The sequence below is a fragment of the Castanea sativa genome, chromosome 1, assembly GCF_040712315.1.
Source record: "Castanea sativa cultivar Marrone di Chiusa Pesio chromosome 1, ASM4071231v1".
NCBI classification, from domain to species: domain Eukaryota; kingdom Viridiplantae; phylum Streptophyta; class Magnoliopsida; order Fagales; family Fagaceae; genus Castanea; species Castanea sativa.
The window spans coordinates 85,526,611-85,585,427 of record NC_134013.1 but is presented as its reverse complement, the minus strand read 5'-3'; the positions used below and the strand labels follow the sequence as shown (position 1 = coordinate 85,585,427).

The following is a 58,817-nucleotide window of genomic DNA, read 5'->3' as shown; positions in this document are numbered from 1 at the left end:
TAATTCCGTTTCAAAGATCTTCGATCTATTCCTCACCAAATTGAAGAATATCTTATGTTCAAATCAAAATCACATTACCACAATTCCAATCAATAAATCTTTCAAGGAGATCGAATCGAGGATCACTCTTTTGTAATTAGCGAGAATTGTACCACACAGATATCAATACAAATTCGTTTTTGCGAAAGTATTTTACTTGTTTGATTTATTTCGAACTAAGAAATTTAGTCGTCTACAAATTCTCGCACGCCGCGTGGGACCTCTCTCGCCTCTCATCTCATTCTCCTTCAAAGAAAAAAATCTTCATCATCTTGCTACCAACTTCAATGGCCTCTAGCAAGAACATTCAAGCTTCAACAATAGCTACTTCAATTAAACTTGGTACGGCTACCACCAACAGTTGCATTGGAGCAATCAATTGTAGCCAATCTAAAGCTCACAATAAGCTTCAATCTCAATCAACCAAGGAAGCCAAGGTCCAGACAATCATCTCCTTAGACCCTCTTAAAAGAAACAAGGTCATCAACAAGGACATCTCCATCTTGGAACACCACAAGTATGGGGGCAAATCCCCTTCTTCCTCCACAAGAAGCCGGTCGCACGATTTCTCTCTCATCAAAGGGAACCCAAAGATGAGATTTCACGTGCTCACTTCAATTCACTTCCTTCTCCATCATCTCGTGGAAGTTGTGTCGATCATGATGACTAACACCTCTACCATGGAAGAAAAGATGGCTGAAATGGAACAAAGGGTCGTCCTTCTCACAAAAGCACTTGAAGATAAGGACCTCCAAATTGCAACTTTAATGAACAAACTCGAAGTACAAGATCTTGGTGAATCAAGCCATGGTCATAAATTCGCATCCGCGAAAGGATGATGAAGGGAAAGAAATTGAAAACACTCCCCGACAAGAACAATCCACCTCAATGGCCTCAATATCTGTCCAACAACTGCAGGACATGATAACGAACACCATACGAGCACAATATGGAAGTTCTTCCACACATTCTCTCATGTATTCAAAACCTTATACGAAGCGCATTGACAATATGAGAATGCCAAATGGGTATCAACCCCCCAAGTTCTTGCAATTCGATGGCAAGGGAAACCCTAAGCAACACATTGCTCACTTTGTAGAAACCTGTGAGAACGCAGGACTCAAGGAGGCCTCTTTGTAAAGCGGTTGTTCGTTCACGAAAGGAAACGCCTTTGATTGGTATACGGACTTGGAACTGAGTCGATTGATAGTTGGGATCAGTTGGAAAGGGAGTTCCTTAACCGGTTTTACGGCACGCGCCGCACGGTAAGCATGATGGAGCTTACCAATACTAAGCGAAAGGAAAGATGAACCCGTTGTTGACTACATCGGCGGTGGCGTTCTTTGAGTCTAGGATCGTAAGGATAGACTTTACGAAATATCTGCTGTAGAAATGTGCATCCAAGGCATGCATTGGGGACTTCGTACATCCTACAAGGGTAAAACCCCAAACATTCGAAGAATTGGCAACTCGTGCGCACGACATGGAATTGAGTATTTCTTGCCATGAAAATATGAAACCTCCCATACCTGAGGAAAGCAGAAAGGAAGTAAAGATGAATGACAGAAATGCAAAAGGCAATCTCAAAGACCCAATAACTGTTAACACTACCATAGTTAAGGTTCCAAGGAGAGGAGCAAAGACAAATGAAAAACAACTTGAAGGATGGCAAAAGAACGAAGTACGTCGTCTGACCTTTAAAGAACGTGAGCAAAAATCATATCCGTTCCCCAATGAAGATGTGCCAAACATCTTAGAATAACTATTGCAATTACCGGTTGAATTACCGGAATGCAAGCGACCGTAAGACATAGGGAAAGTTGATGACCCTAACTACTGCAAATATCATCGCATCATTGGCCACCCAATTCAAAAATGCTTTGTCTTCAAAGAACAAATCATGAAGCTTGCCAAAGAAAACAAGATTGATCTAGACCTTGATGAAGTTGTCGGGTCAAACCATGTGACCATTGCTTGTGATGTACTTCCAACTCTACGCGGGGGGCAAACACCAATAAGGCTTACAAATTGATTGATCAGGAGAGTGTAAGGATCGGCCCCATCAATGGGAAGTTCCTCAAACGCTTCTATACTTGAAGATCAAGAATTGCTCCTCGGTAAGAGCTTAAACTACCCACTGCAGCACTACAAGAGTACATGATGTTTTTCCATTACCTTTGAAAGTGCACCAATAAGGAGAAATTAATCCCACTTTATGTCACCATTTGTGAGTGTGGCGTAGTGGTTGGATGTCCATGTCACCCTTGAGGCCAAGGTCTCGGGTTCGATTAGAGATGATACCCACTATTGCACAATTGGTACCCATGAAATGCCGTGGGGTGTAGGGCAAGGATTACACACGTGAGCCCTCCCTTTTTGTAAAAAAAAAACAAAAAAGAAACAAAAAAAAAAAAAAAAAACAAAGAAAAATAAAAAAAAACAAAGCAAAAGAAAAAAAACAAAGCAAAAGAAAAAAAAACAAAACAAAAAAAAAATCATCAAAAAACAAAACAAAAGAAAAAAAAATCATCATCAAAAACAAAGCAAAAGAAAAAAAACAAAGCAAAAGAAAAAAAACAAAGCAAAAGAAAAAAAAACAAAACAAAAAAAAAATCATCAAAAAACAAAACAAAAGAAAAAAAAATCATCATCAAAAACAAAGCAAAAGAAAAATTAAAAAAAATTTTGGTTGAACTACGTAAATGACTTGATCCCTCTCCAGGGTACGTAGGCAGCTTAGTACTTTTCACTAAGTTCAGTCACATAAAAAGAAGAAGGATTGTCAGTCTAGCTTGAAGAGTTTGTCCAAAGGTCGTCAACATGCTTTCAAGAACCCTTTGATTGGCAAGGCGTCGCTTAAGATCAATCAATTGCTCACTATATGATGTTCAAAGATCATTGTGGTAGAAAGTGATAGCTGCAAAGAATTGGTGTTACGTAGCTTTCCTTGAAATAATGATAACTTGATTCTCGGTTGTGGAGTAAAATAAAATCTTCAACCTCCGTTGCAAGGAATGGAGTCTCGCATGGCATTGCTCATCTTTTGTGGACATATTCTCACGTCTCTCGAAGTATACTTTGCATCACTTATCTCCTGGGGGCATCTTTTTTGTACCTTTCAAGTCTAGGCTATATTGTCTCTCTTCTAGGATGTGTCACTTCACAACTCGAAATTCGAACCACATCATCTCCCTTACGAGTGGTGTTGTTTCACATCAAGTCTCTAAAATCTGGACAATGTCACCTTCCTCCAACATACGAAGTTGATGTTGCATCATCTCTCCTCTAAGGGCATGTTCGTGCAATGTCAAAATCATGGCGGCATTCTTCTCACATCTTCAAGGTTTTATTGGCATCTCTTTGCATCCTCAAAGTCTTGATGGGAGCTTCTTGAAACTTCAAGCTTCATTATAAAGGCCAATATTAGTGCGGCTTCGTGCAAATGAAGTGTTGACGTAGCTTCATGGCAAAGATGAATGTTGGCATAGCTTCGTGCAAATGGAGTGTTGACACGACTTCACGCCAAAGATGAATGTTGGCATAGCTTCGTGCAAATGAAGTGTTGACGTAGCTTCATGGCAAAGATGAATGTTGGCATAGCTTCGTGCAAATGGAGTGTTGACACGACTTCATAGCAAAGATGAATGTTGGCATGGCTTTCAGTGCAAATGAAGTGTTAACGTAGCTTCATGGCAAAAATAAATGTTGGCATGGCTTACGTGCAAATGGAGTGTTGACACGATCGCATGACAAAAATGGATGTCGGCACGACTTCAATATAGAACTATTGGCCCAGCCTTCGATGCAAATGAAGTGTTGACGTAGCTTCATGGCAAAGATGAATGTTGGCATGGCTTTTGTGCAAATGAAGTGTTGACGTAGCTTCATAGCAAAGATGAATGTTGGCATGGCTTTTGTGCAAATGAAGTGTTGACGTAGCTTCATAGCAAAGATGAATGTTGGCATGGCTTCTGTGCAAATAAAGTGTTGACGTAGCTTCATGGCAAAGATGAATGTTGGCATAGCTTTTGTGCAAATGAAGTGTTGACGTAGCTTTATGGGCGATAACATTATTGTCTAGCTGAATATCCTTATGGAAACGTCGTTGCAAAGACGAATATCACTAAAAGATTGTTGATGCAAGAAAAGAATGTAACAACATGAAGGCATACGTCCTTGCAACGTTGCTATCAATGAAATACAAAGTCACCAAATGAAGGCAAACACTTCTATGAGAACGTCAGCGTGAAGTTTGATATCAAAACCCAAAGATCAAGGAAACCGAGCCGCAAAACAAAAACAAGCAACAACAAAAAAAGCGAAGTCGAAGAAAATCTCATTGCATGGCTAAACAAAGGATAAATAAATAAAAAATAAAAAATAAAATCTTAAAAGCCGGAGAAGAAGAAGGCGAAGGCTGGTTATTGCCCAATATTTGAATCCTTGAAATAAAGAATCATGTTTCCCTAAAAAAAAAAAAAAAAAAAAAAAAAAATCAGTGAAAATTTTAATAATAATAACAAATAAATAATGAATAAAAAAAAAATTAAAAAAAGGATCTCTACACTTTTATTCAGAAGATTACACTTTGAATAAATGTATGTATGCCCGTATGGCTTTATATAGAAAAATTTCGGGATAAACGAGACAAAAAAAAAAAAGAGGAGTCCAACAATCTTGCTTCTCTTCCAAATTTTCAAAGTTCTCGACAAAGATGACCCAAAGAATCAACATTCAGCGGCCACCATAATGTCTTCATCCCGTCGGGGCCGCCACTAGAATTTCGCATCCCGTCGGGGCGGCCACCACAAAATTAGACCCGAGAGAAAAAGAAAGCCATAAGTCCAACAAAGACCCACGACTTTCTCGTCCAAGTTTGTGAAAATCCAGACCTTATTTCGAAATCCGACACCACGTAGAGTCTTCTACAACCTTCGATCCACCAAACCCGAAAATTTCGAGCCCAGATACCCGGCCACGCGCCGCCACACATGGCCAAGAATTTTCAGCCGACCCGCGAGTTTCTCGTTCAAATGCAACGCAAATGCGAGAACAATTTTACAAAACTAATACCACCATTAGAGCTATCGGCCTTCGATCTACAAAACCTGAAATTTTTAAGTCCAAACGATCAGCCACGCGCCACCACGCGCCGCCAGAAGCTCGCGATGACCACCGCTTAGTCCATCAAACCGTGCACCGTGCACAATTTCACAAAACGGACCACATAGCGCTCTTCTACGGCCTAATAATTACAAGATGTGAAAATTTCAAGCCAAAACGATGGGCCACGCGCCGCCAATAAGCTCCACGCACCTGCACGCGCCCGACCATCGTCACCATGCGCCACACGCGCTTGCACGCGTCACACACGCCAGGCGCAATCCGATGACGTCACGGATGACGTCATCAACCCGGTTTGACCCGGTTCAACCCGGAAGCCCGACCCGGATCCGGACCGCCTGAGAAAAAAAAAAAAAAAAAAACTTTGACAAATTAAGACTTTGACAAAAAAAAAAGTCAAAATTTTCAAAATGGACCTGTCCACTCAATTTTTCACGTACTTTCCAATTTTGGGGCATCGTTTCTTCAACCGAAACTCGAAAATTGCACAACGATCAATTTCTAAAAAATTGACTTTTGCACAAATTTTGACCAAAAGTCAAAATTTTTAAGATTGACTTGTCGGCTTAATTTTTCGTGTACTTTCCAATTTTGGAGTCTCGTTTCTTCAACTGAGATTCGAAAATTGCACAACAAATTCAATTTCTAAAAAATTTGACTTTTGCACAAATTTTGACCAAAAATCAAAATTTTTAAGATTGACCATCTTGCTCAATTTTTCATGTGCTTTCCAATTTTTGGTTCTATTTATTCATTTGAGAATCCAAAAATTGCTCAAATAGTGTGATTCTACAGCCTATTGGCTTTGATGTAAACTCTGACCGAAAATCAAGATGTTCAAGCAAAACTTGTCCTATCAAGTTTTCGCAAAGATTTTAATTTTGAAATCTAGGTATTTGTTTTGGACTTAGAGACTACATCCGCTTCTCCAAAGTACTAGCGGTATCCAAAATTTAAGCTCTCAAGATCATAATTTGAGATCCATCCATTTTAATCGGATTCCCCTCAAAATTATCCTCCGAGACTTGATCAAGGTTCCCCTTTCAAAAGCAGACAAACTCTACATGCATGCCTCAAAATTGAAATTACATTGGGTCACTATTTCAGCCAATTATTTTCGTCGGTGCCTACCAATTCTCATCCACCGTTCCCGTTCGGCACCTACCATTCTCATCCACCGTTCCCATTCGGCGCCTACCAATTCTCATCCACCGTTCCCACCGAGAAGTCTCATCCGCCATTCTTAAACCACCTAGCTACCATTCTTCATCTCTTCACTATAAATAGAAGGGCCGGATCCGCTAAATCCATCAAAAAAAAAAACACATACACTGAGTCATGAAATGAAGATTTGCTTCTTTCAAATTTTCAAATCCTTTTTCTCACGGCCAGTTCTCACTATGGCCTCATCATTCTCAATACCTAGTAACCAAGATCGCTTCATGATCGAGTTTGAAATCAACCCCTTCATGGTTCGGTAGCAACCCTTCTCACAACATCATCACCTTTGTTTTAGGATTCAAACAAATTTTGTTTCCTCACATAATGACCACGTTTGTTCATAGAGTTACTCATAACAAGGTCCGCATCGACCTCCCATGCCTCCGTGGAATTGGTTGGCCAGAAATCCAAGTCCAAACAGACACTGTTCCTAAAAACGAGGACTTCCGTAGTCTCTCTTCAACTCGTTTGGTCTCCCAATAGAAGCGGTGGTTCGGAACAAACGGCAACTTGGCTGGTTTCTAAAACCAGGATCACAAGTTAGCTCCATCTTTCATTTGTTATGCTTTCCCAATAAAGTTGCATCAAGTGAAGATGGTAAGAAGTGTTGGGGTATCCTACAAATTGTCTCCCATCCAACACTTGTGATGACCTCCAAGGTACTACCATCGAAATTAGCCTTTGGTGTCGGTGAAGGGTCCCCAAAGCCTCATTCCATGTTTCCACCGCATGGGGTCCAAAGGTCATCATTGCCGGTACCACAAAACTACACTTTCCGGAATTACTCCAACTTAAGATCGGCTTGAAGAATTTCGAAAATATACTTCGAAATTACTTCAACTTAATGTCCGTCGCATATGGTCCGGTTACACGTGCACATTCAACGACTTGGCCGACGGACCTCATTCGGCATGCGGCCGAGTCCCACATCCAGAAGGTGTACTTCCCGAGGCATCTACGCCGTAGAGTCCCCAACATGCGGGGTCGTGGCCATGGTGTCGTATGTCTCACCCATCCACTTTGCTTCATCACTATCTTCTTCACCATCAACATCAACAAACCCAAAACACTTTTCGAAATTACCTCAACTTAACTCGAGTGATGCGATAACGCAAGCACATTCAACCACACTCCCACATGTTCTCTCCGTGACCCGAAGTATACCCTTCGGATATAACTTCACTCGAAGTCCTTAAAAATAAGAGGCTAGCTCCTGCAGCTCGCATGCCGTATGCCAACATTCTCACCTCTTCTCCATCTTCAACACCCCGTGATCGCCACCAACAATCCAAAATACTCTTCCGAAATTACCTCGGCTTAACATCTACCGAAATGTTTCAATCTTGCAAGTACATCCAACTTCTTGCAAATAACTTTCAGCCCCACCAACCCACTCCAAGTACCATTGAATACTCTTCCGAAATTACTTTGACTTAACCTTTGCTCGAAAGCTCGGTCACACGAGTACATTCAAATACAAGGCAACCCGCTTCTCGGCCTCATCAAAACCTTTCATATGGGTGGGTCTACTCTTCCAATTACTTCATCCTGCTAAAAGCTCCACCACCTTCGGCTATTTCACTAGAAGAGTCAAGTATAAAAAGGAGTCCACTTTCTTTCAAGACTCATTCATTCACCACACTCTAAAAGCTGTGTGCATGAACGAGTCTCGAGGGGGCATTTGTAGAGAGGGAAAATTCCCGACCTATCACAAGCTGACACATCATACTACCAAAGTCCACAAAATACAACCAATTACAAAGCGCCACGTACTGTTGCTAGGTTTTGCCATCACTATTCAGAAAACCAATAGAAATTTGCCAAGTGTCATTGAAATAAAGGCATGAAAGCGCATCGAGCGAGTGTAAGCAATGACACAAGCGACTTCCGCACATGTAAGCGATGACACGGGCAGCCTCGCACGTGTAAGCAAAGTGACACAAGCACTCAGCACATGTAAGCGATGACACAAAGGCAGCCTCGCACGTGTGGCGTGACACAAGCACTCGGCACGTGTAAGCGATGACATAAGCGGACCAATCAAACTCCGCCACGTGTCGCTCACCTACCCCTAAACTCCTATAAATAGAAGCCTTCCTAAAACATTTAGGGGGACACGGACAGAGAGAAGGAAGAAGATATCTTGAGTTCGAAACCCGTAAGCTCGCCAGGGATCAAACCTCAAAGCCTCCAAGAAATTCAAGAACTTCAACCTCGAATACGTACGACATTCGAAGCAAAGTCATCCAAACTACTCGTCCGAATCTCAAAGTTCACCGGAATCAAGCTCAAAAGCCTCCGTAAAACCTCAACAAACCACAAATTGGTGAAGCTCTACGGATTCAAGCCTCCAAAGCCCCGAAGAACTTCCACCACAAACCTTCAAATACAAAGAACAATCAAAGAGGAGTCATCCAAATCATATTCCTCAATCTCAAAGTTCATCGGAATCAAGCTCAAAAGCCTCTAGAAACCTCAACAAACCATAAATCAACGAAGCTCTACGAATCAAGCCTCTAAAGCACCGAAGAACTTCCACCACAAACCTTCAAACACGAAGAACACACGAAGAACACGAAGAACACACGAAGAACACGAAGAACAAAGAATTTCTAACAAGCTCATAGCCAGAGATTCATTGTAATTCCGTTTCAAAGATCTTCGATCTATTCCTCAGCCAAATTGAAGAATATCTTATGTTCAAATCAAAATCACATTACCACAATTCCAATCAATAAATCTTTCAAGGAGATCGAATCAGAGGATCACTCTTTTGTAATTACAGAGAATTGTACCACACATTTATCAATACAAATTCGTATTTGCGAAACTATTTTACTTGTTTGATTTATTTCGAACTAAGAAATTTAGTCGTCTACAGATGCCATGAACCCATGAGTTTTTCAGTATCCTCAAAATATTCACAGTAGTGTCAAAGAAATGAGTGATGAGATCAATGCATTACTTAAAAATGGCACTTTGGTTCTCCTACCACATTCTCTTACTGAAAGTGTACGTAGTTGGATCTAAATGGGTTTTTTTTTTTTTTTTGGGATCAAACAGAAGGTTGATGGCACCATTGACAGAAGGCAGTCTCATAGCCAAAGGATTTCATCAACAAGATGAAATATGACTCAGCCCCCGAGATTCATATATATGTTGATTCTCTTGGCCTCATTTTGTCTACAAGCTATATCATTTTCTCTCTATATATAGGTTCAAAAAAGCTCCATGTGCATGGTTCACTTGGTTGTCTATCTACTTAATGGCCCAAGGTTTTTTTGCTACAAAATATGATGCTTCGCTTTTGAAACACTGATACTTGAACAGTTGAACATATGTTCTTGTGCGTGTGGCCGATATTTTTGTAAATAGCAATTAGTCGTAGTACTAAAGGATCTCGGTTTTACTCATTATTTTCTTGGCATTGAGACTACTTTCAATTAAATTCCATTTCAACTAAACTTCATCTCTCTCAAAGGTGATATATTTCTGACTTGCTCAGTTGCTCGAAAAATCTGGTATTCCTTACACAGCTTCCACAAAATTCTCCAAAACTTAATAGGAAGTCTCTTGATGATGCATCATTCTATCGTCAAAATTGTAGGGGCACTGTGGTGTGATAATGTGGGGTTATTTGAACTTGATGGGGCTTGCATATTAAATAATGCTAGGATGTTAAATTTTGTGCAATAATTCAAGGAAAGTGTTAGCAAGATTTTCTCTTATACCTTAAAAAGACTAGTCAAGTGCAATTAAAACTTCGCATAAATATTTATAAACTCAAGCTCAACCTAGCTAATTAATAAACATTTAATGTGATACTTAGCACGTGCTCACACACTTAAATAATTCAATCCAATTAAATTTACACAATTTAGGGTATCGCATTTTGAACATCTGATTTATTATGTTGTTGTATAGATCAAGAATGCATTAACTTATCATGCGATTACATGTATAAATACAATAGCTTTCACTATGAGATTACTCCAATTTTTTTTTTTTTCCAAATCACATAGGTATAACAATAGCTCTTTCATTGTACAAGTCCTATGACACACAGTAAAAATATTCGATGTTTATTTGGGACAACAAACAAATGTAATATATAATTTTAAAAAGAAAAGTTAAAGCCAAAAAGGAATTATGGAAATCAAATGGAAGAGAGGGAGAAACAATGAGTGCATCCCATCTAGTACTTGTTGTTGACGTAACATTCTGGAGGAAACCCTTGAGGAAAGCGCTTAGAATCGGTACAGTAATTGTAGATCATGTAATCATCCTGAACCCATTTCAGCTTCCCCTGGTCACTGTAATCAAGTGTCTGCCAGAGCCAACCATTGTTGTTGAGGTTAGAATTTGGAGTATTGCAAGAAGTCATGGTCTCATAATATGAAACACAAGCATTGTTGTCATTGAAATTCGTATAGGATGCAGTGAAGGGTGCTTGGGTCCAATCTATCTTGACAAGTCCACCTCTTGTTGCCCAGTTATCAGCATTCCAAATACTAGAGTATAGTTTCATTGGCTGGTAACTTGGGAAAGGAATGCCACTTGACTCAAGGTTCTTGAACTCTCTAATGGGGATGCCATCTACATAAAAGCTAAAATATAGAAAAAAAAAATGTATATAAAGTTAATGTGCGTAGAATCAAGAAACTCACAAGTATAATGATAAATTACTAATTCTTTCAAAACTTTTAAGCTGACTTATGAAATTATGACATACTTTTATAAATTACATACAAATTATCTCAATATTATGACGTACTTTTATAAATTACATACAAATTATCTCAATATTTTAAATTATTAGGAAATACTAAAATTTAATTATTTAATCATAAGTCTAATATATAATGCAATTGTGCAAGATATGCATGTGTTCTTACAAAATTGCTTGGGTATTCCACAGGATGGTGTAGGTGTGGAAATCAGCAGCGGGATCGAACCAAAGGTAGAATTGCTGTTCTCTATTGCCCTGGCCATGGCAGTAGACATTTGTGTGAAGGATGTAAGGATCACCACTTAGGTTTCCCAGGAATTCAAAGTCTATCTCATCATGGTATTGCCCTTGTGAGGACAGCTGGAGCACATAGAAATCTTGTAAGTCAAGGGAAAATACAAGAAGAAAGTTCAGGAGAAAACACAAAATGCAATAATATAGAGACATACATACATTCATATTTGGACTTTGTTGAATGACTAAAATAGGTATCAATTGACCTAAAGGTTATTGGCAAGGGGAGTTTATTACACAACACACAACAATGTACACACGCGATATAAACTATGAAGCCATGATTTCCAATGAAGTCATGATTTCAGATTAAATCTTGTGTGTGTGTGTGTGTACGTTTTTGTGTGTTAACATATGTGTAAGAGTTATTTCTCTATGGCAATATGCATGATACTTACATAATAGGCAGTGACAGTTCCAGCAGAATTGCCAGCAACAAGCTTGATGTTCATGTCAATCTTTGCATAAACATACTGATTCTTGGACACGAAGCCTGACCCAGATTCGTTGTTAAGGGAGAGCGTAAGGAGGTCTCCGTTGTTGAGTATCTGAGAATTACTCTGTCCCCAATTATAGTCAAAGGAATCGAGGAATGGACCAGCAAATGCAGCCATGAAAAAGCTAAGCAGCAGAGATATTTGCAGCCCCATCGAAGCATTTGAAGGACTAAGAGCCATTTTTGATGTTTTCTGGTTGGAAATGTAATTGGTAGAGACAATGATATTGGAGTCTACCTTGGTATTTGATTTGATTTTGATACAATAGGTAGCATTATATATACTACAAAGACTTGGAAGGTTCAAAGTATTTGATTAGAAATTAGTGAGTTGTAAAATTGATAGTTGTAATCAACTAAAACGGGTTAGTGGGGCTCCATGATCCAGCTAGATAGGGTCCTCACATATATAAAGCCTTCCCTTTGCATATTATTAATTATCATACTAGATTTGTCTCTGGGAGCGTAGGTCACGGAAAATATATAGCAATATTTCGAAAAATACAAATAATTTTGGGACTAAATTTTTCCTAGGTTTGATAATGATATATGGTACTTTTGTTTGTGGCGGTGGCTACTTGGTTAGGCCGTATGGCGTGTATTCCTCTCTCATTTCCAATTGGGTTGTCAACACGTTTATGATTTTTGGAAGAATCTCAGGAAAATGGACTGGTTCAATCAATTTATTTTTTGGACATCTGTTGCTGTGAGAAAAGAAGAAAAATATTATTGGTTTACTTATATGCTATGGCAGACTAGTTGATTGACTTTGTTATAAAACGTTTATAAAATTCTTAAGGTCTTATTTGAAGGTTCTCTTATAAACTAAACAATCAGATTAACTGGCAGTTTAGCTTTTAGCTTTCAATTTTTTTTTATTTTTAATGTGTAGATGGACTTTAGTTTAGTTACCCTTTTATACTTTTATCCACTTTTAACAAATTAACAAAAAGTTAATCTAAAGGGAAATTAAGTATTGAGATTTAGTACTGTATAATAAGTCTTGTATTTAAATTATTTTTGATAAAAAATTAATTATTTTCTTAAGCCTTTTGTAAATATTGGAAAATGAACCTTCAGAGTTGAGATTAAATTTTAAATTATTAGAATGAATTTGATCCAACACTACAAAAAACGCGCGCTATAGCCGCGTTTTTTAGCCGCGTTTATAAAAAAACGCGGCTATAGCTGATCTATAGCCGCGTTTTTGGAAAACGCGGCTATAGGTCCCCTCTGGCTGCGTTTTCAAACGCAGCTCCAGTGGAATAAATTTTTTTTAAAAGTGGGGCCTGGAGCCGCGTTTGAAAACGCAGCCAGAGGGGGACCTATAGCCGCGTTTTCCAAAAACGCGGCTATAGGTGCCCTCTAGCTGCCTGGAGCTGCGTTTGGAAACGCAGCCAGAGGGGGACCTATAGCCGCGTTTTTAAAAACGCGGCTATAGGTCCCCTATCCGAATAAATTTCTAAAAAGGAAGACCTGAGCATGCAGCCAGTGGGGGCCTATAGCCGCGTTTTTGGAAAACGCGGCTATAGGCCTCCCTCTGGCTGTGTTTTAAAAAACGCGGCTCACAAAAAAAAAAAAAAAACTCCCACGTGCCCCTCTCTTTCCCACCTGCATCCTCACCTACCCCACTTTCAGCTATAAGTTCCTTTCTCTTTTTTTTTTTTTTTTCTTTCTTCATTCTTCACTCAGCTTCAGGTTCTTCTCTCTTTCCTCTTTCTTTTTTGTTTTTTTTTTTTTTTCTTCCTTCTTCACTAACTCTTCAGGTTCTTCTTCTTTTTTTTCTTTTTTTTTTTCCTTTTTCTTTCTTCCTTCATTTTTCCAACATAACTCTTTTTTTTTTTTTTTTCTTTTTTCCAACGTAACTCTTTTTTTTTTTTCTTTGTTTCTTTGGAGTTCCTGCATCTTTTTTTCTTCTTCACTCCAGCACAACTCTTTTTTGTTTTTTTTTTCTTCATCTCAGACACTAATTTTTCTATAAATCTAGTTTTTTTTATTTTTTATTTTATGTTTAGTTAGTAAGAAAATGTTGAAAATGCTGAAAATTTTAAATTTGTGCTATTGTATCTCTGATATTGTGCTTATGTTTAAATGGGTTTGTATTCCTGAGCTTGTTTTTTTGTGTTTCTAAGCGTGTACTTGTGTTCCTTGAATGGATTTAGTGTTAGATTTGGGTTGGTTTTGTTGAAGGAAATGAGATTTATGGGTTTGTGATCTTATATTTTGGAGCAAGTTGTGGTTGTATTGTTAGTATGTTGTGTTTGATTTTGAATTTTTGGGGTGTGTTTGTATTGTGTGTATGTTGTGTTTGATTTTGAAATTTTTGAGTTTGTATTTGATTTTGAATTTTCTGGGTTTTCGTTTAATTTTGATTTTTTTTTTTTTGAATTTTGAATTTCTTGAGGCGCAGCAACACCCAGAAATTTTTTTTTTGTTTTTAAAAAAACCTATAGCCGCGTTTTTAAAAACGCGGCTATAGAGCTGAAGCCTATAGCCATGGTTCAAAAACGCGGCTTCAGGTATGGTCTGTAGCCGCGTTTTTAAAAACGCGGCTACAGACCCACAGGGTCTATTGCTGCGCCGCTTAGGCCGCGGTTGTAAACGCGGCCATAGAAAACGCGGCTTCAAGTCCAAAGCCGCGTTTTCGGGGTCTATAGCCGCGTTTTTGAAACGCGGCTATAGACCCCGTTTTTTGTAGTGCAATTTGAATCCTTTAGCAGTTTTTTTAGGTAAAAAACTAAAAATCCTTTAGCAGTATAATTATTGATTAATTATACTCACAGTAGAATAAAAAGTTACTTTTTGTAAGAAGTTATGTTGAGAATTTAGCAATGTTTGGTAAGATATTGAATAATTAATAGAATTTTCTATGATTAAAATTGAATTTAGTCATAACAAATGTTTAAAATTCCATTTGAAACTGGTAAGCATTTTTTTTTTTTTTTGGAGAAACAACACACACAAGGGAGAGAGAAATATGTTCTAATACAAAGACACACCATAACTCCACTCAAAAATCATTGTAACTTTTAAGGGAGGGTATGACAAGTTATACTACACATAACTCACTCTTTTAAGTAATGTGAGACAATTACCTCTATTTTTTGTTTTTGAGAAACAAACACACACACCCACACACACAAGGGAGAAGAAAGGGGCAGTTTGTTTATTAAATATAACTTTTTATTTCAATATACCTTATATCTATTATATATAATAAGATTGAAGTCGTGTGACTTTTGGTTAACCTTATAATATTGTGTCACATAAGTTTTTGTTTTTAAGACTTTGCAATTTTACATTTTATTATTTTAATATATATATTGTAAGTGCACAATTGCGCCTGGACCCAAAAACACACGTGGGCTCAGGCCCAATGAGCCTTAAACAATGAAATTTATAGAGTGTGGGCTCGCAATCTAGTTTAGTGATATTCGAAACTTGATGAACATGCTAAAATATTACAGTGTTTGCAAATAAAAGACAAACGGGGAAAAAAAAACTTCCTCGGACGTGAGCCGATGACAAATTATATATTATTTGTCCTTTCCTTTTCTCTAAGACCACAGTTCTTAATATATTTTTTTCTCCCTTTTTCTTTGCCCTCTTTCCTCCTTAAATACTTCTTCTTCTTCCCTCTTTGTCCACGTGTCACACAAATCACCCTATTAGCCACCTGTCCCCTCCACCACCCTCTGGAAGTCTTTAAATTATAGCAGGAAGGCTGACTTCTACTATTCAGGAGTCACTCCCCCATTAATGCGGCCAGGGAGGTAGGTGCAGGGTCTTTAATGTGGAAGTAGCAGCCTTTTTATAAGATATTTTCCTCATACCGTTGCGTCTAGAGGGTGCTTAAATCCCCCTCTTAACCAACGGTTTTTCCGTAACTCTGCCTTGATCTTTTTGGCGAATCCCAGGGTCATCGTGGGTCTGTCCGAGGAGATATTCGACCTCGGACGAATCCTCGGACTCTCAACTCATGGGCCGAGTTACAGTTCTAAGAGGCTTTTAGTTTAAAACAAACTAGCGCCCATCAACAAAGCCCAAGGCCCAAATACATACTTAGGTCCTTTTTGCCCCCACAATAGCCCCTCAAAACTTTATTTTTCCTCATCCGAGAAGAAAAATAAGGTTTTGATCCGAACAAAGCTCCCCTCACACGTTTCGTACATCACCATGCGTGTGGGGGTCGTTTCATTCCTAAAAAATGCAGTTTGGCGCTTCGATTTCCAGAACGCGCACATTTATGACTGCAAGTTACACCCTGTTCCCCACGTTCAACGGTGAGATGAACATCCAACGGTCCTCATCACCTCCTGAAAATTTGGGCGGGAAGAATCCAATTTCGAGGCCGCCTCCCGTACGTCATGACATTTGGAAATCTGCGCCCTCATTCATTTCTTCAGGATTCAATCACATCAGAGCGTCAATCATCATCTTTTCTCTCCAGAAACCCGTGGAAACTCGCATAACTACAAACTCGTAAGTTCTTACTTTCTCTACTTTCTTTCTCCTCGGATTTCTTCTTAACCATATTCCTTCTTAAAACTTGCCCTTTCCTTTCTCTTAGATGGGTAGATTTAAGTGTTTAGTTGATACTGCCGCTGGGATGGAAGGCTTTAGAGCCAAATACCATATCCCCAGTAATGTGGGTTTGAAATACTGTCCGGCAAAAGCCGTAGGTGATTCTAGGAAAACGGGGGAGGTCATTATCCCCATGATTGCCTTCATAGAAGGTGGGATGACCCTCCCTATGAGAAGCGTAACTAGGGAATACCTTCGCAATTACAGGTTGTGCCTAGACCAGTGCGCACCCAATGTATTTAGGGTCTTAGGAAGTGTCGACGCTCTAAATGAGCAGATGGGCTTGAACCTCACTTGGCATGATGTCGTCTTCATGTATGAGTGTCACAAACTTACAAAAGTAGGTTACTACATTAAATCACGGTCTAGTGTAGTTAGACTAATTTCCTGTCTGCCCAAGTCTAATAAAGGCATGAAGGACGACTACCTCATCGCCTCAGGCAACTGGCATGATGGCCCTCACTGCCCAGTCGTATGGGGAGACCCAGGTGTGACTCTTTAGGAGTTAATTTCTCTACCCCGAACTTCAATCTCAAAAATTTCTATTGTTTATTTCCTTTTACATATTATCCATTTCGATTTCTCATATGCATTGCAGATCTGACCATATTTGGCTTTGTTGGTATTCTTTCTTGCAGATAAATAACTCGTGCGCCCTCGTTTGAGCCACTGCAACGTTGCTAATCTAAACCGCATCCTGTGCTCAGAGGTATTTGTGAGTGAAGACTTGCAACTTAGAGCGGCCCACTTAATACTAGGATACGACCCAATATCCTCGGATTTCCAGGAGATAGAGAACGCAATTATCGTGGGGGATAAGAGGCGTAAGAGAATAAATGTAGCAAGGCCGCACTTTCTTGCCGACCACGACATCCCCGACGACCCCAACACCATCCTATACACGCAACCTATCGCGGAGATCCCTCTCTCGACGCACTCTCAAGCAACTGCTGTTCCGGAGGAGCAAGTATCATCTTCGCACACGTTGGACGACGAGATAGACCGGTTTCAGCTCGAGGACGTTGAAAGACCCCGAGGGAAGCAATTTGTCGTGCTATCTGACGAGGAAGAAGAGCCCGCCGAGGCCTCCGGAGTTGCAGGCTTAATAGTTGCCCATCCCGAAGACGATTCCGAGGAGGAAGAGATGGACGTGCTCAGCGGCCTTCTAACTAAGAGAGGCGAAAGAGTCGCCCAAAAAAGAGCGGGAAGGTCCCAAGTTCCTCCGACCTTGCCACCTCCCCTTCCTCCAGCCGATCCTAAACCTCCAGTTGAAGAGCCAAAGAAAAAAAAGGAAGGGGGAGGTCGAGGAGGCTGGTGGTGAAAAACAAAAGAAGCCAAGACAGCAGCCACAACAAGCCCCACAGCAGAAACTGGACAAGGGCAAGGGACGTGCCCGTTCAGTTGAGAGTGGGGAAATTAGGGATATGGCCGAGGTGCGCCGAGCACCGGCTACCTGGTCTCCTGACTTGAGATTGGACGGAGCACCAATCTCTTGCCAGTCCAACATTAGGGCACTCCAGCAAGGCCACACCCACCATCTGGCCAAAGCGTTGGAGCGTTCCTTTCTACTACCCAAGGATATGGATGCCTTGGAGAAGATGAGCCAGCCTCAGCTGTTCCTTTCTTTAAAAAGGGACTTAGCCCTGGTATGTTTCTCTCTGTGCGCATACTTCATTCTTTATAATATCTGGCTATTTGTAAATGTTTTACTACTCCTAACCCTCTGTTACTTTGTCACAGGCCGTTCAAGAGGTCTTTGTTGCTGAGAAGTTCGTGGAGGATTCTCGGAAGAGGGCCGGAATGGAGCAGAAAATTCGTCTGAAGACTGAGAAGTCCTTAGGCCAGGCCCTAGCTGAAAAAGAGAGACTCTCCTCTTAGTTGGCCAACTTAAAAAGAGAAAGAGACGGCGCCGAGGCCAATCTGAGAACGATGAGGACTCAAGTGGAGGGGCAGCACAAACTTCTTCATCAAAAGGATGATGAGCTCTCCCAAGCCTAGAAGGAACGCTCGGACTTGGAGAAGGAGCTTACGCGACTGAAGGAGGAAGCTAGCACCTTCAAGCATTCTCTGGAGGCTGCAAAGCAGGCAAGTTACAAGGAAGGGGTAGCTGCAACGGAAGACCAGCTGATAGAGGCTTTCGCGGCCGTGTGCCGAGAATACTATCAGCAGGTCTAGGGGGAAGCCCTAAACGTAGCAGGAGTTCCTTCAGCCTCCGAGCTGAGGAAGTCCGAGAACATTTGGCTTCCCCTGGACATACAGGAGATAGAAGAGGCTCCTGCTGCTGCTCCTGCCCCTGAAACAATTCCTCCTGCTCTTCCTCCTGTGATCCCAAAGCTCATTCCGGATCCTACAGAACCTTCAGGTTCCAACAAAGAGAAGGAAGGGAGTGGGGGTGCCGAGAAGGGCCTAAGCCAAAGTGTGGAACCTATCATCCCTCCAACCACTACGACAGACAAAGGAAAACAAGTTCCGTCTTCCTTTGAGCTGGAATTAAAAGACACTGAGGCTACCAGCACTTCTCAGCAAGACCCTCCTCCGAAAGCTTAGGGACATGCATAGGGCTTTTTTTTTTTTTTTTTTTTTTTTTTTTTTTTTTTCTGTACTTAGAATTTTTCATGTAGTGATATATATCGACATAATTAATGAAAGACAGTTTTATTTGATTTTGATCTGTATTGTGTTTATTTCATCTTTTCCTCTTTATGTTTACCATAAAAGTTCTCATTAGCACACAGCAAAAGAAAGAATGAGATAAATAAGTCCACTTTCAGCAGTTGAACAATTAAAAATTTAAACAGCAATACACATATTTGCCTTGTGAAGTAAAGCGTTCAAGAACCTAACAAAGACTAACCTGGTTTAGCTAGTAAGCAGTACCTCATTTTGCAAACCCATGTGATACTTAGGACTTGTAATCTGAAATACTAATTCTAGTAAAGTGTGGGGTCCAAGGATCCTACCTTATCAAATTTCTGCCTGACACTTAAAGATATATAACTTAAGACTCCATTTAACCACGATTTTATTCAACAAACAATCATATATCAATTTTAACAAGGTATGGGGTCCAAAGACCATACATAACGAAGTTTCTGTTTGATATTTCAGAACAGTAACTTAAGATGTTAATTTTCCCAAAGTAGAAGGCCCGAGAACTCAGCATAACTAAGGTTCTGTTTAACAAATAATAAGATATCAATTTCCACTAGGTATGTAGTCCGAGGACCATACATAACGAAGTTTCTGTTTGATATTTCAGAACAGTAACTTAAGATGTTAATTTTCCCAAAGTAGAAGGCCCAAGGACCCGGCATAACTAAGGTTCTGTTTAACAAATAATAAGATATCAATTTCCACTAGGTATGTAGTCCGAGGACCATACATAACCAAGTTTCTGTTTGATATTTCAGAACAGTAACTTAAGATGTTAATTTCCCCAAAGTAGAAGGCCCGAGGACCCGGCATAACTAAGGTTCTGTTTAACAAATAATAAGATATCAATTTCCACTAGGTATGTAGTCTGAGGACCATACATAATGAAGTTTCTGTTTGATATTTCAGAATAGTAACTTAAGATGTTAATTTTCCCAAAGTAGAAGGCCCAAGGACCCGGCATAACTAAGGTTTTGTTTAACAAATAATAAGATATCAATTTCCACTAGGTATGTAGTCCGAGGACCATTCATAACCAAGTTCCTATTTGATATTTCGAGAGTTGTAATTGATAAGTCCATATACATTCATAATTTAAACCACAAACGACAAAAGCGCCTTTTATTAATAATAATACCTTCGAAGGTTATTTACATTTCACGGACGTTGTACAACTCTTTCATCTAGATCAGCTAGTCGATATGACCCTATACCTGCTACAGAAATAATCCGATATAGCCCTTCCCAGTTCGGTCCTAATTTACCCCAGGCTAGGTTTCTAGTAGTACCTACAACCTTTCTCAGGACTAGATCCCCAGGCGCGAGTGGTCTGAGCTTCACATGGGCATCATACCCTCGTTTAAGCTTCTGCTGATAATAAGCCATTTGGACCATAGCTGTCTCTCACCGTTCCTCAACTAAATCTAGGCTTTTCTCCAGGAGGCCGTTGTTATTTTCTAGGCTAAAAGTACTCGTCCTCAATGTGGGGAAGCCAAACTTTAAAGGTATCACTGCCTCAGCCCCATAAGTCATAGAGAATGGCGTTTCTCCTGTGGATCTGCGCGGCGTAGTTCGATACGTCCATAGAACATGTGGTAGTTCTTCTACCCATTTGCCCTTCGCATCATTCAGCCTTTTCTTGAGGCCACTAATTATAACCTTATTAACGGCCTTGGCTTGCCCGTTTCCCTGAGGATAAGCTGGAGTGGAGTATCTATTTATGATGTCCATGTCACCACAATATTTCCTAAAAGCTCTACTATCAAATTGAACGCCATTGTCCGAAATGAGTGTATGTGGTACTCCAAATCTAGTGATGATGTTTTTTCAGATGAACTTCTTGGAATCGACATCCCTAATATTTGCCAAGGGCTCAGCTTCTACCCATTTGGTGAAGTAGTCAGTCCCCACAAGCAACCACCTTTTGTTTCTCACAGCCCTCGGGAATGGTCCTACTATGTCCAATCCCCATTGAGCGAAAGGCCAAGGACTGGAGAGAGGGTTAAGGACTCCTCCAGGTTGATGGATGTTAGGAGCGAACCTCTGGCATTGGTCATACTTTCTTGCATAGTCCTGAGCTTTCCTCTGCATATTGGGCCACCAATATCCCTGAGTCAATGCCCTATGAGCTAGGGACCTTCCCCCAGTATGGCTCCCACAAATTCCCTCATATAGTTCTTCTAAAAGCGCCTCCGTTGATTCAGGGTGCACGCATAACAAATATGGTCCGGAGAAGGACCGTTTATACAATTTCTGATCCTCGGACAACCAAAAATGCGGTGTCTTTCAACAGATCTTGTCTGCTTCAGACTTGTCATCGAGAAGAATGTCGTTTTTTAGAAAAGATATCATAGAATCGATCCAATTAGGTCTAGGCCTTATCAAATGGATCCGGGCTGCTCCAACAGTGGTAAGAGCTAGAGCTAGCAAATCTTCGACAAGGATAATCCTAGGCAAACCCTGAGCCAAGGACGTCACTAAGGTAGTCAAGGAGTCTGCATGTGTATTCCCACTTCTAGAAACGTGAGACAAGATAAAGGAATCAAATTTGGATTGTAAACGTTTGACCTCGGTCAAGTATTCTTGCATCCTGGGATCCCTAGCCTCCATGGTCCCCGTCACCTGACCGACCACTAATTGAGAATCCGAGAGCATGTGAACTTCCTTTCCGCCTATCCTATGTACCATGTTCATGCCGATCAAGACTGCTTCGTACTCGGCCTCATTATTAGTAGCCGAGAACGCCAACCTTAAGGATTTTTCGAAGACAATCCCTTCGGGGGATACTAGGACGAGTTTGATACCAGACCCTCTCTGGTTAGCTGCCCCATCAACGGATACGTTCCAAGTCAAAGGTCTTTCGTTTGTAATTATGCCAACTGATTTCTCATCCATGTGTGATTCCTTCAAAGTTTCTTCCAATAATGGTTCAGCAAACTCTGCCACCAAATCTGCAAGAACCTGGCCCTTCACCGAGGTACGTGGCCTGTATTTGATGTTAAAGGCTCCCAAAATAGTTCCCCATTTAGCCACCCTTCCAGAGTAGTCGGCACTACGCAGCACTGACTTGAGAGGCAGTTGGGTCAAAACTACAACGATGTGGGACTGGAAATAATGAGGAAGCCTCCGCGTGGCATGAACTACGGCTAGAAGTGCTTTCTCCAAAAGCAGATAATGCACCTTGGCATCATTCAGCATCTTGCTGACGTAGTAGACCGGTCTTTGCACCCCACCGTCGTTCCTTATGAGGACCAGGCTGACCGCATGGACGGCCACTGCCAAATACGCAAATAGGACCTCATCTACCTCAGGCCGAGACATAATGGGTGGCCGGGAAAGATATTCCTTAAGTTGTTGGAAGGCTACAACGCACTCTTCGGACCATTGGAACCCCTTCCACTTATTCAACAGTTGGAAGAAAGGCCTGCATTGATCAGTTGACTGGGAGATGAACCGGCTGAGAGCAGCGATCATTCCGGTTAATTTCTAAACTTTCTTTGGATTCCGAGGTGGCTGTAAGGTTTGAATGACTCTGACTTGTGCCGGATTCACCTCTATCCCTCTATGAGTGACCATATAACCTAAGAACTTCCCATAACTCACACCAAAAGAACACTTCGAGGCATTAAGATGCAACCTGTACTTTGTAAGTACTTGGAAAGTGTCGTCCAAATCTTTCAGGTGCGCAGATATCGCCTTGCTCTTCACTACCATGTCATCCACATATATTTCAATGGTCTTTCCAAGCTGCAATTCAAACATCCTGGTCATCATTCTTTGGTAAGTAGCCCCAGCGTTCTTCAACTCGAACGGCATCACCTTATAGTGATAATTCCCTGTTGGAGTAATAAAGGCAGTTTTGGTGATAACCCTGGAAAGCATCTAAAAAACTCATCCGAGGATGTCCATCTGTGGCGTCCATTAGCTGGTCGATGCGTGGCATCGGGAAAGAGTCCTTTGGGTAGGCTTTATTCAAATCTGTGAAGTCTACACATACCTGCCATTTTCCACTCTTCTTTTGACCACGACCATGTGCGCCAACCACTCTGGATAAAAAACTTCCTTGATAGTCCCAGTCTTCTTGAGCTTGAACACCTCTTCTTTAACGGCTTCAGAATGCTCCTTCGAGGAACGCCGAGGGGGCTGCCTTCTAGGAGGAATAGCAGGATTGACATTCAAACGATGACAAATGAAGCTTAGGTCAACACCCAGAGCTTCATAGAGGTCCTAGGCAAAAACATCGATGTTGTTCTTTAGAAACTCCACTAGTTCCATCTTTTCTTGGTGTGGTAAACATATCCCAACGTGGAAGAACCTTTCGGGATCACCGAATATCAAAAACTTCTTAAGGTCTTTGCATACGGCCTCCTCTGCTGTCACCGCGTCGGGCGCATCTAGAGTCGTTAATTGCAATAGGTCTTTTACAACCGAGGTCGAGGACTGCGCTTCGGTCTGATGCAACACTGCAGCCGATATGCATTGCCTGGCCATCAGTTGGCTGCCGAGGATCTCTTCAATGCACTCCCTCGAAGGGAACTTCACCTTAACATGCAAGGTGGAGGAAACGGCCCCCAGAGCATGCAGCCAGGGCCGGGCGAGGATGGCTGTGTATGGGGAATATGCATCGACCACGATAAAATCGACCTCGACCGTCTCGGAGCCAGATTGCATGGGCAACCGAATCTGTCCCTTTGGTATAACGGCTTTCCCTTCAAAACTTATTAACGGCGAGTCGTAAGGGGTGAGGTCCTCTAATTTCAACTTTAGCCCCTTAAATAAGTCAGGATACATGATATCCGCGCCGCCGCCTTGATCAATCATTACCCTTCTCACATCATAATTCCCTATCCTTAGAGTAACTACTAGGGCGTCGTCATGGAGTTGGATGGTTCCAACCTTATCCTCCTCTGAAAATCCCAAGACGGGCACATTTAGCTTCAATCTCTTCGGCTTGGAGCCCCCCTCCTCGGCTTGGGAGTCCGAAACTGCCATCACCTTAGTAAGACATGAGCCAGTCCTGCCAGGCGCAGCGAAGATAACGTTGATCATTCCCAAAGGAGGCCGAGATGAGTTATTCCTTTGATTATTCGAGCCAGACTGACTGCCCTGCCTGCTAGGTTGGTACAGGTGCTGCTTTAACTTTCCTTCGCTAACAAGCTGCTCCAAGTGATTCTAGAGGGTCCGACAGTTCTCGGTAGTATGACCCACGTCTTAATGGTACTGACAAAAGAGATTCTGATTCCTCTTGGCAGGATCCCCTGCCATCTTACTGGGCTATCTGAAGTAGGGTTCCTTACGGACCTTCTCCAGTAGCTGGTGCACCGGCTCTCAGAATACAGTATTAACAGTCTGAGGTGCCGTCGAGCCAGACTGCCAAGAGTAATCTCTTCTCGGCTTGTTGTTGTGATACCTGTCCGACCTGAAATCCCTTTTCTCCTGCGGGATAACCTTTGCCTTACCCTTCCCCTTCCCCTGCTGTTGGTCTTCCTCAACCCTTTTATATTTGTCAATACGGTCCATGAGGCGACGTACACTTCGTACGGGTTTTTTGGTCAAGGACTTCCTCAAGTCATGATCAGTTGGAAGGCCCACTTTAGAAGTATTGATCGCCACCTCATCAAAATCTTTATCTATCTCATTAAACATCTCCCAATACCTGTCGGAGTATGCTTTCAACGTCTCGCCCTCCTTCATAGCCATAGACAACAGTGAGTCCAATGGTCGAGGAACTCTGCTGCAGGTAATAAATCGTGACGCAAATTCTCTAGTCAGCTCCCTGAACGAACTTATAGACCCTGATTTGAGATTGTTGAACCACCTCATAGCAACAGGTCCCAAGCTAGAAGGGAAGACCTTGCACATTAGGGTCTCATTGTGAGAATGCACTGTCATTCTCTGGTTAAAGTGGCTCACATGTTCCACCGGGTCAGTCCGGCCGTTATAAATGGTGAAGGTGGGCTGGGTGAACCTCCTGGGGAGCCTCCCATTCTCAATCCTGCGTGAGAATGGTGATTTGGAGAGCTGGTGCAACGCCCGGCTCATGGCATCGTTCCTTAAGCCCCTGGAATGGAGCTTCCTGCTCCTATGACCTGATAGGCCTTCCTCTTCGCAAGAGGATGTTCTGCTGGGGGGCGACCATGACCTCGAACTGTAACTACCTCCCCGGGATTTCCGGGAAGAGGTACTGGAAGAGGGTGAAGCACGCCTTCGCTTGACGCAACGCAGCTTCTTCTTAAGGTGATCAATCTCCTTCTGCATGGCTTTAGCACCATCTTCATGGGCGGTACTGGCCCCTCCACTGTGAGTATGACTCGTTCTAGGATACTCGGTGTGAACGCTACCCTCACGATCTCTCCGACGCTCAAGACGCTCGAAAAGATCCTCCGGTTGCGATCCCTGAGATTCTGCATGGTGTGAGCCTAAGCCTGCCATGGTGTTCGAGTTCTCCCACGCTAGATTCCCACAGACGGCGCCAATTGTAAGTGCACAATTGCGCCTGGACCCAAAAACACACGTGGGCTTAGGCCCAATGAGCCTTAAACAATGAAATTTGTAGAGTGTGGGCTCGCAATCTAGTTTAGTGATATTCGAAACTTGATGAACAGGCTAAAATATTACAGTGTTTGCAAATAAAAGACAAACGGGGAAAAACAAACTTCCTCGGACGTGAGCTGAGGACAAATTATATATTATTTGTCCTTTCCTTTTCTCTAAGACAACAGTTCTTAATATTTTTTTTCTCCCTTTTTCTTTGCCCTCTTTCCTCCTTAAATACTTCTTCTTCTTCCCTCTTTGTCCACGTGTCACACAAATCACCCTATTAGCCACCTGTCCCCTCCACCACCCTCTGGAAGTCTTTAAATTATAGCAGGAATGCTGACTTCTACTATTCAGGGGTCACTCCCCCATTAATGCGGCTAGGGAGGTAGGTGCAGGGTCTTTAATGTGGAAGTAGCAGCCTTTAGAGGGTGCTTAAATCCCCCTCTTAACCAACGGTTGCGTCTAGAGGGTGCTTAAATCCCCCTCTTAACCAACGGTTTTTCCGTAATTCTGCCTTGATATTTTTGGCGAATCCCAGGGTCATCGTGGGTCTGTCCGAGGAGATATTCGACCTCAGAAGAATCCTCGGACTCTCGACTCATGGGCCGAGTTACAGTTCTAAGAGGCTTTTAGTCTAAAACAAACTAGCGCCCATCAACAAAGCCCGAGGCCCAAATACTTACTTAGGTCCTTTTTGCCCCCACATATATATATATATATATATATATATATATATATATATATTTCAATTAAATTTAAAATTTATTCTATAATTAAATATTCCATTAAAATCTTGGTACATATGTTGTATTTTATTTAATATTTAAATAGTAGAATATTTAATTTCATTTTATTCATATACCAAAACACAATTATAATAAATACCTAATGTTAGAATATATAGTTTCATATAAAAACACATTCAAAATAATGTCTATGAGTAAGTGCCATAATTTTCAAATTTCATATTTAAACTAAAAAAATAAAAAATAAAAGAGAGAATAAAAATTGTATCATATTAAAATTTCTCATGCATTGCATGTGCACAACTTGCCAACTAGTATTATATCAAAGTCAAGACACAATTAGAATCCAAATTAAAATTATATATATAGTTTCATATACAAACACAATCATAAGGTTACCTAATAATTATGGCCATAATTATTACACATTTCCTATTTTGGCAAAAAAAAAAAAAATCATATTATGTTCCTTTTCGTACATTACAAGAGTTACCAACTAGTAATATATATAAGAGAAGTGCTACGTCCACAACATTTTTACAACATTTTCACAAAAAATCACAGGTGGTTAGTTGTTATTGGTTCAAATTTAAATTTAGGACTGAGATTGCTTTTTTAACCCAACAATAACAACCAGTAACAACCTCCTACTTAGGATTTGTTGTAAAAATGTTGTAGATATATCATTTCTCTATATATAAAATCGAAAACGTTAGACTTTTGATTAACCTCTTAATATAGCATCACATAAACTCTTGAAGTTTCACAATTTTACATCTTATTATTCTAATAAATATTGTTTAATTGAATTTTAAATTATATAAAGATTTCTTATAAATCCTTCTATATTTGAACTTTCCTTTAATTAGAATATTGACACTTGATGTTTAAATGATAGAATAAATATAAATTATATATTAGATTCGAACATCATCATAATAAAGACCTATTAATAACTACTATAATTATCAAATTTTATATTTTTTTAAAATACAATAAAGAAATTTCTTTGTGCATTGCAAATGTTACTAATTATATCTTAATTTTGTTGCCAATTGACCTATTCATAATACTCTATACCAAAGCCAAGATGGTCACCTCCACTCTACTATTTACCTCTAATCAGGGACAGAGCTAGGATTTTAAGCTAGCGGGGACTGGAGTATAAAGAAAAAAAAAAACTCCAAATAAACATCCATATAGTATTAAAAAATTATAAATACTTAAAATCGTTATTTCTAAATACATTTAGATATAATTATTTACCAACAAAGAAAAAAAAATGTTGTTTTTGTACTAGCTGGCTAGGATTTTTTTGTTGGATAAAACATTACTTAAATTATCCCAATTAGTTATAAGATGATTTAATTTGAATCATCACAATAATTAAATTACAATAATGTTTTATCACTTTCTCCAAAAAAAAGGTATATGATGATTCAATTATTGACCACAATTGTAGACTCTTCAATTAACATTTAATTTATATAATCTTTCTATAAACATTGCTAGAGTTTCTCAAAAAAAAAAAAACATTGCTAGAAAGTGAACCTATTATATATTCAATGAACAAAGACAAAACCAAGATCTCAAATGAGAATAGAAAAAAAAATCTAAACAAAATACATTCATAAGCACTAAGCAGCATAAACCACTACGACAGTTCACTAGTTAGTTAGGCTCTAGTGGGGAGTAAACTTGCCACTCATCTGACCATTTCCTTTACACTTTGTTTGGTTGTAGCTAGGGGGAAGGAAGAGAAAGGAAAAGAGAGAGGGAAGGGAAAGAGAAAAGAAAGTAGGAAAAGTTAGGTGTGTTTGGATACAGGAAATAATTTCTTTTCTTTCCTTTTTTTGGTTTTAAAAGGGGAAGGAAAGAAATTTTGTATATTTTTACCTTTATGCCCTTATCTATATTTGACATTTTTCACCATTTTTAAAACCAGAGAGCATTTCAATAAATTCCTTTAAAATCAGCCTACTATAATTTCATCATTCCCTTCTTATTCATCCATTTTGGGCAAACACAAATTTGTGAGCCTAGGAGAAATACAATCCCTCATTTTCTCTCTTCTTCCCTTCCATAATTGTAACCAAATTAACAGTTGAAATTAGGTCACTTCCTTTCTAATCCCTTCTCTTCCCTCCTCTTCTATCGTATCCAAATTAACAAAGTGTTCAGGAGAAACAAATCTTGTCACCATTCAACGTAATTAGGCAACTCGATCGGACTGAATTTTGGTGCTAGATATGAGGTCTTCAGTGCAAGAGAAAGGCAAGTGAGTTTGGAGACTTGAAATGAAAGAGATGACCTAATGAAGGAGGGGTGGGAGATATAGGCCAAGGGGTCAAGTTAGATGAGTGACAAACACCCACACCCATGGATCGATTGATAAGAGCATCTACATCGGTGGTAGAGCTAAAAATTTTAGCATTTAATGTTTCAAAAAGTTTCTTTATCTATTTTAACACATATTTTCTCAACACACCATGAATTAATTCTCTCTTCTTCTTCTTCTTTTTTTCCCATCAGCCAGACACTATTCATTTTTTAAATTAATTTCTTTCTCACTTCTTCTCTCTTCCTCTCTACCACAAAAACCCAACAAAAGACACAAGTGTAATTAAAATTTTTTTTATCCCTTGTTACAGTGAACTACTAGTCTTGGCAGTTCACTATAGCAAGTTGCCAAAAAATTTTGGCTTTGGCACCATTGATGTTGGGCATTTTTTAGAGTTTTGAGGAATTAAAAATAGCTTTATAGTTTTTTAACACCTCTATTGTTGATGCTCTAAGGGCCAAGTTTTAAGGGCGATAACTTATTGCTGACCATCGATTCTGTGGGTAGTACATCTTATTAGGGATATAGGTTTGTAGTCTAGTTTATCTTGTTGTAGTACACCTAATCTATTGAAATTGGAAAAAAAAAAAAAAAACATTTGGTGAAGAAATATTCCGACACTAGAAATAAGTTTTAGTGACGAAAATATTAGGTGACAAAAATTTCATCACCTATCATTTTTTTTATTAGCGACGAAAATATTAGATGACAAAAATTTTGTCACCTATCATTTTTTTATTAGCGACGAAACATTTTCATCACCAATACATTCTATGACGGAGCTAAGGTGACGAATGTTGTTTCGTCACCATATGTATTTGGTGACGAAATAAGGACACCTCTATTGCTGATCCTCTAAGGGCTGAGTTTTAAGGGTGATAACTTATTGCTGACCATCGATTCCTTTGAGGCCAATCGTGTTTGATCATGCAAACAGGTGGATCACACTTCCAATTTTGTAAATATTCAGCACTCAATTAAACATTTATCATCCTTTAGGTTCGTGTCTTTTTGATATTTAAACAATTTTTTTGCATATAATATAGTACTTTAAGTATTGCGTTTTTATAATAAATCAATGATTCATTTCATTTCTTTCAAAATTAAACAATTAAGTCACGTATATATTTGTACGTATCAATTAGTCATGTCACTCTGTGAAAGTGATCAATATTATTGTATCAAGTTTTGTGGTTACACATAAATAACGAATGAAGTAATTGCACTGTATAACTTTCAGAAGCAAGTATTTGACTAAATGGGGAAAGTATAAGGAAGAAGTATTGTATTTAGGACGTGTTTGTGGCAGTGCATTCTGGAGGAAGGCCTTGAGGAAATCGCTTAGTGTCTGTGCAGTAGTTGTATATCATGTAATTCTTTTGCACCCACTGGAGCCTCTCTTGGCTTGTTGAGTCCATCTTTTCGGAGAGCCAAGCATTGCTACGTGAGGTGGAAGGTGAAGTTGAACTACAAGAAGATGCCCCAGAGGACCAAACACAAGCACTTGCATTGAAGTTTCTATAGGAAGCTGTGAAAGGAGCTTGTGTCCAATCTGTCTTCACTAGTCCACCCCTTGTGGCCCAATCATCAGCATTCCAGAGGCTTGAGTGTATCTTCATGGACTGGTTTTTGGGAAATGGAACGCCAATTGACTCCAAGTTCTTGAACTCTCTAATGGGAGTGCCATCTACAGATAAGCTGAGAAAAGAACAAAAAAGGTGTCAGTATATGTAGTTTTAAGAAAGGAAGAACCACAATAGTAAAAGCCAATTCTGAGATATATATTGAATGGATTTTGTGCTTACATGATGCGTTGGGGATTCCAAAGAATGGAATAGGTGTGGAAATCAGCGGTGGGGTCAAACCATAGGTAGAATTGCTGCTCTCTATTGCCTTTGCCTTGGCTGAAAATATTTGTGTGAACAATGTATGGATCACCGCTTAGGTTGCCCAAAAATTCAAAGTCTATCTCATCCCACAATGACCCTTCTGAGCGTAACTGCAATATGTAAGTCATTATTAGCATATGCTATGTAAAAAATAGTGTCTTTAATATATCTTATCTCTAACAAGTTGAAATATCTCATGGGATAAATTTTTAGGAGCAACAATATTGTGAACAAGAACTTACATAGTAGGCAGTCACAGTGCCAGCAGAGTTACCAGAAACAAGCTTGACTTGCATATCAATCTTGCCAAACAGATACTCATTCTTGGAGTTGAAACCAGAGCCAGAGGCTTTGTCAAGGGAGAGAGTAAGAAGCTCTCCATTGTTGAGTATCTGAGCTCGGCCATCTCCCCAGGTAAGGTCAAAGTCTTGGTAGAAATTACCCGCAAAAGCCAACATCAGAGAGCTAGCCATTATCACAACTAGCAGACAAGATGAACGAATTAAAGAGAAAGAAGCCATTAGTTGATGTTTTGAAAGCAACAATATTAAAGAGATAGAGAGGTTGTTTATGATAAAGAGTAGTGAAACTTTAGCGTTTGTCTTGAACTAAGATTTTGATGTGCAACTAAGTCACAGTGTTGCACAATTTATATAGGGGTGAAGAGGTGTCTAATTAGAAGGTTCCTTATCCTTGCCGAACAAAATATAGAGCTGGTGTCTTAGTAGAGAGGGTTGGTAACAGCTAGACATTGACTACAGCGTGTGATTTTTTCATAAAACTTACACAAAAATTTTGCTAAGCATTTGATAGAGCTAATTGGGGTCGGTGCCGCCTAATATTGGTCATTGGTGATGAATGTCCAACCATTACACGCGGTTTGAGCAGAAACCAAACACCAAATTCCTAAGACGTAAGCGTAGTGCGTTTCATAGGGCCACGCCACCACATCATTGCATATATGGGCTTTCGGTCATTGTCGTATATTACTTAAATGGAAACACGTCTATAGTTTATGAATCAACTGGCCCCTCAACATACGAAATTGCAACTTTGTCATTTTTGTCGCGTTTACTGTGTTCAGTTTCAAACCTCTTCCATTTGGCTATGCTACCAACTTTCCCATTTTCTATTTTTCTTATTTCCTATTATTACAATATTATATTTTTTTCAGCTTTTATTTTGTTGGGCTTCCATTTGTTTGACGATGCTTATAATAAAAATTAAAAAAATTGCCAACAACCTTGTAATTGGTCTCTCTTTGAAAGAGAACTAAAGTTTGAATCATAATATATCAATTTTCTTTATTAAAAAAATAGACTATGCTTAAAAATAAAAAATAAACTAGAGGCACATCGTTTTAAGTCTCATTTTCTTATACAACTGTATAAATAAATTTATATTATACTTATGTTATCAAATGAGAATTCTCTCCCTTTGCACCTAGCTTGATATATATAGGGGACTGGTGGTTCACTCTTAAGAGTCTAGGCCACGTAATTAAATTTATCCATGGATTCAAATTAGTCAAATAATTTCATCTATTTCCTCTTAAATAAATATGCTCTTGTGTTCAAATAGAATGAAAGATACATATCAAAATTTCCCACAATTTTCTAATCAAAATTTCAAGAAAATTGAATAAGAAAAATGTAACGTTTGGCTCTTGTGAGTGGATGTATGTTGTGTCATCAAACAACTTAAATTTCTCCAGTTTTCTCCATTCTATATTCTCCTTTATCCATCACAGACCACTTCAAATGTTCTACACACCTTGTATTTGTAAGCAGTCACACCTATATAACAATAAATATATAATTTTTTTTATCCAAGATAGAAAGTCTACTCTAACCTAATTAATCTAAGTGTATATGTGTGTGAAACTCTCTTCTTGAGGCTTTAATCTCAGGCCTGCTCCCCACATCCTACAAGTATTTAATACTTGTGGAATGACCATCGCGCCAAAGGTGCACGATGGTAGATATATAAAATTTGAAAGTCTGAATGAAAGTTCGGTTTCATTAACTCCAAAATAGCTCATCTCTTGCTACAAGAATATGTTAAATTAATTAGGAGACTCTAAAATAGCCCATCTCTTGGATCAACTGAGTAGTGGAAGTGCATGTTACTAGATTTGGAGAAAAAAATGAATAAGAAGTAATGGCTCGAGAAATTGATCACTGGGAATTGAAAAGGACATGCCCCTAATTTGAAGGTAAATACATTAATTAAAAGGTAGAATATATGAGAAGTGATGACATCACACTTCAAAACAAAGTAATTATTTAGTACTCTTGAGAATACAGCAACATAATATATCATCATCTCACATAATAATATTTTTCATGTATTTAATTCATAATAAAATTTATCATTCATGTGAAATAGGGATATTAAATACTTGTAACCTAAAATTACCTAATAATTTTCCTACCAAATTGTACTAATTTTCAAACTTCCACTGAATTGTGGAAAGACAATTAAGCAAATGCACTGCATGTGCTTTTTCACCGGTTGAAAAGATGTTTAAAAAAAAAAATAACAAATAAATGCATTACCTATCCAGTTTTTTTTTTTTTTTTTTTTTCCTAAACTGCAATGCCACTCCCATATTATTTTTTTTTTTAAATGTCACTACTTGGCTTTATTTGTACACTATCCATTCAAAGAAAACACCTTATAAAGGCAAATAAAACACCAAAATTAATTCGTAACCTCCTAAGTCCTATCCATTCTTTTTTTGATGAATGGTCCTATCCATTCATTGCCAAAACACAAGCAAACATATGACATTGTCCTTTAGCCTGTTGAACAAACGTGTATAACATTTTCTCTATAAAAAATAAAACGTGTAGTAAAAATGAAAAATTAAATAAATATTGCAAGGGACATTTAATTTAATCAGGCTAGGCCTAAGCTAACAAACCTAGAGTCCCATTAGTAACTTTATTAGTCCACATAGAACAGTATATTCTTTTTCAGGGTGTTCAGGGTCCCATTCTACTCGCTAAAATATTCATGCATAGTTTCGATGTTCCTCTAGCAAAAAGAAAACTTTATCATACATTTAATTTTATCAATTTATAGTACATCCCACTATAGAAATGGTCCTTTTATTGTCTTTTTAATAATCAAAATGGCACAAAGAAAACAAATTCCGTGCAATAGAAACAATATCTTGAGCACGTAAAAAATTTTCCTATGGATTTTCGCATCCTATGCCTTGGTGGTGACAGTGCATTCCAGTGGGAGGCCCTGAGGGAATCGCTTTGTGTCCGAGCAATAATTGTAGACCATGTAATTCTTCTGCACCCATGTCAGCCTCTTTTGGCTCCTAGAATCGAGCTCTTGGGAGAGCCATGCATTACTGGTAGAGTTGGATGAGCTACAAGAAGACACACCATTAGACCAAATACAAGCGTTGGCATTGAAGCTCTTGAAGGAAGCAGTGAAAGGTGCTTGAGTCCAGTCCGTCTTCACAAGCCCTCCTCTTGTGGCCCAATCATCAGCGTTCCATAAGCTAGAGTACACCCTCATTGACTGGTTCTTCGGGTAAGGAATGCCAAAAGACTGCAAGTTCTTGAACTCTCTAATTGGCCTACCATCAACGTAGAATCTGAATAAAGAAACAGAGCAATGATGCACAAGTCAATGGGAGAAGCCACCCAAAAATAGTGATATTCTCATTTTTAAAAAAAATTAAATTTATAATTCTAATCGTGGTAATTTGTACTCTGTGAAATGTAAAAATAAATACAAACCGTGAAAATGTAAAAGATAAAAAGTTAATGGAGGTTCTTAGGAGTTTGTTAATATACTAAAAGTTTTGATACCATTTTCATTAGAACTATAAAAAATTGTCAAAAAAAATTAAGTTGCTTTTTTTTTCACATAAAAAGTTATTAAAAATATTTCTTAAATCAATAATTTTAAAGTATCTGTTTACTTTTTCAACTTAAAAATAAATTTTAAAATATCATGTACTCAATTGAGCTTATCATGGAGTATATTTTTAAGAAAATTATTGTATCACAATCCTAATATTCACACAATCTATGTACACATTTTGAAAAAAAAATGTGGATACAATATACACACTTTTTAAATGATGTAGATGTATAAAGTATGGGCATTGAAAGTGTGAGACAATCACTACTACATGTACGTTTATGCTTAATTACTTACATAATGTTTCCTGGGTTCCATAGTATGGAATAGGTGTGAAAGTCAGCCGCGGGGTCGAACCAGAGGTAGAATTGCTGCTCTCTGTCGCCCTTGCCTTGGGTGTAAACATTAGTATGGACAATATAAGGATCACCACTCAGGTTCCCTAAGAACTCAAAGTCTATCTCATCCCATGATGAACCTTGTGAGCGTAACTGCAACATAAAGATTTTTACATATTTGTATAAATTAAGGCTCTTGGTCAGATAATGACAGAAAAAATTTCACAATTACCAACCTGACAAGCTTAATTAATATATGTCAATAATTATCTGATATAAAATTAATGTTACACTAATCACAATCTACCGCTTCAATAAGTTGTGAAAAAAACTGTGAAGTTTATTGTGATTTTAACATTATACTTAGTTATATAAATTAAGCAACAAATATTTGAACATGAACTTACATAATAGGCAGTGACTGTGCCAGCAGAATTGCCAGGGACAAGCTTAAGTTTCATATCAATTTTTCCAAACAAGTATTCATTCTTAGATTGGAAGCCCGAGCCAGAGGTTTTGTCAAGAGAGAGAGTAAGAAGCTTGCCATTGTTGAGTATCTTAGCACGGCCATCACCCCATGTGATATCAACATCTTGGTCGAAGTTACCAGCAAAGGCAACTAACAAGGAGCCAACCAAAAGAGACGTGGTCACAGCCACTACAAAGACATTTGAATTATAATATGAAAAAGAAGCAGCCATATACACTGATTTTAGATACTAGTTTAAGACTTCTTCAAGTGGTTTCTGGATGTGAGCCGAGTTGGGTAAATGGACTTTGTTTTCTTGGGTATATATACTAGTCCTAGTGGGGATCATACTAAGAGGAATGTTTTTTTTTTCTTTGAATATAAAAATTGGCTGGTGGAGTGAAGTGGGAACTAAAGTTGCTAAATAGCTGGACAGCAATAAGAGACATTATAGAATGGACAAAGTTTTCATAATCATTGTTGGTCCATTTAGATGCTGTTTCTGGTTCTGGGGTGGCATTATTTTACATGGAAGTACAAAGTCATTTCCTAGGTTGTGTCCATCTACCCCATACCCCAAGTTATGACTCGCCCCAAGTGTGTGGTTTTTTCCATAACCATGTGCTGCCATCAGCAAAAAGACTGTTCCAGTCACCCCACACAAATTTCTAATCTTCGCTCTAGAAAGCTCTCGTATATTGTTCAGGAAAAAACTAGAAAGAACTCCATACTTTGCACTCTCCTGCTTTCTGGCCCTCGGTTGTCTTAGACCTTTAGAAGAAACTAGAGAACCGTAAAATAAAAACTGAAATGCAGGTCAGCACTCATTCATCAACATGATTTTATTCTTCTTCTCACACTCTAGATTAGACCTGATAAAATTTGAACAAGACCCATCAACCCGCCTAAACTGATCAAACAAAAGAATATGGTATATGTAATAGGAATAACAGTCCACTTTAATCTGATCAATCCAATTTTGACTTGGTCGACCCGTTCAATATCTAGCATTTATTATAAAATGGGTAAATTAAACCAATCCCTTTTAAGATTTTACAAAACGACATACTACTAAAAGTTTCATGAAATGACACTTTCTAATTTGTTCTTAAACTTGCATAAATGTAACAATTTAGTTTTCACTAACATAATATTTAATTTAAAAAATATTCATATTGGTGAACAAAATTTCTTTTCAAATTAGTTTAGAGAAAAACTTTTCAAACTCTTCATAGATCTTCATATTGAGTGGAAATTTTAAAAATTTAACCATTAGATTAAATATTCTTATTATATCATTTATGTTTGTAAAATTTCAAGAAAATCAAAGATCATTAAACAAATATTAAAATTTCAAGTTTTGTTATCTAAAATTGTGTATATAATAAAAAATAAATTTATTGATCGAATAGTAAATAACATCTGATTTGAATGAAATTTGATATGCATGTTAAGTACATGAGAACATAAAGTGGAGTACCCGTTAACAAACTCAATTGATGATTGATGTAAAATACTATTGATGATTGATGTAACATGAGGAACATATGGCTGTATACTAAAGTTATGAAAATTCTATTACTCGTCAACGTGATGAGAAATTCTCAATATAAATCTTTTCAATGTCTAAGTTACGATTAACGCTGAGTAAATTTTTGTATGTTTTGTTAGAAAATTTAATATTGGCTAATTCTATAACGAAAAGTGTGGTAATTTTGTGTTATTTACTTTGTAATTCTAGAAACCACTTCTATTCACTGAGCAAGATTGAAGATTTTGCTCAAACGGAATCTAGAACACGTTCTAGCAAAAATGAATTAAATTAGGCTCAATGATCCTTAAAAACATGTGTATATACTATATTGACTTATATAGTTATATTTAATTATAATCTAATTTCTTACTATTTTTTATGCAAACATGTCCAAACTATTTTAAGCCCGAGCTCATTTACCCAATAACAAAACAATTTCCCATGAATTAGAAGAATAAAAAATGAAGAGAAGGCCGAAGACTTGTCTGCCCATTAAGTAAGTTTTTTAAATAACAGAAGAAAAGTAAAACTGTAAAAGATATAGCAATTGATGTTTGTTGGCAGTAAAACTCATTGGTTTCTACTTTCTATGTAGAGCAAAAACACAGAAACTAAAGAAACAGTGGCACCGAACAAGAAGAAACTGCAATGCAAAGATGGCAAGTTCAATTTTTGGGCCGGTACACCTTGGTATTGGGCCGATCTGAAATGAAGATACTACTGAAATGATCGAAATGAGCCGGTTCACCTTGGTGTTGGGGAACATTTGGGCCCATATGAAATTTATTTCCTTAAATACAACAAAGATTTTGTTGTTGTTATTTTTTTTTTTGGATGCGAAGATTTTGTTGTTTTTGATCATGAAGAACATTTGTATTCTATTTATTTATTATAATTTTTGTATGTATTATGAGAGGTTTATTTAATATTAGGCCACCATTATTACCAAAATATATAATTAGAAAAATACCAAGTTTTTTAATAGGTATGATTGGACTTGACAAAGAATCGATCCGCAGATAAATTCAAAATGATGTGTAAGAAATATTATTTTATTTCTAAAACAAAAGGTCGTGGAAAATATTGTAGGAATCATTAGTAACCATTTCCTCAAAAAAAAAAAAAAAAGAATCATTAGTAACCAAAGTTATACAATATTCTTCTACTAACTTTGTTTTGAGAGATATATTCTTCTACTAACTTAATTAACTATAGTCTTAAAGAAACTCAACCATAGATAATATTAAATGGCAGCATGTATGGCACTTCCGGTTTTTATATTTTAAATTAGTTTTTTTTCCTTTCTTTTTCTTTTTTTTTAAATTATGCACACTAACATCTTAAAATTAAAAAAAGCAAGGCAACAGGCCACTATAAAGCATAAGTTAATTTACAAAGAATATTATATTAAAAAAATACAATTAATCATATATTAATTTAAATATTTTTTTATTAGGTTGTTAAAATCTACTAATTAATTGTATATGTTTTTTTTTTATTACAAAAAATTGGGCTATAGTAGTGTTTTTAAACTGTAGCTATAGCCCAAAAACCGCCAATATAAGCCAAAATAGCCCGGCATTTTTTTTTTTATATAGCACTTCATTGCGCTGCACAACGAGTATGACAATAAGTCTAGCTGAATTAATCATACATATTAATTTGTCACCACATATATTAATTTGAAAAGACTATAGTACTAATAGTACTATAATTTTCTTTAAAAGAAAGACCACCAATCATTTGTCTATTTCCTATTAAGTTTTATCTTCTCCATTGAATTGGATACCGACACTCCCACACTAGTTTCTCGTTAGCTATGGAGGCCATAGTTCTATACACAACACCAGCTGCCGGCCACCTGATTCCCATGGTAGAGCTAGGCAAACTAATACACACCCACCAGCCTTCACTCACCATCCACATTCTTATCGCTCCGGTACCGTATGGAGCTAGCTCCACAGCTCCATACATAGCTGCTGTGTCTTCTACCACTCCATACATCACTTTTCACCATCACCCTCCCATTACTCTTCCTCCCAACACCTCTAATTCCACCATTGAAACTCTTATCTTTGAGTTCATAAACCTTAACAATCCCAATGTCCACCAATCCCTCCTTTCCATTTCCAAAAGCTACAACATTGAAGCACTCATCATGGATTTCTTTTGCTCTAATGCTCTTTCCATTGCAGCCAATCTCAACATCCCCGGCTACCATTTTTCAACTTCCGGTGCAGCTGCTCTGACTTATAAACTATATCTCCCTACCATCCAAAAAAATGGCACCACAAATTTCAAAGACCTCAATAAATCCCAGATCCTTAACGTTCCTGGAGTACCACCATTTCAATCCTCAGATTTGCCAAAAATACTACTCAATAACGAGTGCTTTCTAGAATGCTCAATAACATTGGCTAATTCATCAGGAATAATTGTCAACACCTTTGAATCATTGGAGCCACGAGCTATTCAAGCAATAGCTGATGGGCTATGCGTCCCGGACAATCCTACACCCCCTGTGTACTACATTGGACCATTAAGTCGTGGTCACAATGAAGATGAGGCCGTGGCACACGAGTGCTTAACTTGGCTTGACTCGCAACCGTGTCAGAGTGTTGTGTTTTTGTGCTTTGGAAGCTTGGGGTTATTCTCTATAGAGCAGTTGAAGGAGATAGCTTCAGGGTTGGAAAATAGTGGGCACAGGTTCTTATGGGTGGTGCGTAATCCACCTAGCGGTGATGCAAATCATAGCTTGGCTGTGTCAACTCAGCCTGACCCAGATTTGGATTCGTTACTTCCTGAGGGTTTCTTGCGTCGTACGAAAGAGAGGGGACTAGTAGTGAAGTCCTGGGCACCACAGGTGGCCGTGTTGAATCACAACTCGGTGGGTGGGTTTGTGAGTCATTGTGGATGGAACTCGGTGCTTGAAGCTGTGTGTGCTGGAGTGCCAATGGTGGCGTGGCCCCTTTACGCGGAGCAAAGGTTTAACAGGATGGTGTTGGTGGAGGACGTGAAAATGGCGTTGTGGATGAACGAGTCAGAGGACGGGTTTGTGAGTGCAACAGAGGTGGAGATGCGAGTTAGAGAGTTAATGGACTCAGAAAACAGTAACTCCACTGTTAGGGAACGAGTTATTGCTTTGAAAGAAGGAGCTAAGGCTACAGTGTGTGAGGGCGGGTCATCTCGTGTAGCATTAATCAAACTCGTTGAGTCGTGGAAGAACTAAGAAGCAAAATTGAGTTTGACCTTGCTTATCTCTGATACCTGTGTGAAGTGGAATGGTTTAAGTGACTTTTGTATTGGGTCTTCAGTTCAGGGGTTCCATGCTCAAACAGAGTTCACAACTTAGGTTCATTCTTTTTGCATTTTATTTGTTTGATAGATTGTCCCAATGAATAAAATTTGTGATTTCTTTTGAATTTGGGCATAGACCCCTTCATGAAACTTGCTTCTTTTCATGAGAAAATTATAACTCTGTCATCAAGATTCATTCTTAGACATGTAATTATTAATTTTTAAATGTCTTGAACAAGACGTGAATTTAAAACCTTGTAACATTCATTATAAATTTAAGAACTCATTATAAGAGGCACTATATATGTGGATGTTTTCTTGGGTATGTATCATGTACGACATGGAATTGAAATATTGTGTTTCTTCTAGTGAAAAAAAATTTGGGGTTAAGTATTAAATAATTTTGAAATCTTCTGTTGAAAAAAAAATGATAAAGGTTCTGGCTTTTGGAGGTAGATTAACTTGCTTTTTGTAATGAGATTTTGGTAGTAGAAGTTTTCCTGTTCAAGCATTTCCTTCTTGCTTGTAACTCAAATTTATTTTGCATTTTTGCTTTCAAGAAACTACTTTTTCAATGTAGCCAAGACAATGGGGCACCCCTTTTCTTTCTTTTCCCTCTACTCTGGCAGAAAACTCCAAGAATGTGATCCATTATTAGAAACTGTGGAGTGTAAGAAATGTGTTAGGAATGTCCAAATTCTGCACGCTTGGTTAGCAAGAAATGCCTCATTGTTAAGCTTCCTATTGCCCGTTTGGATCCAACTTAATTCACGGTTGCATTTTACCTTTCACGTTTTCTCTTTTTTTTTTTTTCTTTTTTTTTTTCTTTTTTTGTTGGTTCAGCTACATATTGTTGACTTTTAAGCAGTAAACAGTGCATTCATGCACTGTTCATGAGTCCCACAAACTCCACTTTTCAACCACATTTTATTAAAAATTGGTCTCACGTCACTATTCACACATTTAAAAATTATTTTACTACAGTGTTTTCAATTTTCAATTTCAGTTTCAGCAAAATAAGTTCTATCCAAATTAACCCTAGTCCCAAAGAAAGAAGCTTCCTAGTCTCCCCCCCCCCCCCCTTTCATTTGTTTTGGTTTTAGTGATTCATCCCAAAGAAAGAAGGTGAACGTGTCTTTGATGGGAGTAAGGTTGTTTGCATTTGATAGTTGAGAGCACCGACTTGATAAGTGTTAGTTAGCCTTCCTGCCAAGTGAAGGAGTAAAACTACTGTTCAATTTCCTTGAAGTGATAATAGGGAGAACAAGGTATTTCCCTTAAATCTTCAACTATAGGGATGTTGACTTGCGTAAGAAAACAATTTAGATTTATTTAACCTAAAGATTTGCCCAGATTTGTTGCATAAACAATAGAAATGCTTGTTGAGGAGTAGCTTGGGAAAATAAAAAGATATTATCTGCAAAGGATATGACCCTGACAGATTGTAGAATTTTAATATGAAGTGCAGTATCAAGGAGAAGAGGCAAAGGATGAATAAGAAAGGTGATATAGGATTACCTTGATGAACTCCTCTTGAAGGTCTGCTAGTTTCCCCATTCGAAAGAACTGAGATCGAGGATGTTTCTAAGCACACCATGATGAGATCAATTGTGTGCTGTGGAAAATGTGAGAATTGAAGAGAATAACATATGAAAGGCTATTCAAGACGATCAAATGCTTTTTCTAAATCTATTTTGAAGAGCCTTTGGAATTAAAAAGTGGTGTTGTCCAATGATTCTATACTTTTTTTTTTTTTGAGAGTTTCAACGGAGGTCGTCCGGGATTGAACCCTAGATTTCTTATATAACCATCAGAGACTTTACCAGCTGCGCTAACTAGAACCCACATGTTTTAGATCACTTTTAAAATTCATATATATTAATGAATCCCTGGTCTCCTATTTATTGATATCTGTATTTTTTAAAAAATAAATAGTAAAAAAGAAGTCATAAAAAATAAAAAATAAAATAAAAACATTAACATGATGTTGTAATTGTAGCATTAAAATTAAATGGTTTCATATCTAAAAAATTGATAAGTCATACGACAAGTAAGAATTAATAAGGAAAACAATAATCTAAAAATGAAAAATTTATGACAATGGTAGTTGTATGGGACGCTATTCCTTTGAAGGCCCAACACCCACGAAACCTATCACAATAATGTCACGTATACAAGGCCCAAAACTCGTTGGGCCTCAAGTCCTAAAATATCATGTGCGAAATCACATACTTTATCAGGTCCACGAACACAGCCCAAATGGTCCTTGGCACCCAACTCAAATCCGAAAAACGGTATGAAGCTGGTTATGATTTAAACCGCGAAGGTAAGATCCTGCTTGTTCGGGGAATGCGGTTTCCCGAGAAGATGAGTTCCCGTAAGCCCAGTGAAGCATAGGGAGTATCGCTGCCGGGCAGTCCATCCAGCGGTAGAACCAGTTCCAATGCCACTCTCCACCACCTCCTACTCCCAACTAAACACCCTTTAAGGGTAATAGCATTGAACCCCTCCTCCCACTCACCATGAAAACAATCATAGTCCTTCCACTAACCTTAGGCTATAAATAAAAGATGGGAATTGTAGAATTGGTGGGCAATTTTAGGGAGGAAATATTGAGGAAATAGGATGATCATTCTGGAGAAAATATGGAGAATAATTCTGAGAACATTGGGAACAAGGGTATTTGAGTTGCCGAACATAGGACCACCCGTTGTAGGAAATCCAAAAGCCTACAAAGTAAATAAATTGTGAGCCCAAATAGAGTTTAAGTCCAATAACCACATTTTGAGTACGCACAGTAGTGCTTATAGTTTATGTAAGGTGATGGTTGATAGCCACTTAGCAAGATACATAAATAAAAAGTGTTTATTAATTTCACACTTGTATTACATTTGTTAGGTTCATATTTTTAAGCAATTGACATATCTTATGACAAAACACAATTTACTTATTCATTATCAGTCATTGTTTTCCACATGGTGTGCATAACATGTTTGTTAAGTGCTTTTGAGAAAGACAGGTATGAAGCCAATCAAAACAGTCAATCCTAATTCGTGCTATGATTTCTCAGGACTAGTTGTTTTTAGATAGGCTAGTGTATTTGAATGAGTTTATTCATTGTATTCGGGTTATTATTGTATTGAGCTTTCTTTTGTACTTGAGGTTTTGTTATTGATTGACAAATGGAGAGATTGTTAAGGTCATGTGTTTTGGTATTGTCAAGCATGCCAAATTATGTGTCTTTTATTCAGTTTTAATGTGTCTTAAAGTTGTAATTGAAGACCAAGTTGAAAATACAAAGTTTGCTCAAGAAAAGTTCAAGAAAAATACATTTTCAGCATGTACCTCGATAACAGCTCGATACCTCTCAATAAAAGCTCAAAAATTACTGTCTCATCAATAGAAGCTCAATAGCAAGATTGAGATTTTGTTCTCGATAGAAGCTCTACAGGTTGAGTGTTGCAAATTAGCAAAAATCAACAACGCAAAAAAACACAACTTTTTGTTTAAAGCCCGAATTGAGATCCGTTTGAACCAGTATTTAAAGGACATCATAAGCCATTTATGAAAAGGTTTTTCAGAGAGAGAAACACTATTTATGTAGCTAGGGTTTTGTAATCAAATTTTCTCTATTTCACCAAACCAAATAGTTTCAAAGTAGATCTAAAGATTCCATTGATGAAGAAGTTGAAGTCATAGGAACCACCATAGACTTGCTACTGTGAGGTAAACTTTCAAGAGGTTCTTGAAATCAGTTGGAGGTTCCAATTGTGAATGTGGGTGGAGCGTTCATATATTGAGAGTTTAGAAGTTCTGAAGCATTAGAAGGTTTCTGCAGTAAGTTCATCTACTATGATTGTAGAGTTTAGGAACAAAGGTTTTATACTAAATTTGAAACTTTTATTTATTATAGTGGATTGCTTTTTGGAAGGTTTCCCCCAAGTTTTTTATTGTGAAACTAGTTTGTTTCATTAGTTTTCCTGAATTATTATATCTTATCTTATTTACTATTTCATTGTGTATGATATTGACCTGATATTGATGTTTGTTTGTTTTTTTGAACAAAGATTGTTCATAATAGATCTAATTAACAATTTGGATTTAAAACTTATTAATTTTATCAACCGAGGTCTACATGAAGTTAAATCAGTTTGTGAATTTTATTGCCTTGACACTAGATTTTGAATTGTCAAAATAGATTAATGTTTAGATAGGATTATTATTCAGGTAAGATGCTAACTCTAAAAAGTTCCATACCACCGTACCAATAAAAAAAAAATAATAATAAAAAGTACGAAAATTACCTAAAGAAGTGCAACAGTGCAAGGCAAGTGATGGATTTTTTTTTTTTTTTTTGGGTCTTTTTTCTTTAATCTGGGAAAAGCTGGTAGTCCCAAGAACTTATGTTTGAGATATGAAGTGTGTATTTTCTTCCTAAAGCTTAACACTCCCTCTCAAGTATTAAACTGGAGAAGATGAAGTGTTAGGAGTAAAGATGTCAATTAGTCCCAAACTATTCATTAATCTGAAAAAAGCTGGTAGTCCCAAGTTGCTTGAGATATGAAATGTCTTGATTACTCCTGCAATTTTATCCCTAACAACATGACAATCCACCTTTACGTGCTTAGTTCTCTCATGGAAAACTAGGTTGGATGCAATGTGCAAAGTAGTTTGGTTGTCGCAGAACAACATTGCACTTTTGGGATGATAAAATATTCTTAAATCTTTAATCAATTGAAGTACCCAAACTACTTCACAAGTTGTAGTTGCCATTCTTCTATACGCTTTAGCTGATACCATGCTCTACTTCTTTGATCTCCATAAAACCAAAGACTCTCCCAAAAATACAGTATAACCTGTTAAAGATCTTCTAGTTACTTTCTGAACAACCTGCCCAATTAGCATCACAAAATGCCTTGACTTGCAAATCTGATTTTGTGGGGAAGAAAAGACCTCTTCTAGGAGAGCCTTTTATGTATTGGAGAACGTCCCTATGAGCAGTATGTATGGTTCCCTTGGTTCTGCAAGAAACTGACTCAACCTATGGAGATCATATGTGATATTTTGCCTAATTAGAGTCTAGTAAAGGAGTCTCCCAATTAGCCTCCTGCATTGACTTGAATCTGGGATTAAGTTTCATTCATGTTAAAGAGATGTAGGTTCTGTTTCATTGGAGTTCTCACAGGTTTGGAACCTATCAAATCAATGTCTTGCAAGATTTCCAAGGCATATTTTCTTCGATTCAAAGTAATGCTCCTTTCATTTCTTGCAACTTCAAGCCCTAAGAAGTACGTCAAATAGCCAAGATCTTTGACTGTAATGACATCAAAAAGATTTTCCAATCCCTCTACATTTCCTTCAAACTCACAATTACCTTTCATTTTTCATTATTAATCTGTTACCAAAGCTAAGGCATAAGTAAGACGCTCCCTATTCTTTTGGGAGCTCTAGAAACCGAAGCTAAGGAATTAGAGGAGGGAGTCCTCTTTACCTGGGATGTAGGAGTACAGAATGTTGTCTTGCTCGAAAATGGTGGTGGGCGTCTTGATGGAACCATGTGAACCACCTATTACTAAATCCAATATCGTGGAAGGGATTCGGCGAAATCTACAGGACTTTAGAAGAGTACAAATGAACCATGTTAAGTGAGAAGGCAATCGTCCAGCACATATCTTAGCTCAATATGCCAAGAATGTTAATGATTATGTACTTGGATTGAGGAAAATTCTAGTATGATTGAGTCTCTTTTGACTCAAGATGTATTGTTTTTATCTTCTTCTTAATAAAAATTACGGATTTTTCATATATATATATATATATATATATATATATATATATATAAATAAATAAAAAACCAATTATTTAAAGAGTTTGGTTTCTATGATGACATTTTTGTTCCATAATATACAATTAATTTGTGGCTTCTATGTATTATTATTATTATTATTATTATTATTTCCACATTAATTAAAATCCTAATTTATTTATATTGATTTCACAGTAAAAAAAATTACAAAAGTAATTCTCGAAGGAAGCATAATTAAAAAAAAATCAGTATAATCTAAGGTTTTGATACAAGATAGAAATTCTACTCTAACTTAATCTAAGTGTATATGTGTGTGAAGCTTCTTCCTAAAGACTTGAACTCCGACATTTATCCCTCACACCCCACAAGTATAACCTAAGGTTTGGAAGCATTATAAAAATAAAAAGCATTATAAAATAAGGTCGGAAAAAGAATCTCTGTCCTCAATAGTCGAGCATTTAGGCTTTTGCCATTTCTCTAGGCTAACAACTTGTTGCAAATATATAAATAAAATAAAATAAACTTGTTGCAAATCACTCCTGTAAATGATATCATTATGGTTATGTGGATATGGTACATTGGGAGACTTCTATTGGGTAAGTCCATCAATTAGAGTAACAATTTCTATTATATAATTGTGTTCATATACAGCCATGTAACATAGATTTGCTCACTAGGTCATCACACCCATCATATAATTGATGAGACTTCTATCGGTTTAAGTCCATCAATTAGAGGAAGAATTTTACTACGTACATATATAATAAGGTACGTTCATATGCGGCTACGTAACATAGGTTTGTTCACACAGAGTCTCATTCAGAATAATATCAGAAGCACCATTACCATGGAATCTCAAAATCCCACTTTTTATCCTTCTCATCAAATGCATATAACCCATATTTCCGAACTGACCATTTACACCTCTTGCGGCACTCTCGTGTTCTAATCTTCTTCTTATTGTTATACACCACGACTTGTCCCCTCTTCATTTGACCTTCCAGTTTAAACTCCATGTCGCATTCAAATTTTGTACCCCAGATGTTATTGTCTTTGAAGCTCCAACTGGTTTCCTGGGTAAATTTCAAAGTCATAAGGCCTAAGTCATTGTCTTTGGACCAGCAATGAATCTTCAGCGGCAAGTGGTTTTCCAAGTCATTCCTAATGTATAAGTGTCTTCTGCCAAGGTAAAGTCCATAGCATGGTTTCAATGCAGCCACTATGATGAGCATGAGTCCAAGAATGTTGCTCATCATGATTAATGGACTCATCTTTAAAATCACTATGCTTCTTGTCCTTGCACAAACTGTTAAAATGAAAGAGGAGATTAATGGGAACATTTTCTTAATTTTTACTCTAAATATGGACAAGTTCATAACAAAGCATATATCATGCAATTGACTTTACCAAAAAATATATCATGCAATTCATGCCTATTAGAGAGATAAAACAAGCATTGTCAATTGAGTTACAAGGCTCTTAATAATTGTTAAGCTTTTTTCAATTAATTGGTTCCTTCCCCAAAATATATGTTGGATATATATATATATATATATATATATATATATATAGATAAGAAATAGGAATTCATAAACATGATTCTTTGTCCTTGAAGAGCATGCACATGGAAAAGGCTTAACATCAATGACTTGAGCACAAGTAGACCGAAAATTTAAAGAAAAACACCAAAAAGCAGGAAAAATGAATGGGAAATAATAAATAAACAATTTTTAGAGAAGAAAATAAAAACGAATCTTGACATTTACCTTTAACACTAGTGGAGCCAGGACAAGGTAAAGGTAACTTTAATTGCAGATTCAACCTTGCTCCAAAAGCCTGTCTCCTTCATGAATCATGAGGATGAAATTATTTTTATAGGGAAATTCATCCATTTGGAGAAATGAAACAAAGTGTTAGGAGGTTATCAAAGAGAGGCTCCGCAAAATTCATTTATTTTGGTTTTCTTCGCGGTTTGTTACTTAGTTGCATTTCATATCTAGAAAGGCCGTTGTTGTTATTGTTTTTTTTTTCTTGAATATGGAAATTGTTGTTGTTGAGGTTGGTTTTTTTTCTTTTTTCTTTTTTCTTTTTTGTTGAGGAAAACTGAAAAAGAATATAATTCAATTTTTTCTTCTTTGGATTACGTTTTTTCTTCTCACTAATTGTTTATTAGAAAGAAAAAAAAAAGTGCTAGATGTAATAATTTTGTATAATCCTTTATGATGTTCATTTTTTTTTCCATATATGGATGGTTTTCTCTCTCTCTCTCTCTATCTTTTCTTTTCTGTTAAAACTTAAAAGTACTTAAAAAGTGGTACGTGTTTGGTATTTTTTTTCTTTTTTTAACAATTTTTTGTTTTCAATAACTATTTCTATTTTACATTTCTCTATTTTCAAAGGAAATTGAGAATAGCTTAAGAATTTTTTTCAAATTTGAAAACGGAGAAAAACCAAGTACACTTAATAAGGTCCAAGTTTCAAATTCTAGTTTAAACAAAAATAAAACCCACACTCTCTCTCCCTCTTGTTTTGAACAAACTAAACGTGTTTTTAATTTTATAAACACAATAAAACTGTTTTTCATTTTCACTCTCAAAAACAAGTTTTTAAAAACAAAATTAAAAATAGTTACTAAACATAGTAATCTTAAAAGAAATAAGTTTTGACCTTTTCTAGTGTGAGTTAATTTTATGGATGCTATAATTATTATTTTCCTATCCACTCCAAATTTTTCCCCTTATAAGTCTATCAACTTACAATTTTTACAATAATTTAATTCACCAGCAGAGTGCCAAAAACTATGTATGAGATAAAAAATATTAGAAGTTTGGGAAGATATAATTTATTTGTAACTATTACATCTAACATTCCTCTCATGTTTATGGGGTCCATCTCCATATGAGATGGTTGTTATATACAAGGTAAAATAAAAACTTTTGTGGTCCCTAAATTTTGGAGCAATTTTCAATTTGATCTTTGTATTTTTAGTGCGGTCATTTTAATCATTGAGTTTTGAAATCATTGTCACTTTGGTTTTTATTGTCAATTTTGTGATGGCATATGGCTGACTAATTTCCGACTTGACACACACATTATTAATAAAATAATAGACAGTAATAATTAATTACTAAAAATTATGTTATAAATCATGAATTGTAATTGTGGGGAGTTGGAGAGTCTCTATCCAAGCTTAAAGCCGAAGTACCAATTGGGCTCCATGGAATGAATTGGGCCAAATATGTATACTTGTAGGAGGGTCCAATGGGTTTTAGGGTATGGAAGAAATGCAATATGAACATCCCAAGCACCCAAGAGGAGGAGAGCAACTTTAGTAAATCGTTTCCAAGAAGAGGGCAATAAGCTAAAGAGAGTCTAGCATTACTCGAGGTGAGGTGCACGGATAATTCATGTCTGATTTCTAGAAGGTACCTGGAATCTCGGGAGACATTCAGAATACGTAAGAAGGTTGAAGATCTTCACCACCGCATTAATGATAGGATTTCCACCTAACATCTGTTGCATTGAATGCATAAGAGACAACGTGAACAGTACAAGCACCCCTAAAAGTCAAAATTCTAGGATAAGGGAAGGGAGGAAATCGATAAGGGAGAAGAGAATATCCCTGAAAACTATAAAGATAGGAACAAAAAGATACCTATATAAGAGGGAGGACAAGAAAAGAAAGGGAGGGTGAAAATAGACACAAAAGAGAGAAAGAGAGAGGAATAGTAGCAGGAAAAAGAGTGAAACATTAAGAATTGATGTTGTAAAACACCTTGAAAAATTGAATTTTCTCTTATAACACATGAGTTTTACTTTGAATGAGCAGCAGAACGTGAAATCAATTGCTTGAGTTTTTCATTGTAGAGTATTTTTTTCCTTTTTTCTTTTTTATAAGTAAATTGTTATTCAATCAAAATTCATTCTGAGGACCCATATATCATCCTGGGGCAGAGTGATTTTTGGCTCCCACAGTAATTTAAACTACAAAATTAAAGATAAAAATAAAAATAATTTATTGCAAACGCACACACCCAAAAATACGTGATCTCCATCCCCAATAAGGACCACTACAAGTCTTCAAAGTACAAACTCTTTACAACACCGCCTACTCAATGCCCAAAACCGGCCCACCAAGTTAGCCCACATCAGACCCATTAAGCTCGTTGCCACCACTGAAATCTGTCATCTTATCACACCCTAAAGAAGTCCAATCGGTCATGATCCAAAGCATGCCAACACAATTTTTTTTTTTTTTTTTTTTGGTTGAGAATTGCCAACACAAATTAAATGTTCTTCTCAAAGAAAAATTAATTAAATATAAAATTTAGAGAAAAAAAAAAATTAGCCAATATTTTAGAGGTTGTTATCTAGATTTTAGTAGAATAATTTTCATGAGGCACTCATATAACATAGCAAGAATTCAAGTTAGGATTTAAGCACTGTTTTAAAAATCGAACCAAACCAATTGGTTTAACTGGGAATTGGACATAGAACCAGTACAGTAAAAAGTAAAAACCAAAAAAATCTTTCCAAAAATAGTGAAAACCAATCAAGAATAGGGAAATATTGGGAATTGGTCATTTTTTAGATTCTTTGACCGTTTCGGTTTTTTAAAACCATGAATTTAAGTATAGAATTTGGAGCAATTTTTCTGAGGACACACATTTCGAAACACTTTGTAATAACTTGCGCATTTGTCAACTTGTAATTGGATAACATCAGTTATAAATGAGATAACTATTGACACTTGATAACATAAAAATTAAAAAATTAAAAAAAAAATCCTAATCATCACTTGATATATACACAAGATGTGATAATATATTAATATGTTTGACAGAATGTGTATCTCCAGACTTTTTCAAATTTGGAATGGCCTACCTTTTCTTTTATGGGTATGCTTCGGCGGCTCTTTGAGTCCGGCCTAGCCTTATGCCCCAAAATTTTATGAAAGGGTTTCAAGGTCTTGAAAACAAAAGGAGCCAAAGTTGTAAAAAAATCTCAAAAGTTGTCGGTTATAAATTTTTTTTTTTTTTTTTGGAAAATAATAAAATGTAAAAGGATTTTGTATTATTTCTCCCAACTCCTAGAAGGTCCACAAAATATAGGGTCATTCTACCGTACCCCCTCAAAAAAAGAGGGGGTACGATACCCACCTAAATCTGAACTGTTAATTTAGTATTGTTTTAATCTTGACCGTAGATGTAGTTTTAATGGGTTTTGGTTACCGGTTAAACATGTTTTACATATAAACAAACAATTATGACATTCATCAAACTTTTCTCTTCTCACGTTTGCTTCTCTCCCTCTGCTTGCTCTGTCTCACATTTTCCTCTCTAAACAAAACCCTCAAATCAAACAGCTAAAACCATTCAAGAACCAGATAGCCGCACACCCACAACCTCAAATCGGCGGCGCTTCTTCTCATCCTATCCAAATTGTCAGCTCTGCTCTCTAGCTTTGTCTCTTCCAATCCATCCTCAAATCGGCGGCGCACTCATATCCAATCCAACTCGGCGGCGCTTCATCTCTTCCCGTACGACTCGGCGTCAATTCTTCTCTTCCATTCTAAATCGGTGACATCACCCACAATCTTCAGGTTCTCTCTTTACATATGATTAACACTGAGATGGGTTTATATTATTTCTCTAAACTTTGTGGGTTTATGCTATTGTTGTTTTGTTTGAGTTTCAGTTCTTATATATTTGACAAATTAATCTTTACACCGAAGGGCTTGACAATTCACCATTAATTTCCTAGATCACTACTGTCATGTGAAACGGAATTGTAATAAGGTTGCTAATGCTTTGGCAAAGAAATCTTGGGTTGGGCTAGAACTTCAGGTTTGGGTTGAAGACTTACCTGGGGACATTATCTTCCTTGCTCTGTATGATGTTCATAGTTTTCTAAACATCCCCAAAATCTAAGGACCTGTAACAATCACAAGCCCTAACAATCATTCCAAAGCTTGGTAGCCCTGAGGTGACTAAACTTTAAAATAATCATAGTTAGAAGGAAGTTTCAGAATTTAGTTGTGTTTAATAGACAATAATCTTGATTTAGTTTTGTGAATTTGATCCTATTTCGTGGAGATTTTTTTTTTTGGGTTATTTTGTAATTTCTTTAGGCTTGCACTGATACAAAATAAAAAATTATGGGTTATTTTTTTAGTTAATTCTGCTAGGTTCCAAGGGATTCATGGATGTTGGGTTGGAATACCAAGGAACAGTAGATTTGTGGTTGAGTTAATGGTGAGGTGGGAGAGGAAGGTAGTTGGAGGGTCAAGGGTTTGAGATTGCTGGGAGTCAGTGATCCAATTTGAATTGGTGAGAGGAGTGTGGGGTGAACGTTGTGAAGTGTAGTATGTTATTGAATTTGTGTTATATTACTATGGTAGACCCATTAGGCAACTTAAACTAGGTATCATACTTGGGCTTTGGAACATGTTTAATCTCCCAAAACTTGCCAAAACTCCACTGGGGAGGCACTTTTCATTTCCCTTTCTCGCATCCATGTCTTTGTGTCTTCCTTTTCTGTTTAATATTCAATGCCATCAAATTATATCTTACTTCCTTGCACAAGCATTTAATCTTCATATTGGTGGATTCAACCTAATGTATCTTATTGGTCTTGCTTATAGACACATGGATTATTGTCTACAAGGTCTGCACCTTGCTTTTGGCAAATCTGAGCAATCAACCTATACAATTTATAATTTTAAAAAAAAAAAAAAAAACCCTCTACCAAAATTTAATCATAGTCTTACTCCTTGTCATTTTTTCTATAATAATCTTTTAATTTGTTAGTGTTGTTAATATTTTGCTGTTAAACTGTGATAGGTATATTGGAATCAGAAGCACATTTTTGTTGGGGTTTTGCATTCCAGAAGAGTAGGCATTCTACTCTATGTCATCTTTGCAGAGATACTATTTTGGGGTGTCATATCAGGAATTTTGCATCTACTGAGAATATACTGGAAGTTTTAAATTCCATCGGTATCATGGTAGCTAATCTTCACTGTGCTGAACTTAGGCTGCTTGTTCTTGCCTTGATTTCCTTGTAATATTTTATGCTAGTTTGTTGCAAGCTAGGTAATCAGCCCCTTTATACTGTATTGACTTGCATATATTCTTCAGGAATTGCAAGCAAACTAGTTCATTGGTCATTATATTGTGTTTGATGTTATCATCTTTTTAATTTTTTGTCCAAACTTTTGGAGATCATTATGAATAAATTGAAAAAACAAAAATGGAATTGTTATATTTGTCTCTAATATTCACTTGCTAGAAGATTCTTCTCTAGTTTTGATTCTTCAAATAATAAGTTAATAACCAATGCTCCTCACTCACAATGGTTATATTATGGATCCAATATAGGTATTATTTCTCTCACTACTCTTATGGGAGATTTGATTACTCCCAACTTGTATATTTGATTACAACCATCTTATCAAGTCTGCATCAATGAAGCGTGCAGCAGCCTCTACGCCAGAGGCTTAAAATTCCTATCATTTATTATGGTTTGACTACATGGTTTTCTCTTTGTTTATGGGTGTGTTTCTTCTGATACCTAATTTTCTTGGTGGAGAATTGGCAAAACTTGGTTCTCTCTTTACTTTTAGCTCATCATCAGTGTTGGGCGTATTGTTGTGTTTGCTTGATCATGGGATGCAAATCCAGCTTTTGTAAAACGACTTGCAAGACATCATTTTGCAAAAACTTCATAAGCTTTATGTACCTTTTGTTTTGGCTTATTACAAAGATATGGAGTGAGAAAAAAAATTCATTTCTATAGTCTATTCTTTTTGCCTGTCCTCTTTACTCTACCTTCAAAACATTTGCCAGTCTTTTTTTCCTTTTCTTTTTTCAATTTAAATTTGTTTGGAATTTTTGAAAAATTTCCCCTAAAGTTACTAAAAGGAAAGGAAACTTTCAAATGATAAAAACGTCACTATGCAGATTTTGTCTGTGCTTATAAGAAAATGTATTCCATGATAAACTTTGGAAATTAGTTTTCCCTTTTATCAATCAAATAGGTGGAAGGAATTAAAATAAAAAATAAAAAAATTCATCTAACCAAAACAAACCAACATTGTAATTAACACTATGACCTTTATTTTGCACCAATACAATTACAAATGTAACAAATGATATAACAAAATAAAATAAAATAAATGCAACAAATGATATATTACTACCCACTGCAATAATAACTGCATTTTAAAAGAAAAGAAAAGGTGAGACATTGACCATGAAAATCAAATACTTCTTCTATTCTTCAGCTAAATACAATACACAAGTGGGACCTGTGCTATGAGTCTATGAGAAAATTGTGCGAATACAATATACAAGCTGGGAGAAATGGTGTTTGCAATACAAAATGCCCTCTAGAGCTGCATAAGTAGATGGGGTTATAGGACAACCACCATGAGAGCACTTGAAACATGACTTATGGTAGGCCTTGCTCTCCACTGTCACCTGCAAATCTAGGTAAAAAGCTAGCCAACTATACGCATACATACATAGACATACTTGGCTAGGCATGGTAGTGCCCATTTCTACAAGTTCCATGGATGTGCCATGGGCAGCTACTAATGCTGTCAAATCCTAGTAAATAGGTCTTACAGGTGACTCCATGTTGGACGACTTTCTTGCACTTGGATGACCTTTTTGGTCTTGGACGACACTATGGACGAATTGGAGAAAATCTAACTTTTGGTTCATCATCATATATAAATAATAAAAATATAAATATCAAGAAAGTGACCTTAACTATGTTATTTTATAGGGAGGTATGCCCCTGAATGTGATGGAAGCTACCCAAGGAGATACATAGGAAGTTAATTGGTATATTCAAATATTTGTGTAAGAAACCAAGATAATTCCAGCTGGTTTTTTTTGTGAACAAGAGTAATTATTGTGGTTAGGCTAATTTCATAGGATGCCTTTTTTTTTTTTTTTTTTGGTTTTAGATTTTAGATCTAAATTTTTTAATAACTTTTAAAAAATTACTATTGCGATAAGCGGTAATTAATAAGTAAAAAAGTGACCTCCGTGATAAGCCCAACTATAAAATATGGTTAGATGGGATATTGGTAGTGCTTACTATGACAATTGAACCATCAATTGTAAGGAAAAAATAGGGTACCACCGAATGTGACAAAAATATGGTCAAAAGTAATGTTAGTATTGCCTAATGTGATAATAGAACTGTCAAATTTGAGAATAAAAAATAGGGTACCACTGAATGTGACAAAAATGGAGTCAGATGTAGGGATGACAATTTTTCCCTGCCCCGCTTGATCCGCCCCTCCCCGCTTCGCCTCGTGCAGGTTTTGTCCACCCTGCAAAGGTGATGGGGCGGGGATGGGGCAAAATTTTAGACCCGCACCACGGGGCTCGGCGGGGATGGGTTTACACTTTTTAGACCCACCCCGCCCCACCCCGCGTTAATAAGAATTAAGTTGTAATTTCTTCATACTCTAAAATCCTACTATTTAAACAAAAATATCATCAGCTTATTTTATTCTACCTAACGTGGTTCTACCTCTCTTTTCTCTCAAGAAAAGTTGGAAATAAGGTACCAATTTTAACTCTTTTTTTTTTTTGTCTTTTCATTCATGATTCATATATCTTTCTCAACTTACTTTTCATCATTAACATAATATGAGATTTTTGTGTCATACTATGAGATTTTTGTTGTGATATTGTCTTGTTAAACATTTAGATAATATTATTTAGTTTTTGCTAAAAATTAGTTTGATTTGATAGGATAAATTTATTTATAATTTCAAGTATATTTTTAATATTGAAACATGTCATTTTATTTGAAAAAATGGTAATAATTATAGGAAAAATTAACAAGAAATAAAGTTTTACGATGTAGGGTGGGGCTTCGCGGGTCTTCACGGGGCCTTAAGGAGCGGGGATGGGGTAAGAAATTTTCCCCGTCATGCAAGACGGGGCGAGGATGGGGCAAGAAAAATCTATACGGGGCGGGGGCGAAGATCCCATCCTTCGGCCCCGCCCCTCCTTTAGCCCCGCCCCTCCCCATTGCCATCCCTAGTCAGATGTGATGTTGGTATTGCATAATGTGACAATAGAACCATCAAATGTGAGGAAAAAAAGTAAGGGAATCATCAAATGTGACAAAAGAACTGTCACATATGATATTGGAACAGAACAATGTGAGGATATAACCGTCAAATGTGTAAAAAAAGTAAGGGAATCACCAAATGTGAGAAAAGAACTGTCACATGTGATGTTAGAACTGCACAATGTGAAGATGGAACCGTCAAGCGCGAGAAAAAAGTAAGGGAACTATCCAATGTAACAAAAGAACTGTCACATGTGACGTTGGAACCGCTCAATGTGAGGATGAAACTGTCAAATGTGAGAAAAAAGGTAAGAGAACTGCACAATGTGAGAAAAGAACTGTCATGTGTGATGTTGGAACTGCACAATGTGAGGATAAAACCGTCAAATGTGAGAAAATAGTAAGGGAACCACCAAATGTGAGAAAAAAACTATTACATGTGATGTTGAAACTGCATAATGTAAAGATGGAACCGTCAAATGTGAGAAAAAAATAACTTGGTATAGCAGGTTACCTACTAGTGGGTACCGTACCCCCTCTTTTTTTGGAAGGAGGGGGGGTACCGAAGAATTACCCCAAAATATAAGGCTAATAGAAATGTAACTCAATTAAACCCCTAAATTATTTTAGCAAAATAACATAGTTATGAGTTTGTTAATTAAAGTGGACTAGCTTTTATCAATTTTAAAAGAGATTAATAAAATTTAAATACAAGAACTTAATTAATAATTTTACATCTTAAGTAGCAAGAATATTAAGTTATGTTTGGTAACAGTTTTTGTTTTTTCATTTTTAAAAAACTTATTTTTGGAAATATAAAGAAAAACAATTTTCTTGTATTTTAGAAACCAAAAACATGTTTGGTTAGTTGAAATTTTTAAAAAAACGTTTTTTGAAGAAAAAAATAGAAAATACTAATATATGTTGTTATTAGGATTTGAATTCTAATGCTAACTCATTAAATCAAATGCATGTTTTCTTTGAATTTTGAAAACTAGAATTTGAAAATAGATTTTTGCATGTTTTCAGTTTCTTCACAAATTGAGTTTGAAGAACAATTTTTATTTTCTGTCCATTTTGAGTTGCCAAACAAGTTTTTTAGTTTCAAAAATAGAAAATTATTTTTTAAAATAGAAAATAAGAAGAAAAAAACAGTTACCAAACATTTTCTTAGTTTTTCAACAAAAAAAAAAGTTAAATAAATATTATTTAATTGATATTTCAATATTAAAAAAAAAAAAGAGAAAAATCTCACTTAAAAATTATCTCAATCTGTATTAAACTGTTCTTGGGTGTACTTGATTTTTTTTTTTGGGTTAAAATCTTTGGTTCCTAAATTTTAGTGTACGAGTGATTTTAATTATTGAAATTTGAAGTGTTTACTCTTAATTCTTAACAGATTTAAAATGATTATTTATAACCCCCATTTTTTTTTTGAAAGCTTATTTATAATCCCCATTAGTCCTTAATAACAAACTTAAAATTAATGTTTTTAATCTTAAAACTTAAATTATCGATTTTTTTTTTTTTTTGAGAAAGGAAAGAAGGTATTTATCGATTTTTAATTCCTAAAGCAAGCTTAAAGTTATCATTTTTAGCTTGTATAGGGTGACCTGTAAATTTTAGATTTGTCATGCCATATGAGAGAGTAAAAACTTTATGAGCTAAAATGGCTAATCGACTAAACTTTATTTGTTTGGATGAGAACGGACTAAATTTTTTTTTTCTTTTTTCTTTTTTTTTTGCTGAAAGAACCGACTAAACTTTTGTGGTTGGGACCAATCCAAATACATTTGGAGTCTTATTTATTTTTTTTCACTATAAAGTATGATTTTTAATCTTAGTTAATCTAAAATACCCCTAGTCGTCATGAGCTGTCAATCACTTTAATGTTACTACTCAAGCAGCGTTTGTCTCCTTCCTAAGTTCCATCCCACCTACTCTGCCACCAAATGTACGGGAACTTAGGTCAAAAACAAAACAAAATCAACCAATTACATGTCCTCTTGATATTACTATGAACTTTACTACTATTAATGACGAAAATATCCAACCAATTCTCCCAATGCTTATCCATACATCCCAATCACAGCTGGCTTCTAAAGCTATATATTTAATTCCAAATTTATCCTAATCAAATTGACTTAGTCAATTATTTAATAATTCAAGTATACCACCGCGCACCCTGCTATAGTTACTCCACAAATATAAATGCTTGTGGGGTAAGGGTCAGAGTTCAAGTCTTCAGCAGGGAGTTTCACACACATATATTTAGATTATGTTAGAGTAGAAATTCTATTTTATATAAAATAATAATAATAATTCATTTACCAAAAAATAAATAAATTAACATATACCCTTCAGTCATTCGTTAATGAACAATTTTTAGAAATTTTTTAGAGTACAAGAAAAAAAAATAACTTTTATGACAATTTTGTATATTTTTAATAAAAGTAGTATTAAAACTTTTTAATCACTGCATACTTTGATACGGTGGTCATTCTACAAATGTAAATGTTTGTGAAAAAATAAGGGATGAGCAGAACTTCAAGTCTCTAAAAAAGAATTCCACATACATATATATTTATATTAGACTAAAATAAAATTTCTATCTTATATAAAAAATAAAAATAATTTTAAAAATAATTTATTAATAAATATCCTAACAACACTGTTAACTGGGTCCATTCAATTATTATCATCTCAACGCCTTTTTAAATTAATAGTATCAC

General features: G+C 36.8%; 4 protein-coding genes across 4 annotated transcripts; 1 reads left to right on the top strand and 3 right to left on the bottom strand.

Moving 5' to 3' along the window:
- Positions 1–10,345: 10,345 nt before the first annotated feature.
- LOC142616991 (putative xyloglucan endotransglucosylase/hydrolase protein 13) lies at positions 10,346–12,164 on the bottom strand. The gene is made up of 3 exons (XM_075789709.1): positions 11,806–12,164; positions 11,280–11,473; positions 10,346–10,991 (listed from the first exon to the last, which is right to left on the bottom strand). Exons 1-3 carry the CDS (start codon positions 12,082–12,084, stop codon positions 10,580–10,582), a joined length of 885 nt encoding a protein of 294 aa, XP_075645824.1. The 5' UTR covers positions 12,085–12,164; the 3' UTR covers positions 10,346–10,579.
- Positions 12,165–29,893: 17,729 nt separating this feature from the next.
- LOC142642958 (putative xyloglucan endotransglucosylase/hydrolase protein 23) lies at positions 29,894–31,287 on the bottom strand. The gene is made up of 3 exons (XM_075817430.1): positions 30,898–31,287; positions 30,572–30,765; positions 29,894–30,464 (listed from the first exon to the last, which is right to left on the bottom strand). Exons 1-3 carry the CDS (start codon positions 31,174–31,176, stop codon positions 30,056–30,058), a joined length of 882 nt encoding a protein of 293 aa, XP_075673545.1. The 5' UTR covers positions 31,177–31,287; the 3' UTR covers positions 29,894–30,055.
- Positions 31,288–33,695: 2,408 nt separating this feature from the next.
- On the bottom strand, positions 33,696–35,658 carry LOC142621605 (putative xyloglucan endotransglucosylase/hydrolase protein 23). Its single transcript, XM_075794902.1, has 3 exons — positions 35,289–35,658; positions 34,841–35,034; positions 33,696–34,271 (listed from the first exon to the last, which is right to left on the bottom strand). The coding sequence occupies exons 1-3, from the start codon at positions 35,580–35,582 to the stop codon at positions 33,872–33,874; spliced, it is 888 nt and encodes a 295-aa protein (XP_075651017.1). The 5' UTR covers positions 35,583–35,658; the 3' UTR covers positions 33,696–33,871.
- Positions 35,659–38,658: 3,000 nt separating this feature from the next.
- Positions 38,659–40,353, top strand: LOC142608103 (UDP-glycosyltransferase 88B1-like). The gene has a single exon (XM_075779811.1). The coding sequence runs from the start codon at positions 38,704–38,706 to the stop codon at positions 40,111–40,113; it is 1,410 nt and encodes a 469-aa protein (XP_075635926.1). The 5' UTR covers positions 38,659–38,703; the 3' UTR covers positions 40,114–40,353.
- The last annotated feature ends 18,464 nt before the right edge of the window (positions 40,354–58,817 follow it).

Excerpts from the sequence above, each read along its gene's own strand:
- LOC142616991 (XM_075789709.1), bottom strand. The coding sequence starts at position 12,084 with ATGGCTCTTAGTCCTTCAAATGCTTCGATGGGGCTGCAAATATCTCTG. Across the intron at positions 11,474-11,805 it reads GAACTGTCACTGCCTATTAT|CTGTCCTCACAAGGGCAATA; the intron begins GTAAGTATCATG and ends TATGTGCTCCAG. Across the intron at positions 10,992-11,279 it reads TGGAATACCCAAGCAATTTT|CTTTTATGTAGATGGCATCC; the intron begins GTAAGAACACAT and ends TCTATATTTTAG.
- LOC142608103 (XM_075779811.1), top strand. The coding sequence starts at position 38,704 with ATGGAGGCCATAGTTCTATACACAACACCAGCTGCCGGCCACCTGATT.
- LOC142621605 (XM_075794902.1), bottom strand. The coding sequence starts at position 35,582 with ATGGCTGCTTCTTTTTCATATTATAATTCAAATGTCTTTGTAGTGGCT. Across the intron at positions 35,035-35,288 it reads GCACAGTCACTGCCTATTAT|TTACGCTCACAAGGTTCATC; the intron begins GTAAGTTCATGT and ends TTTATGTTGCAG. Across the intron at positions 34,272-34,840 it reads TGGAACCCAGGAAACATTAT|ATTCTACGTTGATGGTAGGC; the intron begins GTAAGTAATTAA and ends TTCTTTATTCAG.
- LOC142642958 (XM_075817430.1), bottom strand. The coding sequence starts at position 31,176 with ATGGCTTCTTTCTCTTTAATTCGTTCATCTTGTCTGCTAGTTGTGATA. Across the intron at positions 30,766-30,897 it reads GCACTGTGACTGCCTACTAT|TTACGCTCAGAAGGGTCATT; the intron begins GTAAGTTCTTGT and ends TACATATTGCAG. Across the intron at positions 30,465-30,571 it reads TGGAATCCCCAACGCATCAT|CTTATCTGTAGATGGCACTC; the intron begins GTAAGCACAAAA and ends TTCTTTTCTCAG.